The sequence below is a fragment of the Mustelus asterias genome, chromosome 20 (genome assembly GCF_964213995.1).
Source record: "Mustelus asterias chromosome 20, sMusAst1.hap1.1, whole genome shotgun sequence".
NCBI lineage: Eukaryota > Metazoa > Chordata > Chondrichthyes > Carcharhiniformes > Triakidae > Mustelus > Mustelus asterias.
In genome coordinates this window covers 6,487,998-6,560,086 of record NC_135820.1, presented here as the reverse complement: position 1 = coordinate 6,560,086, position 72,089 = coordinate 6,487,998, and the positions used below count along the sequence as shown (strand labels likewise).

Genomic DNA, 72,089 nt, shown 5'->3' with positions numbered 1-72,089 from the left:
TTTGCTGTGGATCTCAAGCACATTATCCATCATTATGAAGTGCTTCGAAAGGTTAGTCATGCACGAATCAATTCCAGCCTCCCAGACTACCTGGATCCACTACAGTTTGCCTACTGCTGCAACAGGTCCACAGCAAACGCCATTTCCCTGGCCCTGCACTCAACCCTGGAACACCTAGATAACAGGGACACCTATGTCAGACCCCTATTTAGTGACTACAGCTCAGCCTTCAACACTATTATTCCCACAAAACTCATCTCCAAACTCAGTGGCCTGGGCCTCAGCTTCTCCCTCTGCGACTGGATCCTGAACTTCCCAACTCACAGACCACAATCAGTAAGGATAGGCAACAACACCTCCTCCACGATCATCCTCAACATCGGTGCCCCACAAGTCTGTGTTCTCAGCCCCCTACTATACTCCTTGTACACCTATGACTGTGTGGCTAAATTCCCCTCCAACTCGATTTTGTTTGCTGATGACACCACCGTAGTGGGTCGGATCTCAAACAACGACGAGACAGAGTACAGGAATGAGATAGAGAATCTGGTGAACTGGTGCGGCAACAATAATCTCTCCCTCAATGTCAACAAAATGAAGGAGATTGTCATCGACTTCAGGAAGCGTAAAGGAGAACATTCCCCTGTCTACATCAATGGGGATGAAGTAGAAAGGGTCGAGCGCTTCAAGTTTTTAGGTGTCCAGATCACCAACAACCTGTCCTGGTCCCCCCATGCCCACACCATAGTTAAGGAAGCCCACCAATGCCTCTACTTTCTCAGAAGATGAAGGAAATTTGGCGTTTCAGCTACGACTCTCACGAAACTTTACAGATGCACCATGGAAAGCATTATTTCTGGTTGTATCACAGCTTGGTATGGCTCCTGCTCTGCCCAAGACCGCAAGAAACTACAAAAGGTCGTGAATGTAGCCCAATCCATCACGCAAACCAGCCTCCCATCCATTGACTCTGTCTACACTTCCTGATGCTTCGCAAAGCAGCCAGCATAATTAAGGATCCCACGCACCCCGGACATTCTCTCTTCCACCTTCTTCCTTCGGGAAAAAGATAAAAAAGTCTAAGGTCACGTGCCAACCGACTCAAGAACAGCTTCTTCCCTGCTGCTGTCAGACTTTTGAATGGTCTTACCTTGCATTAAGTTGATCTTTCTCTACACCCTAGCTATGACGGTAATACGACATTCTGCACTCTCTTGTTGCCTTCTCTATGAACGGTATGCTTTGTCTGTACAGCGCACAAGAAACAATACTTTTCACTGTATGTTAATACATGTGACAATAATAAATCAAATCAAACCAAACTTAGGGGCATCAAGCTGAAAATAAGTCTCTCTCTCTCCCTGTTTTATTTGGAAATTCTGCTGATTATCTTGAAGCAAGATTTTGTCTTCCTGAAGGAAAGATTGTGCTGTTGGTGCCTTGCCGAGAGTCTCCCTGGTGGTTTTGGGAAACTGTTCTAAGTCTGTCAAGAAAACTGCAGCATTCAACCAATGGACTTAATTCCAGTATCACATGACCATTCGTCAATGCTGAATGAAACCTGTGAAAAAGGTTTTACTGTCTATGGGCAGTTTGTTTGTTTGATTGGGACAGCACCTATATTCATTCATATTAATAATGCAAATTATTTACAGATTTTAAATCTTAGCTTTTCACATTAATTATACATTATTGTTGTTTTGTTTTTGTTTGGAATTGATATAACTTTTTGTTAATTTTCTTTCCCTTCATGTAACTATATTCTTAAATAAACTTTGTTTGATAAAAGCTCCCAAGTGGGTCATTCAAATCAGACCTGAAGTAAAACATATCATGCTTTTCCTAGCCAAATTCAAGGTGCAAAACTTATGATCCAGGCAGGTTCCATAAAATACTTTGGAGTTTCTGACCTGAACCATAACAGATGCAACAGAGACCCACGGCTATTTGTTTTTGAATAAGAGTGGGACATTTACCCTGGTGTCCATGTGGTCAATATTGATAATATATTTCAGGCACCAATAAATCCACTAAAAGGAATTCTGGATGGACTGAAGAGAGGGTTGGAAAAAAGGGGCAGGGGAAGCATAAACAGTGACAGAGATCAGTTTGGATAGATTGACTCTATAGACTGAAAACGGGACAATGGAATTCTTTGTAACTTTGGGGTGGTGAGGGACAGGGACACTGAACCATTGGAATGGTCTCTATACTGGGATGACTGTGGTGGATCCTCCAATCACTCGGTTGCTGCTTATCCCACACTCGTCCTGCTTCACTCACCCTTCCTCAGTCTGAGGGCATTGTCCAAGTATTCATCCGCCGTCACATTCTTGCCTTCAAACTTCAGCTCCAGGGTGAAGTCTCGAACGGACCAGACAAAAGCTGGGAAGAAGCGGGCAAACTCCATGGATTCGTCGTCCATTCCCCCCGATTTCACCTTGATCAGCTCGGTCAGTTCAGTAATGTAACTGAGCAGCAGCTAAGGAATGGGATTTCACAGAGGGACGGCAGAGTCTAGTAACCATCAAACCAGACCCACAACGTGATGTAGCTGTCTGATCGTAGCTGGAAAGTATGAGTGATCACAGTGTCGAAGAGCTGACTCTTCTCAAATGAACGACAGAACAGAAAGGGCGGCACAGTGACACAGTGGTTAGCATGCTGACTCACAGCGCCAGGGTCCCATGTTCGAATCCCAGCTTGGGTTACTGTCTGTGTGGAGTTTGCTCATTTTCCCCATGTCCGCATGGGTTTCCTCCGGGTGCTCCGGTTTCCTCCCACAGTCCAAAGATGTTCAGTTTAGGTGGATTGGCCATGCTAAATTGCCTCTTAGTGTCAGGGTGTCTGGCTAGGATAAATGCATCGGATCATGGGGATAGGGCCCGTGGTCGGTGCAGACTTGATGGGCCAAATGGCCTCCTTCTGCACTGTCGGATTCTATGATTCAGTGAAATGTGTTTGCTCCAGGGGAGGGTCAAGTTATTAATGAGGATTTTTTTTCATTGATAATGAAAGGTTGGCATTACTGACAAGACTGGCATTCGCTGCCCATCCCTGATTGTCCTCAGAAAGTGGTAGTGGACCACATTCTGAAAGTTGAGTGATCACTGTGTTGAAGAGCTGACAGATAATAGAATAGAAATGTATTTGCTCCAGGAACGGTTAAGTTATTAATGAGTATGTGGCTGGAAGGTAAGCAAAGGCTGATTCAATCCTGGTTTTCGAACGAGAATAGGATTCTTGTCTGAAAAGAAACAAAACCTACATTGCAGGACTATGAGGGGAGGGGACAGGGCAATGGGATGAGCTGAATTGCTATTGTAGAGGGCTGGCACAGAGCTAATGGGCTGAGTGGCCTCCTTATTTGCTGTAGGCATGCTATGGGGCTGCACATTTCTCATCAGGAATTCTGAAATGGAGCTCCTCAGCAGAGCCTGTTCTGGGAGTCCTTCCTTCGTAGGGCAACATCACTGGGGGAAGCTAAGCCACCCCCTTTACCACAGCACTAGCTGCCCAATCCTGGTATGTTTTAAGGTCCCAGAGCTACTTTGAAAAGCTTCAGTGAGTAGGTAATGGTGTACAGTAAGTGAGTGAGAGGATACAATGATTGTTAAGTGGGTGAAGGGCAGGCAGTCACATGGGTGTAAGGGTTGCGGGGGGGGGAATACATGTGTGGGTAGCATGTATCGGGGAGGGTCAGATTGAGACTGTAGCCAGGTTAGTGGTAGTCGGGACTGTGGAGGTTTGGTCAGGAGGCTAGCCTCATGGTTGGGGTAGTAGTCACCTGGTTGGGGAGGGGGTGGTGGGGAGTGTACTTGGTTTGTTGGAGGGGTAGTATGGTGGTCAGGGGGAGTTGTGGGTGTGTAGGTAGTCGATTGATCCAGTGGGGAATCGGGTGGTCAGCAGTTGGAACTGGTTTGAATCCTAACGTTTCCTGGGTAACTATTCGACAATATCTGAAGTCTCCGAAATTAACTCAGAGTTTTGGAGGGTTTGAAATGAAGACGAGTTCCCATTGTAAGTCCAGACTTAGGCCATAAGATATAAGAGCAGAATTAGGCCATTTGGTCCATTTGGTCCTCTGCCATTCGATCATGACTCATATGTTTCTCAAACCCATTCTCCCACCTTTTCCCTGTAATCTTTGATCCCCTTACCAATCAAGAGCCAATCTATTTTTGTCTTTAATACACTCAATGACCCGGCCTCTATAGTCTTCTGTGAAAATGAATTCCACAGATTCACCACCCTCTGGCTGAAGAAATTCCTCCTCATCTTGGTTCTAAAGGGTCGGCCCTTTACTCTAAGGCTGTGCCTTCTCCATGTGCATTCTATCCAGGCCTTTCAGTATTCTGTAAGTTTCAGTGAGACCACCCTTATTGTTCTAAACTCCGTCGAGTACAGAACCAGAGTTCTCAAACATTCGTGATAAACGTAAAATACTGCAGATGCTGGAATCTGAAACAAAAACAGAAAAATGCTGGAAAATCTCAGCAAGTCTGGCAGCATCTGTGGAGCTCTGACGAAGGGTCATCTCGACTCAAAACGTTGGCTTTACTCTCTCTCCACAGATGCTGTTAGACCTGCTGAGATTTTCCAGGAGATTTCTATTTTTGTTTCTCAAACACTCCTTCCTGGCTTCCTGACCAATCTACAAGTAATGGGTGGGTGTGTGGAATTCCCCAGGGTCCCCCAGTGAATCTTTGGAGGGAGGTGGGGTGCCTCTGGGGGTACCACACATCAGGAGATGGCAAGTTCTGGGCCAGGACTCTATCCACCTCTCATTTTGAGAGACAGATGTTACAAGTAAAATGGTGGACATTGCTTCAATAACACTTCAAGAATGAGTTGCAATCTAACAATGTCAACCCATGCACCATGATTAGTAACCCTTCTCATTTTTTCTGACCTGGGAACTTTCCCCAGGCATGATTCTTCATCTCAAAATCCCCAGAGTGAGGATCAAGTGACTATTGGATCGGGAAGGTATCTCAAAGCAGATGGTGGTGAAAGGTGCTATCTCAATGCAGGATTTCTCTCCTATTTAATGCTGTTTTTCAATTAGGACTAATGGACTATTGGCTTGTCAGCGATGTGCAAAGGATACTGAAGCTTGGCCACTGCATACTGATCGATGGTGTCCATGCTATTGTAGACCAACATACTGCTCAGCAGCACGGCAAGAGCAAAGATCCAAGAATCATTCTTTTCATCCCCCTGTAGAGAGATAGAAACAATCACCTAATGTTGAACTATTTCATACAATTCCCTCTCTTTATCAGGCAAACTCAACGCTGGGGCAACACTTCATTCGAAACTAAAATGTAAAGCACCTCATAACATGGCACCTCCTCCTGTCCCTGTGTAACAGGCCTGAGGGGCTGAATGGCCTCCTCCTGTTCATGTGTAACAGGCCCAGGAAGCTGAATGGCCAGTTCCTGTTCCTGTGTCACAGGGTCGCGGGGTTGAATGGTCTCCTGTTCCTGTGTAACAGGCTCCAGGGGCTGAATGGGGCCTCCTCCTGTTCCTGTGTAACAGGCTTGAGGGGTTGAATGGTCTCCTGTTCCTGTGTAGCAGGCTCAATGGGCTGCAAGGCCTCCTCCTTTTCCTGTGTAACAGGTTCGAAGAACTGAATGTTCTCCTGTTCCCGTGTAACAGGCTCAATGGGCTGAATGTCCTCCTCCTGTTCCTGTGTAACAGGCTCAATGGGCTGAATGTCCTCCTCCTGTTCCTGTGTAACAGGCTTGAGGGGAATAAATGGGCTTCTTCTGTTCCTCTAACATATTTGAGGGGCTGAATGGCCTCCTCCGCTTCCTGTGTAACAGGCCCCAGGGGATGGAATGGCTGCCCTCCTGTTCTTGTGTAACACACCCAAGATGGGCTGAATGGCCTCTTTCTGTATACCAGGGTCGAGTGGCAGAATGGCCTCCTGCTGTTCCGATGCTGCACTGCAAGTCACAGAGCAAAGTATGCTGACCAATCGGTTCATTCATCTCAAACCATTGACCCTCCCACCAGCCCTGGTATGTTGAGTGTTAAACAGAACGGTGTCATTTTCCCCAAAACACAGTCATGGATTGAGAGACAGAGTGTGACCCACCTTCTCCACATCACCCAGTCCTTCGGTGTCCAGTAATATCAGGCAGTGCTCGCGATTGAGTGGGTGAGGCACACACATCATCCAGATCCCTTTGGTGTGGCACTGAATGGTGGATCCCAGAGAGAAACCTGGTTTGTGTTTGGGAAGAGGACAAGACAGTTACTGATTCACAGGATCACAGCTCTCACACATTCAGTTCACCATTCCGCACAGTCCCAAAGGTCAAGGCCTTTGGGATGGAGAGAGAGTGAAAAACAGAGAAAAAGATAGAAGAAAAGAGGATGAGAGGGGAGCGAGAGAGGGCTGAGAGTCCAAAGATGTGTGGGTTAGGTTGATTGGCCATGCTAAATTGACCCTAGTGTCAGGGGGATTAGCAGGGTAAATATGTGGGGTTACGGGAATACGGCCTGGGTGGGATTGTGGTCAGTGCAGCTTCGATGGGCCGAATGACCTCTTTCTGCACTGTCGTAATTCTATGATTCTATGAGAGAGAGAAAGAAAGAATGCTAAAGAGAAGGAAAGTGAGACAGGGAGAGGAATGAGAGAGAGAGAGAGAGAGCAGGAGATAGAGAGAGAGAGAGTGAAATACAGAGAGGGAGAGAGGCAGAAAGCGAAAGAGAGACAGGGGAAGAGAAAGAGAGAGAGAGATGAACCAGGGCATAGCTGGAGACATGATAGAGGAAACGCGGTTACAGATGGAAATCTATACAAGGTCAGTTTGACCACGCTGTGATGAATGAGAGACAATAGCTGGTCACGCCTGTGTCTCGATTCTCACAGGGGAGTTACTAAGAGTTACATTCGGAGTTTTGTACCTCTCTGTTTCCCGGCCAGTCTGTTCATTAGGTAGGATTTTCCGGTCCGGTACAATCCCACGATGCTCACCACCACCGCCGGTTGGCTGATCGCCGACAAGATGTTCACAGCCTCTTGGTTGATCCGGAGTTCACCAGATGCACTGTTCTCAATCAAACACACAGGTTCCTGCATGTTGTACACAGCAGCACCGGCACTTGGGTTAGTGAGGGGAACGATCCTTTCCATCTAATGTACAGAGAGAATGACAACACCTTCAATTCCCAGCTGTTGGTGCAAGGGGAGGTTAAAATAAACTGACAGCAGGTTCGCAAAGCAGACTCTCAGTCCAAGTACTTCTCACTGCAGCTTCTGTCGTGTCAAGAGTGTGATGTCTGCCTGCGTGTGTGCACTGATCTCTCAGACCCCTTTGTTAAAACGGGTGGAACTGCCTCAGTCTGTGTCTGAATGCAGATGATTTCCCGGAAACACACTTTACTGTCAAAATGAAACTGAAAGCATTGCCATAAGCAGGGATCACAAATAAGACAGTCATAGCGAGGGTGTAAAGTTTATTATTGGTCACAAGTAGGCTTACATTCACATTGCAATGAAGGTACTGTGAAAATTCCTTAGTCGCCCCACTCCGGTGCCTGTTTGGGTACAGTGGGGGAGAATTTAGCATGCCGAATACACCTAACCAGCGCATCTTTGGATTGTGGGAGGAAACCGGAGAACCGGAAGGAAACCCATGCAGACACGGGAAGAATGTGCAAACTCCACACAGTCAATGACCCAAGCCGGGAATTGAATCAGGGTCTTTGTGAGGCAGCAGTGCTAACCACTGTGCCATCATGCTGCCCCTATTCCCCCCCCCCCCCGCCACACACACCAACCGCCCCTCCACATACACACTAACCCCCTGATGCGCGTTATCATACACGAGGCTTGATGCTCAGGAAATAAAGGCTTTTATTTGCTGTAACAAAGCAACTACCAATTATATACACGATCCCAGACTGAGGGGTCCCAGCCAGAGCAGGGACCTTTATACCTCTCCCAGGAGGCGGAGCCCGACTGGGATGTACCACAACACGACAATACAAAGGTGTAACAACCCCACCCTAACCCCAACAGCAACAAGTGGAACAACCCATCCCTAACCCAACAGCAACATATGTACATACTTGTAGTACTGGCCAGACCCTGGCTCAGTACTATCCAGTGGGAACCAACGATGGTTCACCACATTCACCCCTCCTTTGAAAACAAAGACCGGCGGGGTACAAAAACAGAATAATTTGTCATCAGTCTATAAGTTCAGACGGTCAGGGGGACCGCACCGTCGTTGTGACCTCCTCAATACCGGCGGTGACACCGGAGTAGGCACTTGCGGTGGCGTTCTCCCCAAGGCGATGTCCAGTTGTTCCTCCACAGACTCACAGGCCGATTGACCTTGAGGTGACGGTAATCCATGGAGTCCCGACACGCCCTGAAGTGACGACCATCCTCTGGACTCAGGCAAGCTGTACACGGGAGTAAAAGGGTTAAGCAATGGTCCCGATGCTGCCCGCGCCGTGTTCGGGGGGGAAACAAGAGTTATGGGGTTTGTAACAGGGGGTATGGGAGCGACAGGGGTTGCTACGTCCCCTGCTGGCGGCAGGTCTCGGATCGAGACCATGTCCTCTCGCCCGTCAGGGTATGCCACATAGGCATACTGAGGGTTGGCGTGGAGGAGATGGACCTGTTCGATCAACGGGTCGGACTTGCGGGCCCTTACATGTCGCCGCAGGAGGACAGGTCCTGAGTACGTCAACCAAGACGGTAATGAGGTCCCCGAGGAAGACTTCCGAGGGAATGAAAACATCCTCTCATGGGGAGTAGCGTTGGTTGCCGTACACAGGAGGGAGCGAATAGAATGGAGCACATCAGGGAGCACCTCTTGCCAACGGGAGACTGGAAGGCTTTTTGACTTCAACGCCAGTAAGACAGCCTTCCAGACTGTAGCATTCTCACATTCCACCTGTCCGTTACCCCTAGGGTTGTAGCTCGTGGTCCTACTAGAGGCAGTTCCGTATGAGAGCAGGTATTGCCTCAAGTCATCGCTCATGAACGACGAGACCCTGTCGCTGTGAATGTAGCTGGGGTACCCAAACAGGGTAAAATGATCACGGAATGCCTTGATAACCGTGGCAGCGGATGTATGAGAGCAGGGAACAACAAAAGGGAATCTAGAGTACTCGTCAATGATGTTGAGGAAGTACACATTCTGATCTGTTGAGGGAAGGGGGCCCTTAAAATCGACACTCAGTCTCTCGAAGGGACGAGTGGCCTTGACTAAATGTGCCCGGTCAGGTCGGTAAAAGTGCGGTTTGCATTCCGCGCATACCCGACAGCTTCTTGTTATGGACCTGACGTCCTCCACCGAGTAGGGCAGATTGCGGGCTTTTATAAAGTGGTAGAGCCGAGTGACCCCAGGATGGCATAGGTCATTATGGAGAGCCTGCAAAACGGTCCTCCTGTATACTGGCGCATGTTCCACGCGAGAGGGCATCCGAGGGCTCATTGAGTTTCCCTGGACGATACATGATGTCATAGTTATAGGTGGAGAGTTCAATTCTCCACCGCAAGATCTTGTCATTCTTGATCTTGCCCCTCTGCGTGTTCTTAAACATGAACGCCACGGACCGCTGGTCCGTGATCAGGGTGAACCGTTTTCCCGCCAAGTAATGGTGCCAGTGCCTGACGGCCTCCACAATGGCCTGGGCCTCCTTTTCCACTGCTGAATGCCGAATTTCGGGGCCTTGGAGGGTGCGGGAACAAAATGCGACGGGCCTGCCCGCCTGGTTAAGTGTGGCGGCCAGGGCGAAATCAGATGCATCGCTCTCCACCTGAAAGGGGATGGACTCATCAACCGCGTGCATCGTAGCTTTCGTGATGTCGGCTTTCAATTTATCAAAGGCCAATCGGGCCTCTGGCGTTAGGGGAAAAGAGGTGGACTTAATGAGCGGACGGGCTTTGTCCGCGTAATTGGGAACCCACTGCGCATAATAAGAGAAGAAGCCTAAGCATCTTCTCTGTGCTTTTGCACTGGTGGGCAGAGGAAGTTCAGAAAGGGGGCGCATGCGGTCTGGATCAGGGCCAATGACCCCGTTTTCCACCACGTATCCTCGGATGGCTAAACGGCGCGTACGAAACACACACTTCTCCCTGTTGTAGGTCAGGTTCAGGCGCGATGCAGTGCGTAGGAAATTCAGGAGATTCGTGTCGTGGTCGTGCTGGTCATGGCCGCAGATGGTGACATTATCCAGGTACGGGAAGGTAGCCCGCAGCCCGTTCTGGTCCACCATTCGGTCCATAGCTGGAAGACCGAGACCCCATTGGTGACACCAAAGGGAACCCTGAGAAAGTGATACAAGCGACCATCCGCCTCAAAAGCCGTGTATTGTCGGTCCTCTGGGCGAATGGGGAGATGGTGGTAGGCAGACTTGAGGTCTATGGTGGAGAACACCCGGTACTGCGCAATCTGATTGACCATGTCAGATATGCGTGGGAGGGGATACGCATCCAGCTGCGTGTACCGATTAATGGTCTGACTATAGTCAATGACCATCCGGGGTTTGTTCTCGCTCTTGACCACCACGACCTGTGCTCTCCACGGACTAGCGCTGGGTTGTATGATCCTTTCTTTGAGGAGCCGCTGAACCTCAGTACTATCCAGTGGGAACCAACGATGGTTCACCACACCCCCCCCCCCCACCCACACACACACACACACACACACACCAAAGACAACAAAGAACAGTCAGCACAGGAACAGGCCCTTTGGCATTGAATACAGGAGTTGGGACATCTTGTTGAAGTTGTACAAGACATTGGGTAAGGCCATACTTGGAATACTGTGTACAGTTCTGGCCACCCTATTATAGAAAGGATATTATTAATGAGAAAGAGTGCAGAAAAGATTTACTAGATGCTACCAGGACTTGATGGTTTGAGTTATAAGGAGAGGCTGGATAGACTGGGATTTTTTTCTCTGGAGCATAGGAGGCTGAGGGATGATCTTATAGCTGTCTATAAAATAATGAGGGGCATAAATCAGCTAGATAGTCAATATCTTTTCCCAAAGGTAGGGGAGTCTAAAACTAGAGGGCATAGGTTTAATGTGAGAGGGGAGAGATACAAAAGTGTTCAGAGGGGTAATTTTTTCACACAGAGGGTGGTGATTGTCTGGAACAAGCTGCCAGAGATAATAGTAGAGACTGGTACAATTTTGTCTTTTAAAAAGCATTCAGACAGTTACATGGGTAAGATGGGTATAGAGGGATGTGGGCCAAATGTGGGCAATTGGAACTAGCTTAGGGGTTTGAAAAAAAGGACGTCATGGACAAGTTGGGCCGAAGGGCTTGTTTCCATGCTGTAAACGTCGATGACTCTGTGACTCTATGGCCCACCAAGTCTGTGCCGACACAGATACCTCCCTAATCTAATACTTACTTGTTCTATGTGGTCCATATTCCTCTATTCCCTGCCTATTCATGTGTCTATCCAGGTGCCTCATGAGCATTGTTATAGAATCTGCTTCCACCACCACCTCCTCCAGCAGCACATTCCAGGCATTGACCACCCTCTGTGTGAAAACACTTGCCCCTTACATCTCTTTTGAACTTTCCCCTTCTTACTTTTCACTTATGCCCTGAGTAATGGGCAGCACGGTAGCACAGTGGTTAGCACTGCTGCTTCACAGCGTCAGGGACCTGGCTTCAAATCTTGGCTTGGGTCACTGTCTGTGTGGAGTTTGCACATTCTTCCCAAGTCTCCGTGGGTTTCCTCCGGGTGTTGCAGTTTCCTCCCACATTCTGAAAAACGTGCTGGTTAGGTGCGTTGATGCGAACGGGTGTTGGAGTGTGGCAACCAGGGGAATTTCACAGTAACTTCATTGCAGTGTTAATGTAAGCCTTATTTGTGACGAATAAATAAACTTTATTACTTTTACTTTTATTGACCTTTCAACCCTGGGAGAAAGGTTCTGAATATCCACTCTATCCAAGCCTGTCAAAATCTTGCAAACCTCTATCACGTCCCCTGATGCTCCAATGAAAACAATCCAAGTTTGTTCAACCTTTTGTCATAGTCCATATCCCCCAAACCAGGCAACATCCTGGTAAATCTCTTCTGCACCCTTTCCAATGTATCAGCATTTTTCCGGGAGTGTGGCGACCAGAATTGTGCACAATAATCCAAATGCAGCCGAACCAAAGTCTTATACAGCTGCAACATAATCTTCCAATTCTTATGCGCCATGCCCCGACGGATAACGGTCAACATGCCGTATGCCGTCTTCACCACCTCGTCCACCTGATTTGCCACCTTCAGGAAACTGTGGATCTGCACGCCTAAATCACCCCCCTCTCCATAAACACATCATCCCCACACCCCCCCCCCCACACACATACCACCCCCCCCCTACACACACACCATCCCCACCACACACACACCATCCCCCCCCCACACACACACCATCCCCCCCCCCCACACACACCATCCCCAGCCCCCACACACACCATCCCCACTCCCCCACACACACACCATCCCCCCCACACACGCCATCCCCACCCCCCCCACACACACACCATCCCCCCACACACACCATCCCCCGCCCCCACACACACACCATCCCCACCCCCCCACACACACCATCCCCACCCCCCCACACACACCATCCCCACCCCCCCCCACACACACCATCCCCACCCCCCCACACACACACCATCCCCACCCCCCCACACACACACCATCCCCCCCCCATACACACACCATCCCCCCCCACACACACACCATCCCCCCCCCATACACACACCATCCCCCCCCACACACACACCATCCCCCCCCCACACACACACACACCATTCCCCCCCCACACACACACCATCCCCCCCCACACACACCATCCCCCCCCCACACACACCATCCCCCCCCACACACACCATCCCCCCCCACACACACACCATCCCCCCCCCCCACACACACACAATCCCCCCCCACACACACACCATCCCCACCCCCCCACACACACACCATCCCCACCCCCCCACACACACACCATCCCCCCCCCACACACACACCATCCCCCCGCACACACACACCATCCCCCCCCACACACACACACACCATCCCCCCCCACACACACACCATCCCCCCCCACACACACACCATCCCCCCCCCACACACACCACCCCCCCCACACACCACCCCCCCACACACACCATCCCCATCCCCCCACACATACACCATCCCCCCCACACACACCATCCCCCGCCCCCCACACACACACCATCCCCACCCCCCCACACACACCATGCCCACGCCCCCACACACACACCATCCCCACCCCCCCACACACACACCATCCCCACCCCCCCACACACACACCATCCCCACCCCCCCACACACACACCATCCCCCCCCCACACACACACACAATCCCCCCCCCACACACACACCATCCCCACCCCCCCACACACACCATCCCCACCCCTCCACACACACACCATCCCCATCCCCCCACACACACACCATCCCCACCCCCCCAACACACACACCATCCCACTCCCCCAACACACACACCACCCCCCCCACACACACCACCCCCCCACACACACACACACACACGCACCATCCCCCCCCCCACACACACACCATCCCCCCCCACACACACACACCACCCCCTCCACACACACCATCCCCCCCCCACACACACACCATCCACCCCCCCCACACACACACACCACCCCCTCCACACACACCATCCCCCCCCCACACACACACCATCCCCCCCCCCCACTCACACGCACACCATCCCCCCCCAACACCCCCCCCCCCACACACACACACCATCCCCCCCCCACACACACACACACCATCCCCCCCCCCCACACACACCATCCCCCCCCCCCCCCCCCCCCACACACACACATCACGTCAAAGAGGCTGAAATCGGCAGGCTGAGCGGGAACCCGTGCATGCGCCGATCTCTGAGAAATCGCTGAAAAGATCTCCCAGCATCCAGATCACCGCCCTCCAGCCTCCACAGACATTGCTGGCCTCATCGCTGGCCCCCACAATCCCCACACAGACATTGCTGGCCTCATCGCTGGCCCCCACAATCCCCACACAGACATTGCTGGCCTCATCGCTGGCCCCCACAATCCCCACACAGACATTGCTGGCCTCATCGCTGGCCCCCACAATCCCCACACAGACATTGCTGGCCTCATCGCTGGCCCCCACAATCCCCACACAGACATCGCTGGCCTCATCGCTGGCCCCCACAATCCCCACACAGACATTGCTGGCCTCATCACTCACTCCCCCCCCCCCACCCCACAGACATCACTGTCCCCCCCATACAGACACCGTTGCACCCCCCCTCCATCCCAAACACAGTCATGGCTGTCCACTCTTCCCATGCCCCTTTGGATCCAGATATCACGAGTACCCCATCTCTCCTTTCCTTGAACATACTGACCTCACTGCTGCCCTGCAGAGGACTTGCATTGTGCTGCCATGCACAACCCCAGCTTGTGATCATACTCTCTCTTGAATGGGAGCCGTGAGTATAGCATCTAATTGATTTGGAGCCCTGAGTATTGCACAACACCCCACCCCCCACCCCCCACCCCTCTCCCCCGACCCCCCCACCCCTCTCCCCCGACCCCTCTCCCCCACCCCCTACACCCACCCCTCTCCCCCTACCCCCACCCCTCTCCCCCTACCCCCACCCCTCTCCCCCTACCCCTCTCCCCACACCCCCCACCCCACACCCCTCTCCCCCTCTTGGATACAGCAGCCTATTGAATGGCAGCCAATCAGCACCCCGAGGGATGCATGACACTCAATTGAAAGCAGCCTTCAAAATTTCTCACAAGTATTTGTTGCCAACGGGCAACTCATTGGGAGTCTGTTACTTATTTGTCATCTTTTTTCCCCTCAACCACCTCCTAAAACGAAGAGCTGTTGGCAGCTCTGTTTTGTTTATTTGTCAGGAAAGCAGAACGTCTGAACCTGTGTCTGGTCATTTCCACTGTTGAGAAAAATCCCCATGGTAGATGGGAATTTCTTGCTGTGGACCTGGAGATACTAATTTGTTCCTGAGGGTAGCTCCTGAAACATTCTTCATTATTTTAGTTTCTCTGGAGCTGCTGAATGTCTCTGCCTGACATGGTGAATGTACTACCATGAACTGTACTGGATGTGGATCCCATTCCTGACCCAGCATTAATGAAGAGTGTAATACCTCCAAAATTTAACAAGAGATTGAGGATAGAACAGTGGCTGCATGTTTTCACATACGATTGACAATATTAGTTTTGTCACAATGAGCCTGTAATGTATGTAAATTGGCATCATTGATATAAATGCTATACATTTATTACATGAGTGAAATGCAGGAATTGGAAGGATCAGAGAGCAATGAAAGTATCCTTAAAAACCTATTTGGTATTTATCACAATTATTGCATAGTTTTGTAGCTCTGCATCGGGAGCTTTTCTTCAAATGCATAAGAAGCTGATGAATAGATTAACCATCGCATTGAAACTACATTCACATCAGTACCTGATGGAAAATTCCATCCCAAACCATTGGCCAATCTTGGTGTAAATAATTGCAATCTGAGGCAATGTCCCGCTTTTCAGCCGAGGTTTTGATTATTTTTGGTACCTTTAAAAAAAGGTTTGTCTTTAACTGATTTTGTAGGATCTGAATGTATTTCCAGAGACCAAACATTTGTTTTAAATAAACCTGTACAATAATGTAACCCCCTGCTGATCACTATATGGGGCTACTCGTTAACCGTTTGATTTACAGGATCCTGAATTCCTAGCAGTTGATGGTGAGCTGGCTAAGTTTCCTGTTTACCCATAAATGCCAGTAGAGGCTTGCATGAAAAGGAGTTGAGTATGTTTAGCACAGTGCCTCCAAAAATGTTATTGAGATAAACCTTATAATGAGAAAAGGTTCGGAACAACAAGGTAAACGGAATAACAAAAAAAAATTAATAATAAATATAATTAGCAGATATAAACAAGTAAAGAATCCCAACTGAAGATTTTCCACTTAACAGTTTCAACCTGAGAAATGTTCAGAATACCACCAAGCACTTTGAATTTTAAATGTTGGGGCCCATCCGTTGGTGCACATCTGAAGAAAACCACATCCTCGGCAACCCACTTCTGTTACCGTCCCTGTCTGATAGTACTCACTTAACCCGTCTGGACACACAGTCCAGACGGGTCTACGAGAGGGAAGATGATGGAGCAAGCACACGAGGCAGAGGTGCTGCGAGCTATCTGTGTAGTAACGCAGGTCCAGTGCGCTGAAGGCTGTCCTCCTCGGCAGTCATGAAAAACCAAGCAGTTCTACCTGAGAAATGTTCACTTCAAACTGAGTTTTTACTGCCTCCAAAAACATGGCTCTCCCTCTTCTCCACACTTCCTCCTCTGCTCTGCAGCTGCTTCACTTCCTGGCGCCTTTTATTCTCCCCGCCCCCAGAGCAATCCCATTGGCCCAGCCCACATCACTCAACCAACAGCATCCTGTTCACAGCACCCGCCCGGCAAACAGGACACTGAAACCCACAAGGGACAAAGAACACTGGTAAATGTCTTCCCCACAAATTTTCCTCAGTCCCTTACACATGCATCGACCTGCATGATTCTCATTAGATGGTCACAGACAATTTGAACGTTTGAGGAATGGAACCCTTTTGGTTTACAAATTGCTGTAGTTCTGCATGTGGGGCCTGCAAGATGATGAGTGTCCTGTCCACTGCTCCCTGGACATTGGGAATCCCAGCAATGGCAGCGAAGCCTAGAGTCTGGACCTCCTGCTGTGCACAGCCCACATCGAACTTTATGTACTGCCCTGCCAGGGCATACAGGTCATCTGTGACCTGCTGCACACATCTGTGCACGGAGGCCTGGGAGATCCCAACTAGGTCACACTGGGTGCCTGAATTGAGCCAGAAGCAAAATAATTCAGGGCAGCTTCACGTCCACAAGGAGCGGGTGGCTGCTGCTCCTCTGAGGTGCCAGGTGTTAGAGCACCTCACAAATGTGTCGCACCGTGCTCTTGGAGAGAATTCCAGGCCTGTACCTCCTTGGCCTTGGCACCCTCCGCCTTCTGTGCACCCTCTTGAGAGCCTGCTCACCCAACTCCTGGCCCTCAGCAGCAGCCCCACGCCCTCCTTCCTGAGGGTCCGGTAGTGGCTCCTCTTGTGGTGGTCTCTCCATGCCCACCAGCTCCTGAGCCGCCTCCTCCTCCACCGCCACCATAATGGCCAGTTCCAAATCGATCAGTCCGAGATCCATCTGCACAGTGGCGTTTGGAAAGAGCAAAGAATGACGGCTTAATGTAATTGGCTGCATAGACCAACACCACCCCAATCCCTCACTTGGGCCAGTACCCCCACTTGTGGGTGCTGGCAACACCACACAATCCATGGTGCCATGTGTGACCCAATTAGGTTGTGTGAAATTCCCATCATGACAAATACTGGCACAGATTATGCAGATCGATGTGCAGCTGTGGGCATTGGGCACCCTTGAGCCATTGCCATGTGTGCAACTGCAGCATCCGTTACAGGCATGTGTTGCTAGTCTGTGTCACAGGGCAGGGACAGTCTGAAAATCAGCACCAGATGTGTGCCCAGTGGCAGCAGATTCCATGCAGTCCATGTCTGAACCTCGGCACCCCGGCCTGGAGCAGCAACTGCTTCATCTGGTTAGGTCTCAGTCAGCACATGGTGCCACTCCGATGCGGGGGCTGTGGGGGGTATGGGGGGGCGGGGGGGTGTGTGGGGATGTAGGGGCAGGCTGGGGGGGTGCAGGGGGGCATGCGGGTGTGTGGGGGGGTGGGGGGGGGGTGTTGGGGGGGGGTGCAGGAGGGGTGTAGGGGGGAGCCAGTGGGGTGCTGGTGGGGTGCAGGGGGGGTGTTGGGGGGGTGCAGGGGGGTGCAGGGAGGTGTAGGGGGGTGTTGGGGAGGTGCGAGGGGGCAGGAGGGTGTGGGGGCCAGGGAGATGGGGGGGCGGGGGGCTGGCAGGGGGGGCGGGGGGGCTGGCAGCGGGTGCAGGGGGGGTCAGGGGTGTGTGGGGGGTGCGGGGGGGTGGGGCGGGGCTGGGAGGTGCAGTGGGGCGGGGGGGCTGGGGGTGCGGCGGGGGCGGGGGTGGGGCTGGGAGGTGCAGCGGGGACAGGCTGGGGGCTGGGGGGGTTGCGGCAGAGGTGGGGGATGGGCTGTGGGGGGGGTGGAGGGGTGTTCAGAGGGCGGAGGGGGCTGGGGAGGTGGACGGGAGGTCACGGGGTGGGGGGGGTGCGGGTCGGGGAGGCGGAGGGGGTGCAACGGGGGCAGGGGATGGGCGGGGGGACTGGGGGGTTGGGGGGTCAGGGGGCGGAGGGTGGTAGGGGGAGCGGGGAGATGGAGGAGGGGGTGGGGAGCGGGGGGGTCGGGGGAGGTGGAGAGGGGAGTGGGGTGTGGGGGGGTGGGGGGTCAGCGGGCAGAGGGGGGTGGGGGGAGCGGGGGAGTTGGAGGGGGGAGCGGGGGGGGCAGGGGAGTTGGAGAGGGGGAGGGGGTGGGGGAGCAGGGGGGCAGGGGAGTTGGGGGGTGGGGGGGCAGGGGTGGGTGGCGCAGGGGGTTGGGTTTGGGGGTCAGGGGTGGCACAGGAGTGGGGGTGGAGGGGGGTCAGTGGGCGGAGGGGGTTGGTGGGGTGCGGGGTCAGGGTTAGGGGAGCAGGGGCGGGGGAGTTGGAGACGGGGGTGGGGGGAGCAGGGGGAGCGGGGGGGCGGGGGAATTGGAGAGGGGGGTAGGGGGTTGGGGGACCGGGGCAGTGGGGGTTGCAGGTAGGGCAGCGCGGGGGAAGCGGGGGTGTGGGGGAGTTGGAGTGGGAAGGGGAGGGGAGGGGCGGGGGGTCGTGGGGGGGAGCGGTGGACGTGGGGGGCGGGGGGTGGGGACAGGGGTGCAAGAGGGTGGGGGTGGGGACAGGGGGCAGGGGCAGGTGGGGCGGAGGGGCGTGGGGATAGGGGGGCAAGGGGTCGCAGGGGGCTGGGGGGCAAGTGGGAGGTGCGGGGGGTGGAGGTGGGCAGGGGGGTGGGGGTGCAGGGAGGGGCAGGGTGGGGCAGGGGGGGGCGTGGGATAGGCAGGAGGGTGGGGGGCGAGTGGGGGTGCGGGGGGGCATTGGGGGTGCGGTGGGGGGGTGGTGGGGGGTGGTGGGGGGTGGTGGGTGGGCAGTGGGGGGGCGGTGGGGGGCAGCGGGGGCAGTGTGGTGCTGGGGGGCAGCGGGGGGGGGGGGCTGTGGGTGTGGGGGGGGCAGGGGGGTGGGGTGGCGGGGGGGAGAGTGGTAAGCTTCACTGTTGCTGGGTCAGAATTTTGGAACTTCCTTTCTAATAGCTCTGTGGATCTATTAGTTACAATGCACAGACTGCAGCAATTTGGAAAGTCAGCTCACCACAACCTGCTCCTGGACGGTTAGGGTCGGGCAATAAATGTTGGTCTTGTCAGTGACAAATGCAGCTTGAGTATCAACTGTTAAAATGTACCATGTTCAACAATCTACTAAATACCATAGGCCTTCCTCACCTATCTCTGATGTTTCATTAAATACCAATGGAATTTGGTTAAAGTTAGGACATGGGGCAGCAGTGGCTCCGATCAGCTACAATTTGTGATCGTGGAAGATGGGAGATTTGCCAGAAGGAAAGGATGAGTCTGAGAGGTAACGAAACCTTGGATGAGGCTGATCCACGAGTTGATCAAGGGGAATGTACTTTGTCCGTTAATCTTGTGTCTTCCTGATGTAGCGGAAGGATGAGGTTTGAAATCCTCGTGTACCCATGAATTGGGTCAGGGCTGCTTTTTTAGCGAGAACCACATGGCCACAGAAATTCAGTCCTATTGATTGAATTTTACAATTATTAACTGGATTAGCTGGAATAACATATTCACAGAAACACCATCTGGTGAGCATAGCTTCCCTCTCAGGGGAAATACAAATATGGCTGCTTAACCATTGATTCTGAGAGAAAGGGGGCCATCTTACCAAAAAAGTTCAAAGTCCAGGATGGGCGTGACAGTGGGAGAGTTTTCGATCCCTTTTTTGGATGAGTTCAAATCTGGTGTCTTATCCACTTCGAGTAAAGGAAAAAAACAACAAAAAATGGTTACTTGCTGTCGGGGGAGGGGGAGCAGGGCTCAAGTCACCTCAGTGCTGGCTCAGAGCAGCAGAGAGTGCCATTGCACACGCAGCAGAAACCTGGCACTCTGCCAACACTGTCCTCAGCCTGACTAGCCTACGATCGGTCACCTGACCTGCCCCCATGGCCAGCCCAGATTGTCCCCCACCGATCGCAATGCAGTGTGGCAGTGGGTTCCCCCCCCTCTCCCCATCCAGATCCTGATGCTGAATGGCAGTAGGCCCTCCCTCCCTCCTCCGCCGATTGCTGTGCAGAGTGTGCAGAGGATCCCTGCCCATCACTGGCCGGCTACCCTCACTCTGGCCCTGTCCCATTAGGCCCCGCCCCTCTGGCTCTGCTCCCTTGGCACTGCCCGGTGCCTGGTGGGCGGTGGCAGGGTGCCCGGTGGGCAGTTCCAGGGTGCCAGGCTGACTCTGCCAGTCTAGCATTGCCTGAGGCGCATCTCCCCTTGCGCCCAACGTCCCCGTGGGGCCTCAATGACTTCCAATTCTACCGGCGATTTCTTCATGACAGCTGTGAACCTTGCCGGAGAGAACCTCTCTCGGCGAGCCCATAGAGGTAAGTGAAGCTGGACGACAGCATCCCAGGCTCATTAATTCAATATAAATTTTGATTTGAAGGCGTTTAAACCAATTATTCAGCCTCACATCGGAAATGGGTGCGAGGTTGACCTGGCTGGATATAGAGTGCTGGTAAGATCGTGGTAGGCAAAAAATTGGGTGAGAGCCTGATTTCTTGACTCTCTCATGATCTTACCAGCTCGCCCCACCCATTAGTCGGTGGGTCAGTTCATAGGGTTAAGGTTAATTGGGTCAGCTGGCATCATGTGGCCACAGGAACTCTGTTCCTGATTGAATTTTACAATGGTTCATTGAAGTAGCTGGTACAACATATTTGAAGAAACTGTGTCTTGCTCTAAGGCAGGGGTCTCCAAGCTTTTCAGTACGAGGGCCACATCGTATATTTTACACATTTTCGGGGGCCAAAGAAAAAAAATTAATTTTATAAATGAATGAATAAAATTTAAATGAATTAATAAGTTTTATTTGGATTATCTTTGTAATCAGCATGATATGATTCAGAACAAAAGAGAAATGTGACAATTACAAAGAAACAATGCCATGCTTACACTGAGAAATGATATATAATGAGTAAAAATGTCAAACATTTGCAAATGCTCTGACAAAATAATCAATTACTTAACTGCAGATGAGAAAAGCAGGCTATTCATTTTTTAATTAAATTTATTTACTGAAATTTTACAAGTGTTTACTTGAAATGAGAATTTGCCCAATTTTGTGGCACACAATAAGAAAAATAAACACGCCCCAAGAAAGAACTTCAGTAAAACAAAGCAAAGAAATTCAAAATAAACTTGAACCATTAATAAAGGTCGAACAAAAATAAATTCAGTCTGCACCTTTCTACACAATTCTGGCAATTGGAGTTTTCAATCGTAACCAACAAATCATGAAGTTTTGCACAAGATTAATGGGAATGATGGAACTGCTTTTTTAATTTAAAAATATTGCTGAACTGAGGTTTCAAGCTTGAGGAGCCAATTATTAGAATGCACTTCAAATGCTCATCAGGTAAATTTGCTCGATATTTGGACTTGACATACTTCATTTTTGAAAATGTTTGTTCACACGGGTACACTGTACCAAAAACTGATACAAATCCACAAGCAAATCGCTTCAAATTTGGAAACTGCTCAGGCTGCAAAGATTTATAAAATTGGATCAGATTTCCTTCTTCATACTTGTCTGTCAGCATGTCATCTGATTGGAGATCAATAATTTCCATTTGAAACTGGTTTGGGAGTGTTTCAACATTGCAGCCAAGTGGATTTTGAAACAGCTTTATTTCATCTGTGTTTCCATCAAGATCAGAAAATCATTCCTGAAATTGTTTTTGCAAGTCCTTAATGATTTCTGTTGCAAATGAAGAAGGAAATTCTGCTTCACTTTCTTCATGAAATTTTTCACAACACGGAAAATGAACCAAGTTGTGAACTTTCAGCTGTCCTTGAAATAGCATCAGTTTTGCCCTGAATGCCTTGACATGCATGAATAGATCACAAATCAAATTTGTTTCACCTTGCAACTTCAGATTCAATTGATTCATATGGCCTGTGACGTCTGCAAAAAATGCCAATTTCCAAAGCCAGTCAGTGTTTGATAAAAGTGGTTCCGGTCGATTCTTCTCTGTGAGAAAGGAATCAATTTCCTCTCTGAGCTGAAAGAACCGTGATAGAACCTTTCCACAACTAAGCCATCGAACTGCTGTATAATAAGGCAAGTCACCGAACTCAGAATCAGTTTCTTTCAGAAAATCACAAAACTGGCGATGATTAAGCCCATGAGATCGAATTAAATTCACTGTTGAAACAACAGGTTTCAGAATGCAAGACATATCCACATATTTTCCGCACAATGCTTGTTGATGGATAATGCAATGCAGAAACATGGGCTTTGAGAATCCACCAACCTCACAAGCTTTTGTGATTTGTCCAACCAAACCTTTCTTCACCCCAGACATGTTCTTTCCTCCATCAATTGTCATGCATTGCAGTTTATTCCACTCCAGGTTATATTCTAACAGTTTTTTGCAATTCTTTGAAGATGTCTTCTCCAGTTACTGTATTGTGCATGCTATGCACTGATGCTAATTCTTGTGTCGCATTAAATTCACTGTCGACGTCACGGATGAATACTAGGAGTTGTGATGTGTCACACACATCAGTCGATTCATCAAGTGCGAGAGAATACAACTGAAAATTTCTTGCTTTGTCTGCAATTTGATGAAATATATTCCTTCCTATATCTTCAATTCTACGAGCAACAGTATTTGGCACAAGACTGATGATTTTGAACAGATTTGCTTTTTCTGGGCATAACTCTTCCACTGCTTCCATTATACACTCTTTGATGAGATCTCCATCGGTGAATGGCTTTCCTCTTTTAGCCAACACATAAGCTAGTTTGTAACTGGCCCTGGTTAAAGCTTCATTTTCAGTTATCTTCTGCGTAAGAAAAGCTTGTTGGGAAAGCAACCTGCGTTGCATTGATTCAAATTTTTCCAAACGCTGTGTTCCTGTGAATTGGGAATAACTTGGTTCATGGTTGGTCTCACAGTGCCGACGTACATTGTACTCCTTCAAAACTGCAACAGTTTCGTTGCATATGACACACAAGGCTTTATCACCTGCTTGTACAAAGAAGTACTTTACACCCCATTCTTCATTAAACAGGCGGCACTCACTGCCCACTTTTCTTTTCTTTTTTCCTTCCATAACTGAATTGGTCTGAATTGCTGCCATCATTGTCATTGTTCTCGCTCATTTCAGACAGATGGAGCTTACGGATTGGATAAAGCAGCTGTCACTCAGTCAATGCAGAGCGGCAATTGGATAACAGGTGTTTCAACTGCTGATTCGTTGAGTCACAGGATGGCAGCTCTGATTGGACAATAGGCCGGTAAAGAGGGCGGGGATTCCCATGGGTCCATCAGACACCGCGCGGAGCGGTAGCAAATGTCCGGCCTGTGGCTTCCGTTCCCGCGTCCGGATCCTGAGTCAGTGGCGGGGTTCCGGACGCGGGAGTGTTTTCGGCAGCGGGAATCCTGTCCCGCCCCACTGGCTGCGGGCCAGATGTAGCCCGCTGTGGGCCGGATGTGGCCCACGGGCCGTAGTTTGTAGACCCCTACTCTAAGGGAGCAGGCGGGGTTAAAAATAGCTGCTGTAACTATTGGATCTTAGAGATGGAGTCTCCCTGACAGGCATGCTTGAATAAACCAGCTTCAACACCTCTCCTTTCTCAGCAGACTAAGCAAATTTGGCATGTCCAGTACGACTCTCACCAGAGATGCACCATAGTAGGCATTCTTTCTGGTTGTATCACAGCTTGGTATGGCTCCTGCTCTGCCCAAGACCACAAGAAACTACAAAAGGTCATGAATGTAGCCCAATCCATCATGCAAATGAGTCTCCCATCCATTGACTCTGCCTACACTTCCCACTGCCTTGACAAAGCAGCCAGCATAATTAAAGACCCCATGCACCCCGGACATTCTCTCTTCCAATTTCTTCCGTCGAGAATATGATACATAAGTCACGAACCAACCAACTCAAGAACAGCTTCTTCCTTGCTGCCATCAGACTTTTGAATGGACCTACGTACATTAAGTCGATCTTTCTTTTACACCCTAGCTATGACTGTAACACTACATCCTTCACTCTCTCTTTCCCTTCTTTATGAATGGTATGCTCTATCTGTGTCGTGCGCAAGAAACAGAATTTTTCACTGTGTGCTAATACATGTGACAATAATAAATCAAATCAAATCAAAATTGACTCTCCAATCTCCACGCTCTTGTGGTGACCCAAATATCCCACAACATTCCTCAGCTTGGACGCTGGGAACAATGCCCCCCCCCCCCAGTCTTTCTGACAGCATTTGGAATCTCGGTCCAAATCCCCCTCCAGAATACCATCCATCCTCTTTCCCCCATCAGCTTGATATAGACATGGCAGAATCCCAAAAACACTTCTGTCTGTGAAGGAGTTTCTTGGCGCAGTTACTGACCGAACAGTCATTGGAATCTGCAAAACACAAGCAGAGATCCGTAATCTGTAATTCAGAGGCCAAATTTTAAAAAAGACTTCTTCATCGGATGTTGATGTCTTTGGCCTGTATTGTTCTTTTAATTCAAAATTCTCTAACTGAGTGACCTGTGAGACTATTTCAGAGCCAACCGCATTCAGTTTAAGCTTTTAAATTTTATTCATTAGTGTCACAAGTCGGCTCACATTAACACTGCAATGCATTCACTGTTAAAATCCCCGAGTTTATTTTTGCCTTTAACAGTTTATTAACAAGTTGGTTGACACATAAATCTCCGGAACATGGCCAGATTCCACAGCCAGTTCTCACTGACCCTTCAGCTCCCGCAGATGGCGAATTGCAGACTTCATTGTAATGGCTGAGGTGATTTGTAGGCCCAAGCTTCTCCAGCCACAGTTTTCACGCAAGATCCACAATACCAGATACCGACTACCCTGCATTTCATCTTTGTTTTCCTGTGGAAGGAGCAGGTATATTTAGTGTGCTGCCTTATGTTGATCTTTTTCACTGTTTTGCAGATGGAGGCTCCATACCGAGTCCCTATTTCCCCACGATCTCCACCTTTTTTTATTATTCATTTATGGGACATGGGCGTCGCTGGCTGGCCAGCATTTATTGCCAATCCCTAGTTGCCCTTGAACTGAGGGTCTCGCTTGGCCATTTCAGAGGGAAGTTGAGAGTCAACCACATTTCTGTGGCTCTGGTGTCACATGTAGGCCAGACCAGGTAAGGACGGCAGATTTCCTTCCCTAAAGGACAACAGTGAACCAGATGGGTTTTTCTGACAATTGACTATGGTTTTGTGGCCATCAGTAGGTTCTTAATTCCAGATATTTTTAATTGAATTCAAATTCCACCATTTGCTGTGGTGGGATTTGAACCTGGGGCCTCAGAACATGAGCTGATTTTCTGGATTAATAATCTAGCGACAATACCACTGGGCCATCATCTCCCCCGCTTGTGCTTTTGGCCACCTTGCGGATGGAGCAGAGAGAAAAAATAAATCCCCTAGTCGCCACATTCTGGCGCCTGTTCAGGTACACTGAGGGAGAATTTAGCATGGCCAATGTATTTAACCAGCACGTCTTTCAGACTGTGGGAGGAAACTGGAACACCCGGAGGAAACCCACATAGACACAAGGAGAATGTGCAAACACTGCACAATCAATCAAGGCTGGAATCGAACCCGGGTCCCTAGTGCTGTGAAGCAGCAGTGCTAAGCACTGTGCCAGTGTGCCATCCATATGAAAAGAACACTGCAGTTTGTCCAGGGCCTCTGGGGTAAAAATTCCTTTGCTGATATAGAGGAAGTTGCTGCTAAAGTTCAGGGTGAAGGAGCATATCACCTGTGTTCTCATCTCCCTGGAGGAGAGAGATAGAAAGAGTAAGTAAGGGGAGCGCTGGAAAAGGGATTGGAAGCATTGTGTTGTGGGGGTGGGTTGGTGGTGGAGGTGAGAGATCAAGAGTTGAAAAGATGGGTAAGAGGAGAGACAGTAAATTGTTAATGGGATATTCATTGTATTGTCAAAGTTACGGATACACAGGAAAAAGGCATTGATTCATTAAGTCTCTTGAGTCCGTATAAATAGAGACTGCTGGAACATAGGGTTTTAATGAAGACAATGCAAGCATTTGTAATGCTGCATTATGTAAATTAATCTAGTTTCAAGTAAAATATTAGCATCTGGTTTCTGATCTCATCTGACTTCAGAAATGAGTTAAGAGACTGGGGAAGTAGAGTTAGAAATATTGGTGATGGGGAGTGAGAAGAGAATAGGGATGGGGTGAGAATGGGTAATGAGAGAGATATAGGTGAAGATGGAGTTGGAAATACCGGGGAAGAGGAAAATGCCAAGTTTGGGGAAGGGGAGAGATTTGGGGAAGGGAGAAATGGAGAGATTGGGGAAGGTGGGGAGATGGAGATTGGGAAATTGGGTGAGATGGAGAGATTAGGAAGGGGAGAGATGGAGAGGTTGGGGAAGGGGAGATGGAAAGATTAGGAAGGGGATAGATGGAGAGACTGGGGAAGTGGGGAGAGATGGAGATTGGGAAAGGGGTGAGATGGAGAGATTAGGAAGAGGAGAGGTGGAGAGATTGGGAAAGGGGAGATGGAAAGATTAGGAAGGGGAGAGACGGAGAGACTGGGGAAGGGGACAGATAGCGAGATTGGAGAAGGGGAGAGATGTAGAGACTGGGGAAGGGGGAGAGATGGAGATTGGGAAAGGGGTGAGATAGAGAGATCAGGAAGGGGAGAGATGGAGAGATTGGAGAAGAGGAGAGATGGAGAGATTGGGGAAGGGGAGAGTTCGCGATATTGTGGAAGAAGGAGGCCTGCATGAATAGGCGCATTGATGAGGCTCAAAGATGAGGAGGTATTGCATAAACTAGACGATAGAAAAATTAGGTTCTAATTCATTTCGAGGTGTTTAATGCAATTAAGGTTGTTGAGTAAGTGAGCTGGACAGAGGATCAATGTAAGAACCTCCTTTTCCTCTAATAAGCCAGTGTTGCACATGATGTTGGGCTTCCTTTTGTTTTGGTGGCCTAACATCGCCACCACCAGGACAGACTGGGTAAGAGCAGACAGGATTCCCATTGTCTTTGGATTCAGCCTCAGGGGTCCTGAGGGAGGCGTTTCCAGCGAGTACATCGGCAGTTTCAAGTAACCATCAGACCCCATTCCAAACACCTGACAATGTTTACCATACATATTTTTGGAGAGGTTCATCATGACGTAAAAATCAACCACAACATTTTTAACTTCAAAGAAGGTTTTTCAAATACCTTTTTAAATATTGATTGGCTTTTTATTCCCAGGATCAAAGGCCAAACATTTCACAATCAAAACGTATTTGTTCTTGCAACTGAAAAGTATTGTTTTAAATGTGTGGGCTGAAATCAGAAATGCAAGAGGGAAATCCACCAAATGTTTCTTAACCTTGACACAAAGGAAATAAAATTTACCTTTCATAAATAGCTCTCAGGTAAATACAGTGATGGATTAGTAGCTAAAATTATATATCGTGATCCATTTTCTTTTTAAATGTAGCCTGGAACTTTACACTGTGCAAGAATAGAAGTTGAAATCACTGCCATCACTGAAAATGTATCAAAGAAAAGATTCCTTTCTAAAATCTGGGTGTTTCTTTTGGCAGGATAATAACTTGCAACCCACTTCCCAAACAAACACACACCGCCATTTACCTCCCTCCCATCCAACATACATCCCCCACTCTCCCTCCCAACATACATTCATGCCCCACTCCACCTCCACACGTACACACCTCCACTCCCTCGACACACACAACCTCACCGCCCCCCATACATACATGCACTTCTCTCCCCATGCAGAGCCCCATCTCCCACACTCACATCTCCACTCCCTCCACAAACTCACACTCCCTCAACACACATCCACCCTCCCTACACACTAACACCCCACACTCCACACAGACACACTTCGCACTGCCCCGCACATTCACATCCTCACTCCCACCACACACACTCACTCCCCACTCCCCCCACACACTGACACCCCTACTCCCCCCACACACACTCACACCCCCACTCACCCCACACACACTCACCTCACACTCACTCCCCCATTCCCTCCACACACTCACACCCCCACTCCCCCCACACACACTCACATCACACTTACTCCCCCACTCCCCCCACACACACTCACATCACACTCACTTCCCCACTCCCCCCACACACACTCACACCCCCACTCTCCCCACACACACTCACATCACACTCACTCCCCCACTTCCCCCACACACACTCACAACCCCACTCCCCCTACACACACTCACACCCCCACTCCCCCCACACACCCACTCATACACACTCAGACCTCCACTCCTCTCACACACACTCACACCCCCACTCCCCCCACACACACTCACATCATACTCACCCCCCCCACTCTCCCCACACACACACTCACATCACACTCACTGCCCCACTCCCCCCACACACTCACACGCCTACTCCCCCCACACAAACTCACCCCCCCACTCTCCCCACACAAACTCACATCACACTCACTGCCCCATTCCCCCCACACACTCATACCCCCACTCACCCCACACACACTCACATCACACTCACTGCCCCACTCCCCCCACACACTCACACCCCACTCCCCCCACACACTCACACCCCTACTCCCCCCCACACACTCACACCCCCACACACTCACATCACACTCACTCCCCCATTCCCTCCACACACTCACACTCCCACTCTCCCCCCACACACACTCACATCACACTTACACCCTCACTCCCCTCACACATACACACATCACACTTATTCCCCTCATACTCACACCCTCACGCCCCCCACACACCCACTCGCCACACACTCAGACCTCCACTCTTCTCACACACACTCACACCCCCACTCACATTCACGTCACACTCACTCCCCCATTCCCCCCAAACACTCACACTCCCAGTCTCCTCACATAAACTCACACTCCTACTCCCCCCACACATACTCACACCCCCACTCCCCCCACACTCACACCCCCACTCCCCCCACACACTCACACCCCCACTCCCCCCACACACTCACACCCTCACTCCCCCCACACACTCACACCCCCACTCTCCCCCACACACATTCACATCATTCTCACTCCCCTCATACTCACACCCCCACTCCTTCCACACACGCACACCCCCACTTCCCCCACACACTCACACCCCCACTCCCCCCACACACTCACACCCCCACTCCCCCCACACACTCACACCCCCACTCGCCCCACACACTCACACCCCCACTCCCTTCATGCACACACACCCCACTCCCCCCACACACTCACACCCCCACTCCCCCCACACACTCACACCCCACTCCCACCACACACTCACACCCCTACTTCCCCCACACACTCACACCCCCACTCCCCCCACACACTCACACCCCCACTCCCCCCACACACTCACACCCCCACTCCCCCATACACACTCACACCCCCACTCACCCCACACACACTCACACCCCCACTCCCCCCATACACACTCACACCCCCACTCTCCCCCACACACATTCACATCATTCTCACTCCCCTCATACTCACACCCCCACTCCTTCCACACATTCACACCCCCACTTCCCCCACACACTCACACCCCACTCCCCCCACACACTCACACCCCCACTCCCCCCACACACTCACACCCCCACTCCCCCCATACACACTCACATCCCCACTCCCCCCACACACTCACACCCCCACTCCCCCCATACACACACTCATCCCCACTCCCCCCACACACTCACACCCCCACTCTCCCCCACACACACTCACATTATTCTCACTCCCCTCCTACTCACACCCCACTCCCTCCACACACTCACACTCCCACTTCCCCCGCACACTCACACCCCCACTTCCCCCACACACTCACACCCCCACACCCCCCACACACTTACACCCCACTCCCCCCACACACTCACACCCCCACTCCCTCCACACACTCACCCCCCCACTCCCACCACACACTCACACCCCTACTTCCCCCACACACTCACACCCCACTCCCCCCACACACTCACACCCCCACTCCCCCCACACACTCACACCCCACTCCCACCACACACTCACACCCCTACTCCCCCCACACACTCACTCCCCCACTCCCCCCACACACTCACACCCCCACTCCCCCCATACACACTCACACCCCCCATACACACTCACACCCCCACTCTCCCCCCACACACACTCACATCATTCTCACTCCCCTCATGCTCACACCCCCACTCCCTCCACACACTCACACCCCCACTTACCCCACACACTCACACCCCACTCCCCCCACACACTCACACCCCCACTCCCCCCACACACTCACACCCCCACTCCCCCCACACACTCACACCCCCACCCGCCCCACACACTCACACCCCCACTCCCCCCACACACTCACACCCCCACTCCCCCCACACACTCACACCCTCACTCCCCCCACACACTCACACCCCCACTCCCCCCACACACTCACACCCCCACTCCCCCCACACACTCACACCCCCACTCCCCCCACACACTCACACCCCCACCCGCCCCACACACTCACACCCCCACTCCCTCCATGCACACAATCCCACTCATACACTCACACTCCCACTTCCCCCACACACTCACACCCCACTCCCCCCACACACTCATACCCCCACTCCCCCCACACGCTCACACCCCCACTCACCTCACACACTCACACCCCCACTCCCCCCACACACTCACACCCCCACTCCCTCCATGCACACAGTCCCACTCATACACTCACATCCCCACTCCCCCCACACACTCACACCCCCACTCCCTCCATGCACACAGTCCCACTCATACACTCACATCCCCACTACCAACCCCATACCACCCACATAGTCATGGACACAGACACACACACCAGATTTCCAGCTTCCACGGTATTTTACTTTGCTTTGATGATTTACTTCTGCCTGGTACTATATAATCTGGTGTATGTGCTCTGTACCAGCCCCTGTATGTGTAGAGTACACAACAGGTCAAAGGGAATGATTCACTCCAGTCTGGAACTGTATAGCCTGTGTGTATCTCAGTATCTACTTCTGTCCATGCACAGTGCGCAGCGGGGAGAAGGGAATAATTCCACGTGATACAGAGAGATACCGGCAGACTGAGTTGGAGAATGATTTAGCACATGGAGCTGAAACATTAACCCTGATTTTAGATCTGTGCAAGTGAGTGGCTCTTGGATAACTTGGTCAACTTCAGCAACACAGAGTGACCTCACAGCCAAATGACAGCTGACCTTTTACCCATTCGGTTTGACTTTTCACTGACTTGCCAAATATGTTTCACCCCTTTGTTTCCCATTTCCCATCTTGCTGCCTGATCTGCTGAGAGTTTCCAACATGTTCTATTTATATTTCAGTTGTGGCTTGAGCCACAGAGAGGGAGAGGAATGGGGAATTAGCTCATTAAATATCAGGTAATAATCAGTCAGAAACCAGAGAATTGGACAATGATACAGATTCTTAGGAAATGAGAAACTGGAGATATGCACACACACATACACATACATAAACACACAGACACTCAGACACATTCGCTTAAACACATATATGACACAAGCAGACATTGACATAAACATGTGCACAAACATATGTACAATTATACAGACAAAGACCTAGAATATATTCACAACGCATCACTTTCCAAGCATTCCAGTTTAATGAGACAAACAATTCAATTATTTCTTTATTTAACACTTCAAGTACCAACTCAAACATAAACAGTTGCAACTCATTCACTCTTCACTGAATTTTAACTCTAACTGCACATCAACTTTCAACTGAACTTTAACTCTAAAACTGCACTTTGACTTTAACTGAACATCAACTTAAACTAAACATCAACTTTAACTTTTTGACTGAAAATAGATACTGCCGAGTTAGGAAATAGGCTCAATGTAGAATCTATCTTCTTGTTCTCGGAAGCATCCTTCAGGGTAAAATCTTCTTGCCATAGATGGTGTCTTCGAGTTTTTGCTGCCAAACAAAGAACTCGCATGTCTTTTTTATCCACAATTCTCCACTTGCTTCCAGAAGATTCTGTGTCAGCCAGCCAAATGTGTAACCAGAAACTGATCACATAGCTCGAATATCAAGTGAAATTACTTCAGAACGAAACCATTGCACTTGGTTCATTTGCCATATCCCATAAATAGCAGGCATAAAAATCAAAGCCACGGTTAATGTAAACAACTTCCCTTATCTGGGAAGTTTCAGATCACAGCTCCCAGACCAGAGACCTCTTTATGACCTGCATCTGGTTTTAATCTATAAATTGACCAAGCATACTGAGGTCTCAGTCAGAATAGCCACTTTAAAGCCACAATTGCCATTAAAGTTGTTAAATTATTGTTGCTGCCGTCTTTCTCTGTCCACACTGGGCATTCCCACTGGGAACAAGATCTGTGAGACAGGGCCTTCCAGCCTGTAACAACACTTGTGAGACAGGGCCATCCTGCCTCGAACAAGGCCTTTGAAACTGGGCCTGCCAGCCTGGAACAAGGCCTGTGAGGCTGGGCCTGCCAGCTCGGAACAAGGCTGGAGAGACTTCACCTGCCGGACTCGAACACGGCCATGGAGTTTGTGTATTCCATCATGGAAATGACTGTGAATATATCAGATCAACATGTACCCATCCCATGCAGAGCAAAGAGAGAAAGACATTGCTGCCTTGTTATGTGGGCTGGTCAAACATTGGTTAATGAAGAGGGGGGAAAAGCATTTATTTGGAGGAAGGACTGTGGTGAAGGATGGACTAGTAAAAGTGAAGTTAAATGAAAGGGCTAGTTTCCATTGAATAGTGCAAAACTGATCCAAATATTTAAGTTCTATTAAGATAGGAAAAATAAGAACAATGCAATGGATTGGGGGTGGGGGTGGACTACTGGAAGTGTGACTTGGTGAGGGTTCAGTGATGGATATTTGCATTTGGAGATAGAGAATTCAAAATATGGGCTGCCCACTGCCTGTTGTCCATTTTGCACCATCACGCCAAATCAAAATGGTTCACTCTCCCTGGGTTTGCCTCTCACTCTCTCTGCTGTTCTCCATCTCTTTTCCCTCCATCTCTTGTTGTGCTCCATTCATGCTGCTTGTTCCCCCCCCCCCCCATCCCATTCTGTGTCTTTCTCCAACCCGCTCTCTTCCTCTCCAAATATCTCAGTTATAACTTTGTGCGATCCTCAATTTAGCATCCATTAAACACCATGTCTGATATCACATTGACATGGATCAGACTCAGTCTCAGTTCCTGAATGTGTAGATTACACAGCAGGTAAAATGGAATGATTCACTTGCACTGGTACGATACAGCCCATGTGTAAATCAGTGTCATATTCTGTCCTGTCCAGTTAAATCGAAAAGGTTTTGTTGAAGGATCAGTCAAATCTGAAACATTAACTCTGTTCCTCTCCACAGTTGCTGCCAGACCTGCTTAGTTTATCCAGCATTTTCCATTTTTATTTCAGATTTCTTTGATGATTTACTCCTGCCTGGTACTGTATAGTCTGGTGTATGTGCTCTGTACCAGTCCCTGTATGTGTAGAGTACACAGCAGGTCAAAGGGAATAATTCACTCCTGTCTGGAACTGTTCATCACATCAAGGCACACAATGAAGCTCCTATTCCACATTACCAATGTCTGCATGTGCATTGCTTTAGGTAAGACTTTCTTTTTAATCATTATCGGAATTTGTGTGAGGCTGAGATTTATATCCGAAATTCTAGGTTCCTGGAAGGCTTTAATCGTTCCCTGTCGAGCGAGATGTAGCGCAGCGTGACAGCAACTTCCTTTCACAGAATCAGTGTGACAACGCCTTGGGATTTAGCTTCTGAGCTTTTTTTTAAGGCAGCGAAACATTAATAACTCCTTGCCATCCAACCCCATATCACCTTTACCCGAAAATCATGACTATGTCCCCCAGACTAACCCCATTCGACCACTCGCTCGCAACAATCTTCATCATAATCTCCTCATTCTCTCAAACTCTGGTGCAGCTACAGCAGGCAGTAAAAAAGGCAAATGGTATGTTGGTCTTCGGAGCGAGAGGATTTGAGTGTAGGGATAGGGATGTTTTACTGCAATTGTGGAGGACGTTGGTGAGGCCACACCTGGAGTTTTGTGTGCAGATTTGGTGTCCTCATATGAGGAAGAGTGTCCTTGATAGCGAGGGAGTGCAGCGAAGGTTGACCAGGCTGAGTCGTGGGATGGCAAGTCTGTCAGATGAGGAGAGACTAAATTGGTTAGGATTATACTCATTGAAATTTAGAAGAATGAGAGGGAATCTCATAGAAACTTATAAAATTCTAACAGGGTACATTCAGAAAGAATGTTCCCAATGGTGGGGCGGCACTGTGGCACAGTGCTTAGCATTGCTGTCTCACAGCACTAGAGACCCGGGTTCGATTCCCGGCTTGGGTCACTGTCTGTGTGGCGTTTGCACATTCTCCCCATGTCTGCATGGGTTTCCTCTGGGTGCTCTGGTTTCCTCCTACAGTCCAAAGACGTACAGGTTAGATGAATTGGCCATGCCAAATTCTCCCACAGTGTACCCGAACAGGTGCCGGAGTGTGGCGACGAGGGGATTTTCACAGTAATTTCATTGCAGTGTTAATGTAAGACTACTTGTGACTAATAAATAAATAAACTTGAATAAACTATATAAACAATGGTGGGGGAGTCCAGAACTAGGGGTCATAATTTGAGGATAAGGACTTGTCGGACTGAGGTGAGGAGAAATTTCTTCACCCAAAGAGTCTTGAATATGTGGAATTCACGACCACCGAAAGTAGTTGAGGCCAAAGTTTTGGGTGGAATTTTCCTGGCGCACCTGCTTGAGGTTCATATGATCTTGCCCAAGGCCAATGGAGAATGCTATTCTCCGAGTCTTGCCCACCCCTGGAATCAGGGCGGGCATGCTGATAAAATTCTGGCCTTTGTCTGAATTCAAGAAGGAATTAGATATAGCTCTTCAGGCTGAAGTGATCAAGGGGTATGGGGGAAAGGGGGGGAATCAGGATATTAAATTTGATGATTAGCCATGGTTGAAATGAATGGCGGAGCAGGCTCGAAGCGCCGAATGGCCTACTCCTGCCTCTAGTTTCTATGTTTCTATGGGATCATTGACCATATCCTTTCATATTCACTAAATTTAATCTCGTGTGACTGATATATGCCCTCACGCCCAGTCTAATCCAACTGTTAATCTCACTTTCCAGTTTATTATCCCACCCAGTCTAATTCTATTGTCCTCCTCACTCACCAGCCTCCTCTACTTGGGAGTCCATGTTTGCCCAGCTGAGAAATCCTGGCCAGCGAAATGGCAGGAGCTGGAGACCAAGGTGACCGCTCGCCTGATTTGCTGGACAGGGACTGCTCCAAGTGCTGTCTTACAGGGCGAGAGTTTTCATCATAAACCAACGGATTGCCTCGCTGTTGTGGTACTCATAGAAACCCTACAGTGCAGAAGGAGGCCATTCGGCCCATCGAGTCTGCACCGACCACAATCCCACCCAAGCCCTACCCCCACATACTTACCCGCTAATCCCTCTAACCTACGCATCTCAGGGGCAATTTTAACCTGGCCAATCAACCTAACCCGCACATCTTTGGACTGTGGGAGGAAACCGGAGCACCCGGAGGAAACCCACGCAGACACGAGGAGAATGTGCAAACTCCACATAGACAGTGACCCGAGCCGGGAATCGAACCCAGGACCCTGGAGCTGTGAAGCAGCAGTGCTAACCACTGTGCTGACTGATCACTTTGACCTCTCCCCCACAAGCATCCAGAGAACGTTCACAGAGTTCTTCTGGGAAAAAGACTGCACTGGGTCACTGCTGTGGTTCTGAATCTTCCGCTCAGGGAAGGCAGTCAGGCATTGGTGTGCCTTTTCACCCAGGTGGTGATCTTCTGCCTTCAGATCCTGCAGCAATACCTCTACACTGGACCCCCTCCTTGATGGTGTGCCTTGGTGACGTACTTCTTCCGCCAGGTGAATGGCCTGACATGTAGCTCTTGTTCACAGATTTGAGTGGTCTTTGTGGCTCCTTGCAAGCATTACCCATCCTTTACCAGGATCTTCTGGAAGTCGGGGACATGGTTGCCTCGTGCAGCAGCTCTCCCCTGTCTGGAGTAGCAGCTATTGTTTGGGAGCTGCTACTCTGGAATCCACTCCTCCACCAATACCATTTCAGATGGCTAGCAGAGGGGGAGGTTGTGCCTGCCGGGTGACCAGGTTTGAGGACGTGCTAGGTGGTGGAGGAGTGGGCTGGATGGCACCCCACGAGTTGGTTGAGTACGTGGCGGTGGACGTTCAGCTCGCGGCCGATGCCATCCATGATCTTACGATGGTCGTGCTGGGACCTGCCATCAACACGTGGTCCCGAGGAGGTGCAACTGTGCGGCAGGATCCCGTCTGAGCGTACCCCTGCTCAGACAGAATTTCACATTGGCTCTAAGCCCAGACCCATTCCTGGGTCTGGTGCCCCACAGTTTGAACTGCCTCACGGAAATGCCCTCCTGCCCTTTCCCACTGCACAGAGTGGTTGCTTGTATGGGCTGCAGCTGCACATCTTCCACTACTGTGTTCTCGCCCATTAACTGGATACACCTTGGTGGGCCTTGTTGCCGTCCAACAGTGGAGGTCCCCAGTGGAGGTCCCTCTATGGAGGGACCTGGGGTGGAAGCTCATGCACGCACCATATTCCCGGGTAGCTTGCTGTGCTTGTATAGTGGTTAGTACTCTGCAGCAACCTCGGTTAGAATCCAAGTCACGGCATTGTGGGATTACAATGACACGGCATTGGGAGCTTCACTTTTAGGGGCAGCACAGTGGCACAGTGGTTAGCACTGCTGCCTCACAGCATCAGGGACCTGGGTTCGATTCCCAGCTTGGGTCACTGCCTGTGCGGAGTCTGCACGTTCTCCTCGTAACTGCGTGGGTCTCCTCTGGGTGCTCCAATTTTCTCCTGCTGTCTGAAAGACGTGTTCATTAGGTGCATTGATCATGCTAAATTCTCCCTGAGAGTACCGAAACCAGCACCGGAGTGTGGCGACTAGGGGATTTTCACAGTAACTGCATTGCAGTGTTAATGTAAGCCTACTTGTGATACTAATAAATAAACTTATAAAAACTTTTCAACGTACAACTGCACATTGTACTGGTTCATGGGCTCCCAAGAAACCTGCGGTCTTGTGGAGTCTACGGACCATATGCATGCTCACTGTCTTATGCTGCACTCCCTTTTTGTTACCTAAAAACCTTTCATTAATGCCTTGTTTGCACTTCAGTTCCATGGTCATGCGATGCAGAGGGGATCGGGGAAGGCAGAGGGCCTCCTCGTGAACCTGCTCCTGGGCCTGGCCAGACTCACCATGAACAGGTCCAGGCAACAGGCCACCGAGGGGGTCCTCTGACATGACTGTCTGCCCCTCTACTGCGGCTACATTCAAGGTGTCCCTGGAGGAGGAGGAGCATGCAGAGTCCACAGGCACCATCGAGGCCTTCCATGCCTGTTGGGCCCTGCAGGGGCTGGGGTGTATGATCGACCCTTTTAATCACATTTTGATTTGATGTTTTAAGTTTCCTTTACACTTTGGTTAATTTTGCATTGGGCGGTTCTCCCCACCCCCACCCCCCACTTTTTGTAAGGGGCTGCCCCCTTTTACTTTGTTCCTCAGTTTATTTGATTTTGTTTATTTGGTTTGCCAAAAAGATGCTTCACTCACCAGTCTGTTTAGTATCCTACCCAGTGTCAACTTACTGCACCACTCACTCACCGGACTATTTAAAGGCCACGTCAGCTGATACACCCAAACTTCCAGTAAGCCCATGGCGGAATAAAATTGTGTTGGAGTTCATGGAAGGGACAAAACCAAATGAGGACATTGGGCCTGAACTGATAATGGCTGGCAGAGGCTTGTTTGGACCAGAAACTAGTATGATTCTGCTGGGCCGAATTTTTTTAAATTCATTCATGGAACATGGGCGTCGCTGGCTGGCCAGCATTTATTGCCAATCCATAGTTGTCCTTGGAGGGAAGTTGAGAGTCAACCACATTGCTGTGGCCCTGGAGTCACATGTAGGCCAGGTAAGGAGTGCAGATTTCATTCCCGAAAGGACATTAATGAACCAGATGGGTTTTTCTGACAATAGACAATGGTTTCATAGTCATCAGTAGATTCTTAAATCCAGATTTTTTTTGTTGAATTCAAATTCCACCATCTGCCATGTTGCGATTTGAACCCAGGTCCCGAGAATATTAGATCATACACAAGCCTATGGGAAAGTAAGACTTACAATCCAACATCTATATTTAACTGGCTGTTTTATCAGAATGATATAAACAAGCGAGGGAACCATGAACAAATGGCTTATACTACTACCAGGAGCAATATAAACAAGGGGAGACTAGCCATAAGGAAGGGTTATGTTTGTGATACATTCCAGGTACAAAGTTCAACCTTTTAGGTACAAAATACATTGAGTACAAAAAAACATTAACCCTTTCCCTTCTTCACCGACTATGTCTTGCATTTGATCTGCCAATTCTCAATAAACCACTTTAAATTGAACCGCTTGTGACTCCTCCATTCTATTGAGGGTCTGTTGCCGCCTCTGAAACTCTGAAGTCTCATTATCACTGACTATCGGGGTGGTGGGGGGTGAGGGGGAATACCTGATCGCTGTGTACAAAATCGTGGGTGATAGATATGAAGAAACTATTGCTGTGTTAGAGGGGTGCATACGCAGGGGACATAGTTTTCAGTTAAAGGGAAGGAGATTTAAAGGGGGTTTGAGGGAAAACGTTTTCACCCAGAATGTGGTAGACATCTGGAACTCACTGCCTGAAAGGGTGGCAGAGGCCAGAACTCAACATTTATGAAGCATTAGGTGTGGCAAAATATACAAGGCCAGGGACCAAATTCTGGAAAATGGGATTAAAATATAGGTGCTTGATGGCCAGCACACATACGACAGGCCGAATAGCCTCTTGGTGTTCTGTAATACTGACTCCAAATACTAGGAATGTTGCGTTGAACGTGGCAGTTCATTGATGTCACTGAAGTAACCAAAAACATAATTTTCTCCTTGCAACATCCCACTAGGATCATCTGCATAAAATTTATTAAAAGTAAGTTGTTTTGACAATGAAACGAGAAGTTATGAATTCTTCAGACAGTAAATCTGTTTCGAAACATCATTGATTCAGATGTGTTTTTAAACACTACATTCGATGCCAGTTTCCTTACAAAGGAGACGAGTTTCTAATCCCAACTCCATTATTTGCAGCTAAATTATAACAGACGCTGTGGTGGGATTTGAACTCGTGCCTCACAGAGCATTAGCCTGGGGATTGTGACATTACTACGAAGGCACCATCTCTCCAATACCGTAACATAGTAGAGCTGGAATACAAAAAAAATCCTAATCATTTTAATTATAATTTACAGAGTTGGGCTGAAATCATATTCCGCAACCAGCGGATGAAGATACGCAAATAGAGTCAATGCTAACTTTCAAGAAACATTTGGATAAAAATGTTTGAAAAGAAAATGCAGGCTGTTGCGTAAAGTCTTTAGCCACACAATGAACCCTTCTAGAACCTGGATCGGAGGTATTTAAACGCAAATGGATGTCAGAACGTTCCCTGTTGCATCACACCAAACCCCCCAGATCAAGGGGACTTCTTTTCAGAAGAGCGCTGAACTCCCCATGATCCAACCCGGAAATTGCCAATAAAACAATAAGAGTTTTCGCGCCCCTCTTAATGGCTCAACCAAGCCGCCAATGAAAAGGAGACAGAAACTGGCCAGGTTTCCGTGTGACTCGTAGAAAGAAAAATTGTTTCTAAACTGATTGGAGTTACTACAGGTGGAGCGGCTTGGATTCACCTGTGGTAATGACCTTTGAATTACACTCCCTCCAGCTGACTGGAACTAGGGCTCAAGCCGTGCCTTTCATTTCAGGTGGGGAAGAGTGAGGTTGTAATTCCCTTATTTTAAAGTCTGTCTGTTTGCCTTGAATGTAAGTACGTATTTTTTCGATTTTTCTCAAAGTGTCTTTTTTGCCGAAACGTATTTGAATACTCGCTTTTTCAGTTTCAGAGAGTGACTTGAGAAGTCTCAATCGATGTATTTGTCCCCAGATACTTCCAATTCTCTTTCCCCCGAGCGCACAGACACATTTTGGGGTGTTGGGCTAATTTCAACCTGTTTAATGTCAGTTGTCGCTTTATTTTCATTTTATTACTGAGATTCTGTACAATGTTGTAGTTACTTGATCTTATTCGAAACTCATAACTTGTATTTCTATAATGGGGGCTTTACAGCGCCCAGGTCAGTTTTTAACTGGCTGGGATACGAAGAAATTTATAGAGCTGTAATTCGGGTCGCCCTTGTTTCCAAACGAATGTTTCTCATCCAACAGCGAGTATCAAACTAAACGGTCGCTTCACGGAATGTTCCCCATTCAAAATTAAATTTATCGCACTATCTTGTCTGAAAGGGATCCTTCAGCTCTCATGGCTGCCCCCTTGTGTTTCATTGAGAACGGCCTGGACGGTTCATTGCGGGTGAATCCGGAGGCGTTGGACTTCCTGGCGAGTCACAATGAACCGGTAGTGGTGGTATCGATAGTGGGACTCTACAGAACAGGGAAGTCTTACTTAATGAACTGGCTGGCGGGAAAAATGCAAGGTAAGATTTTGATCTCCCGATACGTCTGAACACTTGCTGGAAATAGGCGTTAGACCAGGGGATGGGTGGGGTTCGCTTATTTGAGGGTGTGGGCAATAAGTATAACTCCTTGTTTAATAACGTCTCTGTAGAACTCGCCTTGCCTTCTGATCAATCGATAATGACAATTCAGGAACAGAATGAGACATGACTATGGTGACCTAGTAACTAGTTCAGATTCATTGGAGTTGTCGAAAGTTAGAATGTTAATCGCGACCACAAATTCTCCTGTTGCCTTTTGCAGTTTCCCTGTCTGCATCCCGCCGCTTTTCTGCGTTTTCCCCCACCCCCTCCAACTTGTCCTTTGTAGAAGAATATCTATTGCAGTCAAACCCCCTTCCCCGCAGTTCCCTTTCGCTTTATTACACTTCCAAAGGACGATTGGGAACCGTTCTCCTGTTGGGCAGGGGAGGAGGTGGTTATCACGGCAGCAATCTGTGTAAGGAAAGCTGAGATACTGAATACTCGGCTCAAATCCTATGAATAGGTCTGGTTGTCTACTCTCGTAGAATCCCTACTGTGTAGGAGGAAGCCATTCGGCCCATCGAGTCTGCACCGACCACAATCCCACCCAGACCCTCTCCCCACAAACCCATGTATTGGGGCTAGTCCCCCTGACACGAAGTGGCAATTAGGCCTAGCCAATCCACTTAACCCGCACATCTTTGGACTGTGGGAGGAAACCCATGCAGACACGAAGAATGTGCAAACTCCAGGGACCCGAGGCCGGAATTGAACCCGGGTCCCTGGCGCTGAGGCAGCAGTGCCACCGTGTCTCCCCACCACCTCCGACACAGTCTGGGCACTTTTCTGTTTGGGGCCGTACAGATAATTCTATAGCGAGTTTGCTCAGCTTGTTCCGTGTATCAAATGTCTCAACACTCGCCCAATATCCTTTTGTGCTCATTATTTTTCGCATTGGTGTTCGAGTCAGGTTTTTCTCTCGGGTCGACCGTCCAGTCACATACCAAAGGGATCTGGATGTGGTGCTTGCCTCACCCCCTCAAGTCGGACCATTCCTTGATGTTGCTGGATACTGAAGGTCTGGGGGATGTATCCAAGGTAATGTTTATTTTGCGGGAGTCGGGTGCCCTCTGCCACCTGCGGGCGGGGGTAGATTCTCGTTAACTCAGGACTCCAAGTCAACTGGGGATTGAAAATCGTATCCTTCCTTGGGCCGGGAATGCGTTTAGCATTTCGCTTGATCACTTGGCTACTTGCTCCGGCGACGTGGGGTGACGGCTAAGGTTTAGAAAGTAACAAACTCTCGGTCCCTTTGTCCTACTGGAGATTCTCGTTGCAAAATCCCACTGGTCAGGGAAGTCTGGAACTTGTATCTTACAATTGCAAATCTTTTAACGACCGAGTGATTTCGGAAAGAATGTGGCTTGTTTCAGCCGTTCTCCTGTTTAAGTAAAACGATATTAAATAGATGACAGGAGAGCCACTCTTCAAAAAAATACACCACAATCTTCTGGAGTGGCTTCTTGTTCTGCTGTCGGTGTATTTCTCGTCTAAAACTATACATACATTCCATCAATCACTTCGTAATACAGACTGGACAATCAAACAGTTTGTCCTCTTCTCCGATCTTCCTAGATCTGTCATCGCTAGGCCCCGCCCATACCCCAAGCTTACATGGATGACTTGGTTTCGCTGAAAATGGTGACAGTGCTTGCATTTCTAGGCACTAAGTGTGGATTTAACGACTGTTAAAGTAACGGATTGGTAGTATGTACGTTTTTTTGCGCACTTGTGCTCAAGTGGTATTTTAGGTGGTAGATCGGCTGATCTAGGAAAATAAAATGGTGACTGCGGAGCCACAGTCTCTGGGTCCATCGTTTTGTTCGGAATCAATTGCAGTGGGATTATTTTACATCTTCACTCCTGTTCAACAGTATTGCTGAACATGATCGATATTTCTCCCGCCATGGCTTGATCCTTCTGCTCCTGCAATTTTGACCGATCCATTCGGTGATTATCATCGAATCATTGAATCCCAGCAGTGCAGATTTAGCCCATCGAGCCTGCACCGACTACAATTCCACCCAGGCCCTATCCCCATAGCCCCACGTATGTACCTTGCTAGTCCCCCTGACAAAGAGCCAATTTAGCAAAGCCAATCAACCTAACCCACACATCTTTGGACTGTGGGAGGAAACTGGAGCAAACCCACGCAGGGAGAAACGTGCAAATTTCATAGTGACTCAATCCTGGAATTGAACCCGGGTCCTTGGCGCTGTGAAGCAGCAGTGCTAACCACTGCCACCGTGCCGCTTGACACCGTACTTGATGTCATTACGCTCAACGAAGATGACTCCGTGAGTTAGCTGAGAAAAGCCAAGCAATCTTATTTCTATGCAAGGTTTCTTCCCTCCTTCCTAATTGACATATCCATGGTTGGGTCTGAGGTTGAATTATTGCAGATTCCTACGTGATCTCTGCTCCAGCAGCGCGTGCTGGGACGTCGACCAACGATTTATCCATCGGTTAAATGAGCTCTAATTAATTTTGGAATCTGTCTCTGCCGACGATGTCCTTTTCTCCACCAAATTTGCTTTCACCACTAATGGACTGAAAATCAAAATGGTCCTTCCGTTTGAAACATTTCCCTAACCCCCGTGGAGCCATTTGGGCGTTCTTGTAAATGTCTGCTGGAACCCGATCTATTTTTGTGAATGGAGTTCCTACAGATAAACATAAACACTACAACACAAAACAGGCCCAAGTTGTGCCGAACATATCCCTACCTTTTAGGCCTACCTATAACCCTCCATCCTATTAAGTCCCATGTACTCATCCAGGAGTCTCTTAAAATACCCTATTGAGTTTGCCTCCACCACCACTGACGGCAGCCGATTCCACTCGCCCACCACCCTCTGTGAAAAACTTCCCCCAAACATTTCCCCTGTAGCTATCCCCCCAGCACCTTAAACCTGTGTCCTCTCGTAGCAGCCATTTCCACCCTGGGAAAAAGCCAGAGTCCACCCGATCTATGCCTCTCAACATCTTTTATACCTCGATTAGGTCTCCTGTCACCCTACCTCTCCAAGGAGAAAAGACCGAGCTCCCTCAGCCTATCCTCATAAGGCATGCCACTCAATCCAGGCAACATCCTTGTAAATCTCCTCTGCACCCTTTCAATCTTTTCCACATCCTGTACGATGTACGAGAGAGTCATTGCATCCTGGTATTGCTTGGTTACGAAGCAGCTGAGTGAAATTTTCATTGCATAGTGATGCTTAATCAGCTGAGTGGAGGAGTTACTGAATGATATTGCTTCGCTACTGGAGAAGGGGGTGAAATAGTCGCTGTACCCCGAGATTCCTTAGTCACTGCAGAGCTGGATGAATTAGTCACTGCATCAGCAAGTTCCTTGGTGACTGAACAGCTGAGTGCAATGTGTATTGCATTATGATATTCCATAGTTCTTGAACAGTTTGGTGGAGTAGGCATTGCTGACGTTACTGATTGGTTACTGAACAGCTGGGTGAAATACTGCTACCTGATATGACATGCCGCCCGCCGCACGCCCTGCGGCGGGGGACTCGGAGTCGAAGGGCGACGGCCCCGAGGAGGTAAGCTGCTCGGTGGTGGGCACGGGGATCGTTTCAGGGTCCACCTGTAGCGAGGCGGGGGACTCCCTCGTGCCCCATACCGAGTCGCCCCTCATCCCCCTCTGGGGAACTCAGGGCTTTCATTGAGGACCATTCTGGTCGCCCTGACAGCGTCCGACTGGTCCTCGACCGTTGGTTGGACCTGGCGCTGCTCGTCCTGTCCACACGGGCCTGCTCCCAGGCCGCGTCGGACCTGACAAAGAGAGCGGCGTCGGGGACGGGAGTTCCTCGACGGGCTCGAGGGGGAGCGGACTGGTGCGTCTTGCACCAGCGCCCCCCCACGCACTTAGATAAGTGGTGACGGTGGCACAATGCTACTGACATGAAGGTGATTATAGCCATGAGCCACCTCACTCTCGCTTCTAGCGGGGTGGCTATCTTGTTGGCCCCGAATTTTCAGCCGGAGATCTTGGGGGTCAAGGAGCCGGTGCCAGGCCAGTTGCTGCACTTGACGGTCCGTGAGGGGGGCATGGTCATTCACTTGCTGAACGTCTACGCCCCGGGCGCCGGACCGCTCGGGACCCACGACTTGGTGGATGCCTGGAGACATCTCCATCCTGGCTCCAGAGCTTTCAGTTTCGTGAAGCCTGGAGGCGGAGCGTCCAGAATCGACCGCCTCTACATTTCGAGGGCGCACGTGTCCGGTGTGCCGTCGGCCTCCATACGGCAGGGGCCGTGCACGGACCACCACCTGGTGTGGGTGGAGTTTGCTCCGCCTCGCGTCCGGGGGGGGGTCCGCGTACTGGCACTTCAACAACACGCTGCTGGAGGACGAGCACTTCCTGGACTCGTTCCGTCGATTCTGGGCCGGCTGGAGAAGGAAGCGGGGAGGCTTCCCCTCCTTGAGGCTATGGTGGGACGTGGGCAAGACTCATGTCCGTACCTTCTGTCAGGAGTACGCGAGGGGGTCGACGAGGAGGCGGAAATCCAGGCTCAAGGAGTTGGAGAAGGAGCTCTTCGACCTGGAGCCACGTCTCAGTCAGCCCGACGCGGACCCGGCCCTGCGGCGAGAGTACAGGGAGAAGGGCGCGCTGCGGGACCTGCAACTGGTCGGGTCCCGTGGCGCGTACGTGAGGTCGCGGCTCCAGTTCCGGGTGGACCTGGACCGTGGCTCCCCCTTCTTCTCGCTGGAAAAAGGGCGGGCTAACCATCAGCAGCTCCTTACGCTGCTGGCCGATGACGGTTCCCCCGTCTCACATCCGGAGGGCATCCAGGCCATCGCCCGGGATTATTACACCTCCCTCTTCTCTCCGGATCCGTCCAGCGAGGATGCCCGCAGACTTCTGTGGGAGGACCTTCCGCAAGTCAGCCTGGAGGGCATCGGCAAGCTCGAGGCCCCCATCGCCGTGGCCGAGCTGACCGGCGCCCTCAATGGCCTCGGTCAGGGCAAGGCCCCGGGGCTGGACGGGCTGACGGTAGAGTTCTTCAGGGCGTTCTGGGACGTCCTGGGGGGTGACTACGCGGGGGTCCTGGAGGAGAGCAATGCCACTGGGGAGATGCCCCTTTCGTGGCGCAGGGCCATCATTGCCCTGCTGCCAAAGAAGGGGGATCTCCGGTGCCTTAAACTGGCGCCCGGTCTCCCTCCTCAGCACGGATTATAAAATCTTTGCCAGGGCATTAGCCTCATGCCTTGGGTCCGTGCTGGACCACATGATCCACCCCGACCAGTCCTACACGGTCCCGGGCCGATCGATTCACGATAACCTCCATCTGGTCCGGGACCTGATCCACCATTCCCAGAGGGCTGGTCTGTCGAGCGCCGCCTTGTCCTTAGATCAGGAGAAGGCGTTCGACAGGGTGGAACACGAGTATTTGCTCGGAACTCTGTGGGCATTCGGGTTCGGGATGCATTTTGTCGCCCGGATCCGATTACTGTGCTCTGCCGCAGAGTGTCTGATTAAGGTTAATGGGTCCCTGACGGCGCCCCTTCGCTTTGGGAGAGGAGTACGGCAGGGCTGCCCCTTGTCCGGCCAACTTTATTCTATATGCGTGGAGCCATTCCTGCGCCTCTTGCGGAGGAGGTTGTCGGGTTTGACTCTGCGCGGCCCGGATGTAGGGGTGGTCCTGTCTGCTTACGCCGACGACGTGCTCCTCGTGTTCATGGACCCGGCTGACCTGCGGAGGATGCGAGAATGCCAGGCGGTGTACTCCGCCGCGTCCTCCGCCAGGATCAACTGGGCCAAGTGCTCCGGACTCCTGGTCGGTCCGTGGGAGACGGACCCCCTTCCGGAGGAGCTCAGGCCTTTCACCTGGAGCAGGACCAACCTCCTCTACCTGGGGGTCCATCTCTGCCTGGCCGAGGAATCCTGGCAGGAGTTGGAGGCCAAAGTCTCCGCCCGCCTGGGTCGCTGGACAGGACTGCTCCGAGTGCTGTCCTACAGGGTGCGAGTTCTCGTCATAAACCAGCTGGTTGCCTCCATGCTGTGGTACCGGCTGGTCACTTTGACCCCTCCCCCTGGCTTTGTCACCGATATGCAGAAAGCCCTCGTGCGGTTTTTCTGGGACAACCGACTGCACTGGGTCGCTGCCGAGGTGCTGCATCTCCCGATTGAGGAGGGCGGACAAGGTCTGGTGTGCCTCCGCACGCAGGTAGCGACCTTCCGCCTCCAGACCCTGCAGCGATACCTTTACGTCGAGCCTCCTCCACGATGGCGTGCGATGGCGACGTATTTTTTCCGCCACTTGCACGGCCTCAATTACGACGTGCAACTCCTGCACATCAACCTGGGGCGTATTCCCACCTCCCTGCGGGAGTTGTCCGTCTTTTACCAGGACCTCCTCACGGTCTGGAACACCGGTCGCCTCGCGACGCAGCTCTCCCCCGTCAGGAGTAGCGGCTCTCATGCGAGAGCCGCTGCTCAGGAATCCGCACCTCCAGCCTTACGACTTCAGGTGGCTGGCGGAGAGGAGGGCCGTGGACGCCGGGGTGACCAGGATCGGGGACATGCTGGATGGCGGAGGAGCGGGCTGGATGAGCCCCGACGTGCTGGCTGAGCGCGCGGGGGTGACCGTCCGGCGCGCGGCCAAAGCCATCCAAGACCTTAGGACGGTCGTGCTCGGCCCCGAGTGCGCACACGGTCTGGAGGCGGCGTGTGCCGCCTCGCGGAAATGCCCTCCGTGCCCTTTTCCACCGCGCGGAGGCGTTTCCTGTACGGGCTGCTGCTGCACACCTTTCACTACCGCGTCCTCGCCCGTCGTCCGGATACACCTTGGCGGGCCTTGTTGCCGCCGGGCGGCGGAGGTCCCCAGTGGAGGTCCCTCTACGGAGGGATCTCCCCCAATTATCTCGGGGACCTGGGGTGGAGGGTGCTGCACGCAGCAATGCCGTGCAACCGTAGGTTTTTCCGGTACACGGGCTCCCGAGACTGCCCTTTCTGTGGCCTCGTGGAGTCCGTGGACCATGTCTACGTTCTGTGTTTTAGGCTGCACACCCTTTTTGGTTTCCTCAAACACCTCTTATTGATGTTTTGTTTGCACTTCAGTCCCACGCTCCTGATCTACGGGCACCTGGTGCGGAGAGGGGCGGGTCGGGATGCCGACCTCCTCGTGAACCTGCTCCTGGGCCTGGCGAGACGCGCCATCAATAGGTCCAGGCAGCGGGCGATCGACGGGGCCGTCCATCCCGACTGTCTGCCCGTCTACCGCGGCTACATTCGCGGCCAGGTGTCTCTGGAGAGGGAGCATGCGGTGTCCACAGGCGCGGTTGACGCCTTCCGCGACCGCTGGGCGCCGCAGGGGCTGGGGTGTATTATCGACCCCGATAATCACCTTTTGGTTTGACGTTTTAAGTTTCCTTTCGACTTTGTTTTTGGTTCGGGCTGTTCCCCCCTTCCTTTTGGGGAGCCGCCCCTTTTACTTTGTCCCTGAGTTAATTTGAGTTCGTTTATTACGTTGGTACCCGAAAGAGCTACCTGATATGAGTAGAATTGTTGAATAATGTGCTTGCTTTCTTCAGGGCGATCAGAAGAACGACAGTTGGATCTTTGCCCTTGCTGTACTCTTGAGCAGCACCCTTGTCTACAACAGTATGGGTACAATCGATCAGTATGCTTTGGAAAAACTGTAGTATCCTTTTGAATGGATCGAATCCTCAGTTAATCATGCAGTCTAACATTGGAATAATGAGCGTGTCGGCTTTAATCCATTTAAGTGGGTTAGTGGTGGCCCGGTGCGCAGCTGAGCTTATTTCAGGCACAAGACCAATAAGTAAAGCTTAATTGTAGAACTATTACCAGAGATTGCCCCGGCACGCACTCGAAGGAATCATAGCTTCCCTCCATGTTGGGAATACCAGCGTTGAATGAACGAACTTTTCGCCTGAATCGAAGTGGCAAACGTGTTTGCCGTGAATTAACCATTCAGGGCTTTGGTAAACTTTCCAATTGTTAGCGTTTGGGGGGAGTCGATCCTTTTCTCCCGTGAGATACTAAGGCGGGGTTCACTATCAACGGGACCCTTGCCTGGTGACAAATAGTTTAGCCATAGCTGGAGAATGGTGTTGAATTCGGGGTCCACGCTGTAAGAATGATGGATTTAGAATGACTACTGGATAGTTCCAGGGGCGAGTATACTAGAAAACCAATGGTTGTCCTCAGACCTGGGAGGGGCGGGGTGGTGGTGTTAAACTAAAACCCTTTTAAAGATTTCTGTTTTAGAGTGTGATTATTGAAAGAACTGGAGGTGACTTGAGAATATTGCAATATCAAGGCTGGTCAGGATTGGGAATAATGGCAGTAACTTTCAAATGGAATTGGCTATCTATTGGAGAGACTTGTCGGGGGCATGGGGACTGGCTAAAATACCCTCAAGGAAACAGCGCTGAATCATTACGTCGAAAGGCCAGGGACCATTAGTTAACAATACATTCATCTCAATGATATTGAGCTCGGATTAATATTGTCTCAAATCCCGCTTGCTATTGAACGGAGAGCCCGTTTAATGATCTCGTGGAAATACCAAGGTCCGTCTAATTCCTGTTAGCCAAATTCCTTATCCAACGCTGGGAAAGACAGGCTTGTTTTCTTGTCAATGCTGGTTCTTTAACCAATTCAGTTTTGTCACAGAGCTGACTGATTTGATCAAAGTTAAAGCCAATGAGGATTTTCATGAAGACGATGAAATCGAATATTTGAAGATTTTCCCCACCTTTGTCTGGTGTGTCCGGGACTTCAGCCTGGAGCTGAAAATCGAGGGCCAAGCGGTGAATCAGGACGAATACTTGGAACACGCTCTGCTGCTGAAGAAAGGTAATGCATTTCTCAAGATGCTATAACCAATTGTCTTTCCCGAGCGTTTCAAATTTGTGAAGCACTTGACATCGTTACTTCCCGGGTGAAACGTTGGTAGAGGTACTTCCAAGGGCCCAGTCTAATTATCTCGGAACGGGATCAAATCGGTGCCCATGGATTAAATTATGTCGAGTAAATCTGCAAGTGAAAGCTGATGGATCCATATTATAAAATCCTTTAGGAAGGCGTTACTTGCGCCAATCCACGTCACTCAGAGCCACAGACAGTAGTTCCCCGGTAATGGGGTCCAGAAAGCCACTTGTTTAGGGCATTCGAACTAGGCGACATCCAATAAAGCAATAAATGATTTCATTTGGTGTTCTGACAATCTAGCGCATTCTTAAAATGCAATCCAAACCCCAATATTGAGCCTCTGATGCAAGAGACTATGACGGAGGCCCTTAAACTGAACCGTTGTTACCCCATGAGAGCAGTGTTTCTATAAAAACATAGCTTCCTGTTAAGTGCTGTGGGGAATATCCGTGTTGTTGTCAGCTGTTTTTTATACTTTTCCAATTCAATCAAATCAAGTCCAATTCAGAGTCTCGAGTTGAGACATTTCCGATCCAAGCTGACAAGACAGGGCAAGCGACCCTTTACCCTGTCTTGGGCCTGATCTACATGAGCCAAGCTGATTGGAGGAGGCACAGGTCTTCCTCCTCCAAGGCTTGATCTCATTTGCATCTTAGCCAAAAGACTGAGATGCCGCTTTTAAAAATTGCTTCATATTAAAATCAAGCTTAAATGCAACCCAATGACCTCAACCAAGTGTAGCATCCGCATAACTACACTTGATCTTAGCCAAAAGGCCGAGAAGCACAGCTGTTTTTTTATACTTTTCCAATTCAATCAAATCAAGTCCAATTCAGAGTCTCAAGTTGAGACATTTCAGATCCAGGCTGACAAGACAGGGCGAGCGACCAAACCACCCTGTCCTGGGCCTGATCTATATGAGCCAAGCTGATTGGAGAAGGGGGAGGTTCCTCCTCCAAGACTTGAACTCATTTGCATCTTAGCCAAAAGGCCGAGATGCCGCTTTTAAAAATTGCTTCATATGAAACATATGAAGCCTCAGCGTAACCTAATGACCTCGACCAAGTGCGGCCGACCATGGGCTGCCGTCCATACACTTGATCTTAGCCAAAAGGCCAAGCCGAGAAGCACAGCTGTTTTTTTATTTCAAAAATATACTTTATTCACAAAAAAAACTCTCCGATAAAACATTGCAAAATTACAGATCCAAAAGTCATAAACAGTGCAAAAAATCATTTTTACAGTACAATACAGTGCTTATTTAGAAAAACATTACATTCCGTTACATTTCATTTCTTAAAACTATATACATGTGTCAGAGTTTACTGTGTGCCGTTATTTTTCAGGTTGGCACACAGTTACGCAGGCCGAGGGTATTCTGCAGTTACCCGGCCCTCGGTCTGCCTCGGTTGAGACGCTTTACACGGTGGCCTTTCCCCATTGTGCCTTGGCGGCGGCTGCCCCAAGCTTGAGCGCGTCCCTGAGCACGTAGTCCTGGACCTTGGAATGTGCCAGTCTGCAACACTCGGTCGAGGACAATTCTTTCAGCTGGAAGATCAAGTTTTGGGCGGACCAAAGCGCGTCCTTCACCGAGTTGATGACCCTCCAGCAGCAGTTGATATTTGTTTCGGTGTGCGTCCCCGGAAACAGCCCGTAGAGCACAGAGTCCTGCGTCACCGAGCTGCCCGGGACGAACCGCGACAAATACCACTGCATCTCGTTCCAGACCTTCTTTGCAAAGGCACATTCCACAAGGAGGTGTGCGACCGTCTCATCAGCCCCGCAGCCGCTTCGAGGGCAGCGTGCGGTGAGGTTGAGACCCCGGGCATGCATAAAGGATCTGACGGGGAGTGCCCTTCATACCACCAGCCAAGCCAGGTCTTGGTGCTTGTTTGTGAGTTCTGGTGATGAGGCATTCTGCCAAATGACATTGACAGTCCGCTCAGGGAACCATCCGACAGGATCTGCCGTCTCCTTTTCTCTCAGGGCCTCAAGGACATTACGTGCTGACCACTGCTTGAGAGCCATGTGGTCAAAGGTGTGTTTCCGGAAGAATTTCTCCACGAAGGACAGGTGCTGCGGTACGGTCCAACTACTTGGAGCGTTCCGCGGCAATGTGGCCAGACCCATCCTCCGCAACACTTGGGACAGGTAGAACCTCAAAAAATAGTGGCACGTACAACACAACTGTTACTCAGCTAGGGGGCGCTCCAAGCTCAGAAATTGGGGGTTTCAAATGTCATTCCAGGAGGAACAGAGAACCGAATGTGACACCCACTGGTGCGGCTTACTCCATCATTCTCAGCGTTGTCAGTGCCACTGTTTCGAGTCCCTGCCAGAGCAGCGAAGACAGTGGTATAGTCCAACAGAGCAGTAATCTGAAGGCATGCTCAAATCAATAAGGCAACTGCTGGGAATTGAATTCATTTGTTTTTGAGTAGCAAGTTAACTTATCAATGTTATCCCTCCCGAAACGTGAATGTGCTATCTGACTTGACCCACCGCCGCGATATTGTTGATTCACATCTATCTTCTAACTTAGTGGGTCTTTCAGCTGAAGGACATGGGGGGATGGACAAGACATGTTGGCCTCGAAGTCAACCCAAAGCGGAGGAGCTCTATCTTCCTGAACCCAAAGCCACCTACCTGGGTACCATAGCTGTCGAGGGCAAAATAAAGAAACTCATTGGTTCTGCCCCCCCGCGGCTTTCAATTAGTTTTCTGCTGGGCCTTGAGCCACAGTTTTTCAGACACCTTCTACCCAGCAATAGCGGTTTTCACCTGAGGCTGTACCTTTATCTCTGGGGTTAATTAGCTGGGCCGCATACATTCAGATGCCGCACAGTTTTGAACAGTTCAGCATGGATGTGTAAGACGTTGTTTTGTTTGAATACAGGTAATTCCAAAAAGGTGATGGAATATAACTTGCCCAGGCAGTGCATCCGAAACTTCTTTCCCAAGCGGAAATGCTTTGTCTTTGTACGGCCGGTTGCCCGTGATCTGCATACGGTGGCGCATGTCCCAGAGCAGAAACTGGACCAGAGCTTCGTCCAGGAGTGCCAACGGTTCTGCAACTACATCCATCAAACATCACAGCTCAAATGCCTCAAAGGAGGTCACATCATTACCGGCAGAAGTAAGTATTGCTAGAAACAACATGCTAAATGGACAGTCACAATGGATGTAGTCAAACAGACCAGCCTGAATGATTCCTTTAATGTAATCTAGAAATATCCAACATGAAACAAACAATTCCTCTCGACATAACGTGATTGTTCTTCTTTGTGGTCATCCAATTGGTCCCAGTTCCCTACTGCTCTTCCAGCTTATGATTCTAAATGCAATTTCAAATAGATAGCAATTCCGTTCACTGCTGTTGTAGAATTGAGGTGAATTTATTTTCTGGTTCAGGTTAATTTTCGCTGAATTGAAGATATCTTGGAGGGCAGCCTCGCGTGAGTGCACACCACTGTAGGATTCTCAGTTCAGTGTGCCGCCCCATCCGACTCAGGCGGAGACGAGATCCGGTTAAAACCAGAACCAGAGTCAGCCTTGGCCTGATTTGGCCAATGGCGTTCGTGCGAATTTCTGACTGTCACATTCCACAGTCCTCAAGCGGAGCTGGTTCTAAACCGTGGGACGCTCCTCACAGCGCGGGAATTGCTGTTGTTACCAACCCGTTCAAAAATATTACTCACTATCTGTTGCTCGCCTTGCCGCTGATGCACACATCCAAAGAACAAATCTCCTGTAGAATTTTATTCCCCATAAGACCATGAGATACAGGCATAGAATTAGGCTATTTGGCCCATCGATTCTGCTCCGCCATTCGATCACGGCAGATAATCACTGCCACCCCAGTTGAGAACTTATCACTGCTGCCTCAGCGCCAGGGGGCCGGGTTCAATTCTCAGCTTGGGTTACAGTCTGTATGGAGTTTGCATGTTGTCTGCGTAGGTTTCCTCCGGGTGCTCTGGTTTCCTCCCGCAATCAGTAAAGTGTGCTGGTTAGGTGCATTAGCCATACTAAACTCTCCCTCAGTGTACCCGAACAGGCGCCGGAGTGTGGCGACTAGGGGATTTTCACTAACTTAATTGCACTTAATGTAAGCCTACTTGTGACACAAATAAATGAACTTTAAATTTAAACCAACTCAATTCTCCCACATTTTCCCCGTAACTGTTGATCTCTATCTCTGCCTTAAACACCTCGTGGAGACCAACTGGTCCATCTTTGTGCGTGCCCTTTAGTAATCCTGCCTTATCGTTCTAGTACAGTACTTTGGTTCCACAACCCAACTGTTGTACATTCGTGGTATCTAGTTTTTCCATCTCTGGTTCTTCAGGTTTAATGCTGAGGTTGTCCTTTCGTGTCTGGAAATACCACCTTCCTATTAATGATCAAAAGCTCATTTTGACGCTTGACTCAAACCTTCCCTGTTGGAGCTTTTGTTCCAATAGTTGGAATGGATAGTTGCAGCTATACTTCGGTATGCAAATAATGGACTTGGGATCGGGAAATCTGTTTTTATTTCTCTCCAGTGTTGGGTATGTTAGCAGACAGCTACGTTTCTGCGATCTCCAGCGGGGCTGTTCCCTGCCTGGATGATGCCGTGACTTCGATGGCCAGGATAGAAAACGCAGCGGCTGTAAGAGCGGCCTCGGATCACTACAGGCGACAAATGGAGCAACAACTGGTGAAAATGCCGATGGAAACGTGGGAAATTTCGGACATCCACGGGGTGTGCGAGAAAGAAGCGCTCGAGGTCTTCATGCAGCGCTCATTCAAAGACCAGCATCAAGATTACCAAAAACAAGTCGTGGTAAGCGTTCAGAGATTCATACTTGTTTACAGTACAAGAGATCATTCCGCCCATCTTGTCCACGCCGTTAAACAACAATGTGGCCTCGCTTGGCCACATTCTCCTGCATGTAACGGCAGCGCCAGTGAATATGTAAACACTTAAAAATTGAATTTTTGTTTCAATCATCCTTTCTGGCAGTGAGTCGCTGACTCCTATCTCCTTTCTTTAGCCTTCTCCCTCTTAATCTTTGTCTACGCCACAGGATATTGACCCCTTTGCTAATGGAAAATAATGCCTTCCAATACGCCTTATCTTTGCACCTCTCAATCTCATACGCCCAAGGTGCCCCCGCCAATCTTTGCTGCTCCAAGGAAGACAACCCCAGTCTTTCCTCATAGTTCAGATCTTGCACCCCATCCTGTTATATTTCTACACCCCCTCCAGTGCAATCACATCCTTCCTATAATTTGGTGAACAGAATTCGCGCAGAAATCGAGTTGTGGCATAGCTAGTTCATGAGCTTCTTCGTATAATTTTAATCCTTACCATTTTAACTCGCTCAGTTCTGCTTATTTTGTGAACTTTCCAAAGCATGTCAGATGCTAAAGCTTTGTATTTGGATGTTTTCGCGCGAAGATATTTGACATTAAGATCAGGGAGTTCTCTGGCGTCCAAATATCCAATTGTTTATCCAGTATTCATCTCCCTCGGCTGTTCACTCCACCAGATTATCCCGTCTGGTGCAATTGAGTTGTCCAGCTTTGTGTAATCTGGCTCTTACTTCTAATGTTGATCACCTTTTCTGCCCAGTGTGATCTCGCACATCACTATCTCGATGTGTGCCAGAAGAATCAACAGCTCTCTGTGGAGAAGTGCCAAGCTCTGCTACAGAGCCTCTCTGTAGAAATGGAGAGGAAACTGCAGGAAGGGATTTACACTCGAGCTGGCGGCTATCAGTTCTACGTGGCGGACAGGAATGCGATGGTGTCGAAATACCAGTCTGCACCTGGAAAGGGAATCCAGGTAAGAGCCAAGGTGAAACACCGCTTTTAGAAATTTGGAAAATTGATTCGTCAGTTCCCTGTGGGGGAGAGCTAGCGTGACCGTGATCTGCTCGGGAAATTGGAGTTGCTATGTGAAAAGAAGGTAGTTTCAATTTCCTCAATCTTTTGGATATTGAGTTTCGGATAATTGGGAACAATCCTTCCTTGGACCAAGAAGGGTGCCTGGTGTATTTCCTTTCAAATCACTAAATGAATTGTTTGTGCGATGGAAGATCTTTTTTAAAAATTGAGTTTACCGTTTGAGAAAGGTGGGCTGTTGTAAGCTTTACATCTTGAGACTCGGTTTCCGAATGAAATTGTGGAAGTCCGAATAGGGCAGAGATGGTATGCCTCTCAATATAAATAAAAACGTCGAATACTCCTGCTTCCACTCCAAAAGGTGGGCGATGTGGTGGACTTTTAAAGCGAACTCCATGTCTAAAGGATGCAATGGGTGTCACAATGGCCTCCCGAGGCCAGGAAACTCCATTCAATTTTGTGGCGTTTCCACGTGTCTGTGCTTTTCCTCCGGGCCCTCCGATTTGCTCACAGTCCAAAGTTCTGCAGGTTAATTCGATTGGCCGTGTTGAATTCTCCCTTTTGTCCCAAAGTGTATAGGTTAGATGGATTAGCCATGGGGCAGTCGTGCCTTGTGGGCAGAAGACCTGGATAAGCCCCTCAATCGGAGAGTAGGTGCAGACTCGATGGGTCAAATAGTCTGTTCTGTAAGGATTCGATGTTCCTACGAAGTGGATGGGCTTTCCTGACTACATTTTTGATCTGTATTGATGCATTGCTCGTCACCTTTCTGAGGCTGATTTAAAAAAAAAAAATCTCCCATTTTAATACCAATCATTTTGAACGCCAAAGAACCAATGGCAGAATCACTCTTCTGGTGGAAGAGGTCTAACCTTTCCTCTAAAAAGTGAAATCCCTGACCTGATGTCTTTTCAATAGCCTTGCCTTTGACATGCATCTTAAGCCACGGTATGCAGTAATGCACAATTGCATCCTTTGTTGTAACTGTACTCCTGCGTTTTTGCTCTTTAGAACGGAATGTTTATAAACACGGCACCTCTTGGCCGCTTCGGGTTTGTATTCTATTGGTGTTGCTGCTTCCGTGCGATTCCTCATCTAATGCATTTGACCTGGGGAGAGCAATGTGTTTAATATCTCTTCAAGCAGCCCATCCCTGTCAAAGATGGGCAGTTCTGCTTTCTTCTTTCCGGTAAATTTACCCCTCCAAGCAGGCATTAAATTCTTTTAAGGCTTGCGGCCTGAAGGCAAAATAATTCCTGAAACATAACGCGTGAAATACTAGCGCTCGGCTCACAATCTAAAATCTCTTTACCGAGTCCGCAATTAATGCATGAATGTCCCATGACTTTCATAGGATTTAACTTTCTTCATGACCTGCTACATGGATTACCATCCCAGTGTGTCTTGCATCAGCATTACTGAAATTCCTCGTTTGCTTCATTTGCAGGCGGAAGTGGTCCTTGCAGATTTTCTGAAGAGGAAGCAGGTGGAGGCGGGCACAATATTGCAAGCAGAGAAGAAGCTGTCACAAGCTGAGAAATTATTGGCCAGTAAGGAGAGATTCTATATCCAGCTATTGAAATGTGTTAGCAGTTTCAACAGCAGAATTTCATCTCATATTTTCTGTTAATGTCAGTCCCTATAGATCATTATTGGTTAAGGTGGACTGTTCTATCGCTTGTGGTGTCATTGCTTTTTATTGTAAAATACGGAAAGTTGAGGCACTTCTGTCTTTAGCCTGGCTAATTCCCAACGTAGCGAATAATATTTATCCCCTTTTCTATCTAGAAGTTGCGCTCAAAACGTTGATAATCCTGATCGATGTCTTGGATGAAGCGTTTTGACAGATTTGTGGTCATGCATGTTCTGACAGTGGAGTCTCCCAGATTTCTGGAGCATAACTCCTGTCATTAAGTGGCAGACCTGTGATAGCATCTCTTATCAATCGGAATCGACTTGGGTAAGAATTGAGTCGCATCCCGCTATGGAGCCCCTCGGGCTGTTCCACTTGCCCCCCCCCCCCCCCCCCGGCTTGAGAATGATTCGAAAATGCAGTTGACGTCTTCAAAGTTCTAATGTGGGAATATAATGGTCTTAGCACGGGTTTGTCAGACAGGAGCGTTGTTTCCTGACACGAGCTCCTGATGGAGTTGATGAGGGTATTATGTTGGATGTTGGTGGTGGCGGTCCAGAAGGCCTTGGGTCCATGCGAGACAATCGCCGTGCTTCAAGAGGTTTACATGCTTGAAATGCACATTGCATTTCTTTTCTGTAACATTGACCATTTCCGTTCTCTGAAATGGTGCATTAATTAAAGGAATCCTTCCTCGTACCCCTCTGCATACTAGTTAAAATTATACCGTCCCCCTTGTACCGGCTAACAAACTTTTCAACACTCGGGACAAGGCGCACAATATAATCTCAATGTTTTCGATCCATGTTGGGCAGCCTCCGTTTGTGAGATTAATATTACCTCCCCGCACTCCCAGGATCCTCTGTTACTGTGCGCTAAAATTGACACTCCATTTCGCCACTCCTTTCAAATGCTGCAATCTCATTGTCTGAGTACAAGGGCAGAGGTGGTTGTCACTCAAATTATTAAATCTGAGTATACGAAGCAGTGTATTGGTGACGGGTTGTCGCTGCAAGAAGCACTAATTGAGGTAGGCAACAGTCTGGGGCAAGCTGCTCGGCGCATTAACTGGATTTTTATATTGGGGAAACTGTCTTAGTTGTTCAACTTATATTCGGGATTCGGGCCTATTGAAGTGCTGAGGGATTTCAAGTCTTGGAGGATGCAGAAATATATTAAATTGATAGCGGGGATAATGACCCCCAGGCTGCTCAAACCCTCATTTAATGACTTATTGATATTACTTTTTGATGGACTGAAATGCAGGAGGAAAAGCTGGGCCCAGCCGCAGAAGGGTCAATGAACTGACGGGACATTTTACTGGCGTACGGCGTGAAATGAAATGTAATAAATTGACGGACTATTAGGAAAGAGAGCTCTCAACCTCGGTCCTCCATAGATGTAAGTGACCAAAAGACCAACTGACGGCTAGAAGCCAGAGGTCTTGCTTGTGGTAAATTTGAAGTATGAGGCCGAGACAAGTAGAAATAGGCAGTGGAGGCTGTGATTGTATTGAAGATGCACAATCGGCTACAGGTTGAATGTCGAGGTCAGGGTGGCTGGCTGGAGGACACTACGGAGGTGTTCAAGAGTGTGATGATGGAGCGGTTCAGGCATATGATTAAAATGTGAAAAGGAGGCATTGCCAGCATGGGGGCGATTGGTGAAGGGACCTTGGCATTGTTTACCATATTATTTTCCCCTCTCAAAAGGTGAAGCAGAGAAGGCGACCCTGATGGAACAGGTGAACAAGGCTCGGGAAGAGGAACTCTTCTGCTTGAAGCAATTGAGGGAGGACGAGAGAAGAACCAATGAGGAAAACCTTCGTCAGATGAGGATTAAAATCGCAGAAGAGAGAGAGGACATGTTAAAGGAGCAAGAACAGGCGTTGGAAAGCCTGATGGCCGAGCAGAAGGCGGTATTGGAGAAGGGTTTCCAGGAGAAAGCCGAGCTGATAGAAGAACAAATTCAACAACTTAAGGCTCAGGAGCAGCAGACGTGGACAGGTGGCCTTGTGGGGATTCTAGATTTTATGGGCATCCTCCGCTCTATATTCAATGCAGCAAGAGCTTTTGCCACTAGTTTAATTGGTGAGGCTGATTAGTCCACTCGGAGAATCCTGTTCAAGTAGTTGAAGATTTGAAGAGAAATTATTTCAAGTGTTACCTTGCACGTGGTTATAATGGCAGCAGCAGTTGTAATGTCGGTAAAATGGCTTTATATGGTTGGTATGAAATAAAGTTTATTCTTGATAATGAACTGTTCAATTAATTGTTCAATTAATTCAAGGTCAATTCCATGGTTTAGCATTCCTCAGCTACAGGGGAAAAAACATTAATTTTGATCATCAAAATCAATATCTTGATCGACTTCCCGTGTCACTTTTTTAATCCCAAAAAGAGTTGGCCTAACTACCTTTGTGGCAGTGAATTTCGCATATGTGCAACTCTCTGGGTGAAGACATTCACCACAGTTCTAAAAATGTTTACTCCTAGTTCTGAAGTCTCCCTCAATCTGCAACATTGTTTCCGGAACTGCCTTTTATAATCCTGTTAGATGTTTCTATTTAAATACATTTTTAGTTTAAATACATTCCTAACCGACTTGGTCTCCCCTGGAAGATTACTGGCATTGTATCCTTTGTTAATGAAAACGCTTTAATATACTACGATTAAAACGACCGATCAGCTCTGAAGACCATTAGTTTCCCTATCATTTCATATTGTATTTGTTTTGTACAACATCCATGCCACCCCCTGTCTTTTGACTTTGATTATTTACTGTTTTTGAAACGCTTTTAGTGTCTTGAACCATGAAGACTGACGCAAAATATTGATTGAACTCCACTGCCAAATCCTGGTTCCCTAAAATTACTCCCCTGTCCCATTCTCTCGGGGGTCTATCTTCACTTTGGCGTGTCTCTTCCTCCTTTTATATATTAAAATAGCTCTTCTATAACTTGCTTGTGATCTGCTGCAGTCAGTTTGTTTGTAAATGTCACCCGATGCTTTACCTTCTAATCGTTGCTACATTTTTGTTTCCGTTGAATATATCCTTTTTTAACCACCTTGAATTATCCCCTTTTTATTGTTTTGCTCACTGGAATATATCTGAGTCACGCAATAGTTTCATAAACGACTGCAATCGCTATTCTGTTTTTTCAATATATAGAAGGTAAGAGGCAAAAATAGACATTGGACCGCTGGCAAATGAGTCTGGTGAAGTAATAGAAAACAAAAATGGCAGAGGAACTGAATAGTTGATTTTGTATCCGTCTTCACGGTGGACGACACCAGTGGGATTCCACAGCTCCAGGAGAGTCGGGGGCACAGGTGAGTGTAGTGGCCACCACGAAGGAGAACATTCTGGGGAAACAAAGGTCTGAATGTGGATAAATCACCTGGACCGGATGGACTACATCAGTGTTCTCAAAGCGATAGCTGAGGAAATTGTGGAGGCATTGGTGATGGTCTTTCACAATCGCTGGAGAGAGGGACTGGAAAGTAACTCGTGTAACACCGCTGTTTTAAGAGGGGAGGAAGGCAGCAGACAGGAAATTATAGGCTGGTTCGCCTGACTTCAGTCATTGAGGATTTTCAAGTCCATTATTAGAGATGAAGTTGTGGAGTACTTAGAAGTGCATGATAAAATTGGACTGAGTCAGCACGGCTTCGTCAGGTTTGACAAATGTTAGTTATTTGAGGAGATAATGAGCAATTGGATGAATGAGAACCAGTGGATATGATTTATTTCCAAAAGGCTTTTGACAAGGTCCTGCATAGGAGACTCTTAAATAAGCGCACATGGTGTTAAGGGTAAGATTCTGGCACGTTTAGAGGATTGGCTGACTGGCAAAAGGCAGAGTGGGGATAAAGGGTTCTTTTTCAGGATGGTAGCCAGTGACCAGTGGTGTGCCTCCGGGGTCAGTGCTGGCACCACAACTTTTCACAATATACATTAACTATGTGGGAGAAGGAACTCGAGGCACTGTTAAGTTTGCAGATGATACAAACATATGTGGAGGGACAGGTAGTATTGAGAAGCAGGAGGGCTGCAGAAGGACTTGGACAGGTTAGAAGAGCATATTCCATCTGCCATTTGCCCAATGTGGAAAATTGAGGTTATGCACTGGGGAAGGAGGAATGAAGGCATAGATTATTTTCTGAATAGGGAAAATGTTTAGAAATCAGAAACGCAAGGGACTTGGCAGTCATTGTTCAAGATTCCCTTTAACGTGCCGGTTCAATTGGCAGTTAGGAAGACAAATGCAGTGTTAGCATTCCTGTCAAGAGGTCTGGAATACAATAGCGGGGATGTAGTTCTGAGGCTGTATAAGGCTCTGGACAGGCTCCATTAGGAGTATTGTGAGCAGTTTTGGGCCCAGTATTCGAAGGATGGATGTGCTGGCCTTGGAAAGGGTCCAGAGGAGGTTCAAGAATGAACAGCTTGTCGTATGAGAAACGGTTGAGAACTCTGCATCTGTACTCGTTGGAGTTTAGAAGGATGAGGGGGGATCTTATTGAACCGTAAAGGTTACTGCGAGGCCTGAATAGAGTGGACGTGGAGGGGATATTTCCACTAGGAAAAACTAGAACCGGAACACAACCTCGGGCTAAAGGGACGATCCTTTGAAACGGAAATGAGGAATTTCTTCTGTCAGTGGTGAATCTGTGTAACTCTTTGCCGCAGAAGGCTGTGGAGGCCAGGTCATTGAGTATCTTTAAGACAGCGGTTAAGAGGATCGGAGGTTATGGGGAAAAGGAAAATATCAGCCATGATAGAATGGCGGAACAGATTCGCTGGGCTGAGTGGACTTGTATGCTAAACTCCAGCCCTTGTTCACATCAGCCATTTTGTCCTTATTCAAGTTTATTTCTATCCTAATTTGCACAGTAACAAATTGAATGGTAAATTTGACCATGTTCAGTGTTGCCTGTGGTATCATTTATTGAGCTTGTTTTGAAACCTGCCTTCTTTCCCTTAACAAATTGTTCCGGAATCTGTCCTGAATACACTCTACCACTTCCTCCTCATGGCTACAAGCCACGTTTAGCCCTCCCACTGTTAGGTTGTAGATCAAGGCGTAGAGATGAGTCAGAGGTTTACAGCATGGAAACGGACCATTCGGCCCAAGTCGCCCAATTGTCTTTGCTGCCCTTTATAACCACTAAGCTAGTCCCAGTTACCCCCATTGGGCTCATATCACACTCTACCTATCCCTATATAACTGCACTGAAATGAGATGGAGTGCAGCTGTTGAAAAAGGTGGATCATCACCCCCTCTGGGAGCAATGAGGGATATGCAATTGATGCGGTCCTCTTGGATTTTCACAATGTGTTGGCTGAGACTCTGCAAAATATTATGCCAGACTGTATTCTGGGCACCAGGGTACCATGCTATCGTGGACTGAAACTACCAAATGGACCGAGGGCAATGTTGGACATATAGGTTGGAAATTGTGGATGTGAAATGGACTGTGGTGTGTTCTTTAGATAGACCGACATCAATGTTCGGATGAGTGGAACGAGGTTAATTTATCCCAATGTTATGCTGCAAATGCAACTTGCAGCTAAAGGCTACTCGGGTGTCATTTAGATCATCCCGCTATCTTCCGCACTCAATCGCATTCTCATCGCTAAATCCCTGTTACCAACATCCTGGATGTTACAGTTCACTGGAAGTTGTTCTGGGCCAGCTATGTAAATATTACGGCTACCTGAGGCAGAGAAAAGCTAGTAATTCTGTGGCGGCTAACTCCGGCAAGTACTGTATGCCAACGAAAATACAATGCTTCGAATCACTAACTTTCAAACTCATGACCTCTACCAGCTGGAAGGATAGGGGAATCTGACACATGGGAACACCACCAGCAAGTTCCCGTCTAAGTCGGTCACCATCCTGATTGGGAAAATCATCGCTGTTCCTTCACTGTCACTGGAACAAATTCCCGGAACGAGATGGACTGTAGCTGTTCAAGAAGGTAGATCATTATCACCCTCGAGGGGCAATGAGGGATGTACAGTATATACAGGGCTGACCAGTGACGGCATTTATCCTGTGAATGAATAAAAATAAGTTTGTAAAGGGAAAGGAGGAGGCAGATGTGTGAAGTGAGCTACTTGTGATATAAAGCATAGAAGAACCGAATAGAATGAGACTTGTACGTGCTGACAATGCAGAGGATTTCGGAGTCCGTGTGCACACATCCTAAATACAACTTCCAGGCCAACAGTGACATTCAAAGTTGAATTCGGTACAATCCCAAAGCACTAAATGCAGGACCTTGACATGGAATAGAGCACATTGAGCCGCTCATTTAACCTGCCATCACGGACATGATGGGTGAATGGTCTCTATCAGTGCTTTATGATTCTTTTTAAAAATGTGTACCTATGTCATAATTTGCTTCTCAGGACGCAATGATCGTTACCTCACCGTCTGCTTGTCTCAGAAGAAAGATTACTAATATTCCGCATTGAATTATAGTCTCTCATTCGCCTTTCCGACTTTTTGAGAATTTAGTCCCTGAATATCCGGCGAGTCGCTTCACATGAGCTTGTTTTGATGTTTCTGTGGCTTGTCATTATACGAAAGGCTGCTTCTGGTGATCATCTGACCACTGCCACGGTATCCACCCAATCACCACGAATACCTACCCCTTTGACCAACAGATGACCCATGCCTCCCATCTCATCTGATTCCCACCCTTCAGGCTAACTGAAACCCACCCCCCGATCAACAGACCCCTCCTGGCCTACCCGTCCTCCCAAACAACAAAAGCTCCTCCCCGCCCCCTGGGTGAAATCAACCCCCTGCTCATTACGCTTTCCCCCTCGACCAGGTTATTTCCTCCACAGTGCGGTACAGAGGAATGGGGACTGTGCTTGTGTACCTGATGCTGTAAATTTCTTCTGTTCGGTATTCGCACGAAATGGGAGTGCTGACTCGAGTGCTCCTCGACCCTTGAGTAACCGACCTGCTCTCCTGCCCTCCTCTTCGGTAACGCACAGTGGCGTGGATTATTGGGTATTGTGTAAATGGTGTCGCTAATTTGTTGCTGCCTCTTTTGGGCATGATTCCAGGGATAAATACCTGATGACTAATATCAGGTATATATGTGACTAATTTGTGACTCTTCAGACTGGTCAATATCCAGCCCAATCTAAACGCACTCTCCAGGCTATTTAATTTAATTCCCAATCCAATTCTGCTGCTCTGCTCACTCTCTAGACTGTTTAATACTCCATACACTCGAGCCTTACTGTCCGGCTCGCTCTCCAGATACTTTAATGTCGCAGTCAGTCTAAGTCCACTATGTTGCACACTCTCCATACTGTTTACCGTCTCGTCCAGACTGAACAGTGTGTCCTGCGCACCCTCCAGACTGCTTACTGTCTAACTCCGTCGAATCCTACTGTTCACCTCACCCGACTAACTTCTCAGTAGCCCACCCATTAAATCCCCACTGCTCACTGTCCTGACTGTTTGATATCCAACCCAGTCTCATGTCTTTCCCAAGAGGTCTAATCACTTGACCAGAAGCCGGTTAGATGCGTTTCGAATCCTGGTCCCCAGAACATGAGCTGAGTTTCTGGATTAATAGCCGAGTGATAATGCCACTGGGTACCGCCTCCCCTGCTCCCCTCGCTGTCCTACATTCTATGCAATGCATCTCCGCTGTTGTCTGCTTGTTCAGTTCCGACTCGCCAGTTAAAATAAGCAAGTAATCTTAAGAAATTCAGTGAAATGTTTTGTGTTCTTGAAACCTTTTGAAGTCTGAAATGGAATTCAACTTCAACAAAACTGTCCACTGTTCATTTAACGTAATCTATCAAACTGACTGTGTGGGTGAATGCAGTGTATATTGAGATTGTGATCAGTACGCACGTGTCAGTAATATGAAAGTGAAAGATGTGACAATAACAGGATCGAACTGACCCTCAGAAACAATAGGAATGATGTGCCTGAATTAATAAACTACGCACATTGAAACTCAGGAATTCACTAACTGTGACTCAATCTCTCATTTTCCAGTGCGATCTCTGATCTGCAATTCGTGTTCCGGAATTTCGGGTACCTGCAATTTTTCACCCGTTACCTGCTGTTCCGGGAGCACCAGCTGCCAGACTGTTTCAACCACAGTCATCGTCGGTAATGTTGTTTTCCAATTCATTTCTTTCCAAATTGTATAAAAATGGTGATTCCTATTTGAAAGGTTGTATTCAGAAACGCTATCTCTCATCACTGGCTTCGGAGCCAACTCTCGTGGTTATGCTAACTTGAGGGAGGATTGGGTGTTGGGGTCTTGTGAGGCAGTGGGCAGCCTCCCTGCCTCTGGTTCCAGTCCAACGCGAGGACTGTTTGACTAAGGAAGGCGTGGTCATGACGCAGCCAAACATGTTTGAGAGTGAACCTGCAAATCCTTTCAACAGACGGTAACAGCAAAAGTTCAAGTTAATTTATCGGTCACAAGTAAGACTTACATTAGCATTGCAATGAAGTTACTGTGAAATTTCCCTAGTCGCCACATTCCGGCGCCTGTTCGGGTCAATGCACCTAACCAGCATGTCTTTTAGACTGTAGGAGGAAACTGGAGCACCTGGAGGAAACCGACGCAGACATGGGGAAAACATACAAACTCCACACAGTGACTCAAGCCAGGAATTGAAGCAAGGTCCCGGGCGCGGTGAGGCAGCAGTTCTAATCACTGCGCCAGCGTGCAGGCCGGGCACAGTACAGGCTGTAACAGTGGGAGCATTTTTCAGCCATATAAGCGATTGAACTTTGGGGCCTCTAACATAACTACCCATAACTCTCGCCGAAAGCAAACATGTTGAAGTGCTGTGTGTACCATTTATATGATGCACTGCAGGAACTGATCAACTGTCCTTAGCCAGCACCTTCTAAACAGATGACCGTGACATTGTAGAAGGACAAGAACATCAGACAGATGTTTTAAACTGTAGCCTTAAAGTTACAAAGCCAATGCTCAGCGTAGACCAGGCACACCCAAATCCATTCCGTGCTTGCTCCAAAAACAAATTCACATTGAAACCCTACAGTGCAGAGGGCGGCCACTTGGTCCATTGAGTGTGTACTGACTTTCTGACAGATTGTCTTTGTTGGGCTTTCTCCCCGCCCTATCCCCAAAACCCCACTCATTCACCATGGCCAATCCACCTAACCTGCAGATCTTTGTACTGTGGAAGGAAACCGCAGCATCCAGGGGAAAACCACACTGATATGGGGCGAATGGCACCTGAGCCTGGAATCGAACCCGCGTCTCAGGGCACTGAGGCAGCAGTGCTAACCATTGTGCCACAGTGCCTCCCTGAATCCAATACATGGTTTCCAAAAGTGAGACAAACAAGATCCAAGCTGACAAAATAAGGCATTACCCCTATCTTGGACTTGAACTGATGCTAAAAGGACCACTTGGATGTTTCTCTTCACGTCACTCACCACCGTGGCTTGGAAATATGTCGCCCTCCTTCACTGCCGGTGAGTCAAAACCCCAGAACCCTTCCCGAGCAGCACTGTGGCTGTACCTACACCACATGGAGTGCATCAGTTCAAGAAGGTGGCTCACCACCACCTTCTCATTAGTAATGGGCAAGAAATGTTGTCCTAACCAGCTGCGCCCATTTCCCTTGAATAAATAGTGAAAAAAATAAACTAATAAAAATAAAAAAATAAAATGTAACTTACTGGATTGCTCGGGGAAAGTGCCAGCAAAGTCTCTTTTGGGCCAAATGACCTCTTTTCCCGTGCTAGTTTTCAGTGCAAAGAACTAGATAGAGTGTCAGATGTCTGGGCAGAGAGAGAGAGAGAGATAGTTGAGCTTGTTTCTTGGACAATGACAATTGTCTGGAATCAATGGAACTGAATTCTTTTCGACACAATCACATTATTCAAAGACGCAATCTCCCCGGGGAGAGAAAAAAATGGTTTCAGTTTCCAATTGCAATCTGTTCTTCTTTACAAAGGGAATAAACAGCCAGCAAATTTTTCAACAATGCAACACTTCATCGAATGACTTCTGTTTTAACAGCGGTGTGGCATTTATCTCCCAGGGCAGCAGTCACTGTGAATCTGACCGCTGTAATGATCAGGCAGTGGGAGGTAAGTTATCAGCATGTAATATTCCCATTTAGAACTGAAAACGCATTTACGGAATGTGTGCACTTTCATGAGCTTTCTCGGCTCCAAACTGTGGGATTACCAACCAGCCCCAAACTGTGGGATTACCAACCAGCTACTCCCACAATTTCCTTAAAAATTATCCTTTGCAAAACCTCTAATAAATATTTCCTTACATAGCTGGATGCCAGTTGATGTTTGCTACACACCTGTTCAAAGTAATCATCGAGTCATAGAATTATAGAGTCGTACAATGGAGAAAAGGCCCTTTTGCCCCTCGAGCCTGCACTGACAATAACTAGCACTGCAACAGCACTAATCGCATTTTCCAGCACTTGTCCCAGATCCTTGAATATCATGATGTTTCAACTACTCATTCATCTCAAGTTTGTAAGATTTCCGGCCTCCACGACCTTCCCAGGCAGATCATTTCAGATTCCAACCACTCCTTTGAGTTGGATAGCTTTACAATATTTTGGCACTATGTAAATGCATTGGCATGTAATTCATTGACTGATGTATAACATGTAATTTAACAACCATCTTCATGGGTACTCAACTCATCATGTCCTGGATGTACCAGCTGAAGCAGTTTAATGTGATACCTCTTAACATCGCCTTCCATTGAGTTCAGCCATAGTTCCCCATCATATATCCATTCTTCCTCCAAACCCCAGAGAGGGCGTGTGGCCCGTGTCAGATTTGTGTAATAATTATGAACATGCAAATTTGGAGCAGGGTTCGGCTGTTCAGCACGTCGATCCTGCTCCACCATTCAATAAATCCATGGCTGACCTGATTAAATGATCAGCCTGACATTTCTACCAACTCCATGAAAACGTTTTCACCCCCACCCTTCCTTCACCAGAGGTTATAATCCCTAGATTGATACCTGAGCTGTGAGCAAATTGGTAGCATGTGGGTAAAATTAGAGAGATGAATACGTGTCTCAAGGACTGGTGCAGTTGTAGAAGGTTTTGGCTCATGGATCACTGCATCAATTCTGGTGATACTGGGGACTTTACCATTGGGGTTGGCTATATCTGAACCATTGGACTCCCGTTTTCATGCAGATTGCATAGCTAGGGATGTAGAGAGGGCTTTTAATTAAATAGGGTATTGGGGAACGCTCATGGAGCAGGCATATGCAGAGCTACCAAGCAATATTATTTGGCAGCAATGCAGAGTAGCTATACATAATCATACACAGAATGTGACAGGAAGGGACAGAATGTACAAACATTAAAAAACAACAGGAAATAGGGACAAAGTGGAAATTGGTTAAAAACCTAAATTGATAGATTTCGTATAAATGCACACAACACTTCGTTCAAAATAATTGAATTAACGGTACACGTTGAGGTTAAGAGGTATGACAGAGATGTGGTGACAAAGAATCAAAGTTGGGAGCAAAATCAGAATCACAGAATCTACAGTGCAGAAGAGGCCCATCGGGTCTGCACCGACGCATGAATTGCCCTGATGTGCTCACCTCATCCCACTTGCCAATACTTGGCACATAGCCTTGAATGTTATGGCATGCCAAGTACTCATGCAGATCTTTTTGCAAGGAGGTGAGGCACCCCGCCTTCACCACCCTCCCAGGCAGTGCATTCCAGTCCATCACCACCCTCTGAGTAAAACGTTTTTTCCTCAAATCCCCTCTAAACCTCCCACCCCTCACTTTTAACTTGTGTCCCCTCGTAACTTACCCTTCAACTAAAGGGAAGAGCTGCTCCCTGTCCACCCTGTCCATGCTTCTCATAATTTGAACACCTGTCAGGTTGTCCCACAGTCTTCTCTGCTCCAACGACAACAACCCAAGCCTATCCAACCTCTCTTCATAACTTATATATGTTTCATCCCAGGCAACATCCTGGTACATCTCCTCTGCACCCCGTCCAGTGCGTTCACATCCTTCCTATAATGTGGCGACAAGAACTGCTCCAGCTGTGGCCTCACCAAAGTTCCGTACAACTCCATCATGACCCTGGCTTGTCTCTACAACCTTTCTGAAATAGTGGGAGAACATTAGCTGTTCTCCAGTCCTCTGGGACCTCCCTGGTGGCCAGGGGGGAATTTAAAATCTGGGTGAGAGCCCCTGCAATTTCCTCCCTTGCCTCCCACAATAACACGGGACACAATTCATCCAAACCTGGAGATTTGTCCACTTTTAAGCCCGCCAATACCTCCAAAAGCTTGTCACTCCCTATGATTTTGTCTAGAGTCTCGCAGTCTCTCTCCCCAAGTTCCATAACTACCTCCTCATTCTCATGGGTGAAGACAGATGTGAAATATTCGTTTAACACCCTACCAATGTCCTCTTACTCCACTCACAGATTTCCCCCTTGTTCCCTAATGGGCCCTACTCTTTCCCTGGTTATCCTCTTTCCATTGATATACTAAATGAATATCTTAGGATTTTCCCTACTTATACCACCCAGAGTTTTCTCATATCCCCTTTTTGCTCTCTTAATTGATTTCTAAAGCTCCATCCTGCACCTTCTGTACCCCTCTCATGCCTCCAAAGAGTTACTCACCTTATACTTTTCCTTCTCATTGTACCCTGAATGTCTCTGGTCATCCTGAGTTTGGTACAACTTTCTGTTACCCTAAAGGGAGCACCTTGGGCCTGAACCCTCCCCATTTCATCCTTGAACATTCCCCACTGCTCCTCTGTAGATTTCCACACAAGTAACTTTCCAGTCTACCTTGGCCAGATCCTGCCTAATTTGTGTTAAAATCTACTCTCCCCCACTCCAAGTCCCTTTTCTGCAACTTGTCAATTTCTTTGTCATAACAAATTTGAATTGAACCATGTTGTGGTCGTTGTCAGCAAAATGCTGCCCCACCAAGACATTAACCACCTGTCCAGCTTCATTCCACAGATTATGTCTTGCACAACTCCTTTGCTTGTTGGATCCTCTACATATTGACCAAGAAATTTTCCTGTATACATTTGAAGAGCTCTGCTCCATCTAAGCCCTAAGTTCAGGATATGCAACTGTCACAAGGGCAGACAGGAAAGAAAGGGTGATGGGGTAGCTTTGTTAGTATGAGATGGTATAGGTTCGACAGCAAAAACTGATCTGGGATCAGAAAGTATATAACGCATATGGATGGAGATAAGGGATAATGAGGGGAAGAAGACACTAGTAGTTTGTAGGCTCCTAACAGGAACTTTGCTGAGAGTAGATCAGGATATAATGAGGGTTTATAAAAAGGCAGCACAGTATTCATTGGTGACATTGATCTTCATATGGATTGGGGAAATCAAATTGGCAGGAGCAGCAATGAGGAAGAGTTCATAGAGTGCATTCAGAACAGGTTGCTGGAACATTATGTCGTGGATCCAACCAGGGTATTTTGGATCTGGCAATATGTAACGAGGCATGAAACAGTGATCATAACATGGTAGAACTTAACATTCAGTTTGAGAGTGAGAAACCTGCATCAAGAAAAGCCGTACTAAATCCGAATAAGTGTAATTACAATGGAATGCGGGCAGATCTGTTAGGAATGGACTCGAAAGAAATGGCAGACATTTATGAAATAATTCATGAACCATGAAGATATATCTCAATGAGGAAGAAAGGTTATATAAAGGGTATAATTCAATCATGGTTAATGAAGAAAGAGAAGGACAGTGTTAAACTGAAAAAAAACAACGTGGCAAAGATCTGAGGAAATCCAGAGAATTGGGAAAGTTTTAAACACTAACAAAAGATGGAAAATAAATAAAGAGGGAGCAGTTAAACAATTACGGTAAAGTAGCAAATAAAATTAAAATGGAAGCAAAAGCTTCTGTAACCAAAAGAAAAGGAAGAGAGAGACCAAAGTAAACATGGTCAGTAAACAAATTAAACAAGTATTACATAGGTCACTGAGAGAATGAGACTTGGGAATTAATAATGAAGAACCACGAAATGGTAGAGGAGTTAAATAAATACTTTGCGTCAGTCTTCATGATTGACTGACAAAAATAACATTCCAATAATACTCAATAATCAAGTGGCAAAGGGGGAGGGGAAAATAAATATATAGACTATCACTAAAGAAATTATACCAGGGAAACTAATAGGGTAAGTCCCCTAGACATGATCGGTTGCACCCGAGGAAAGTAAAGGATGTCGCAACATAGATAGCAGATGCACTGGTAGTAATCTTCTGAGAATACTTAAATTCTGGAAAAGTCCCTCAGGACTGCAAAACAGCCAAAAGTGCACCTTTATTCAAAAAGGGACAGAGACAAAAAACAGATAACTATAGATCAGTTAGCTTGACATCTGTAATTTGGGAAACTTTTAGAGTCCATTATAAAGGATGTGATAGCAGAACATTCAGCAGTACATGAGATAATCAAAGTCAGTCAGCATAGCTTCATGAATGGGAAATGAGGAATTAATTAG

General features: G+C 48.7%; 2 protein-coding genes and 1 pseudogene across 2 annotated transcripts in view; 1 reads left to right on the top strand and 2 right to left on the bottom strand.

Annotated features, from left to right (window-relative positions):
* LOC144508395 (guanylate-binding protein 2-like) overlaps positions 1 to 7,358 on the bottom strand; it is a 19,732-nt gene extending 12,374 nt beyond the window's left edge. The window contains exons 1-4 of the mRNA XM_078236274.1: positions 6,919 to 7,358; positions 6,104 to 6,231; positions 5,111 to 5,220; positions 2,284 to 2,471 (exon numbers count right to left, since the gene is read on the bottom strand). Of these exons, the coding sequence (XP_078092400.1) occupies positions 2,284 to 2,471; positions 5,111 to 5,220; positions 6,104 to 6,231; positions 6,919 to 7,147 (655 nt within the window). The 5' untranslated portion in view covers positions 7,148 to 7,358. The remainder of the gene's footprint in view (positions 1 to 2,283; positions 2,472 to 5,110; positions 5,221 to 6,103; positions 6,232 to 6,918) is intronic.
* Positions 7,359 to 25,072: 17,714 nt separating this feature from the next.
* Positions 25,073 to 25,356, bottom strand: LOC144508396 (large ribosomal subunit protein eL43 pseudogene; annotated as a pseudogene).
* A 15,512-nt stretch (positions 25,357 to 40,868) lies between these two features.
* On the top strand, positions 40,869 to 59,796 carry LOC144508397 (guanylate-binding protein 7-like). The gene is made up of 9 exons (XM_078236275.1): positions 40,869 to 41,043; positions 42,017 to 42,144; positions 48,655 to 48,764; positions 49,752 to 49,945; positions 52,917 to 53,156; positions 54,562 to 54,842; positions 55,635 to 55,847; positions 57,354 to 57,456; positions 59,252 to 59,796. The coding sequence occupies exons 1-9, from the start codon at positions 40,869 to 40,871 to the stop codon at positions 59,641 to 59,643; spliced, it is 1,836 nt and encodes a 611-aa protein (XP_078092401.1). The 3' UTR covers positions 59,644 to 59,796.
* Positions 59,797 to 72,089: the final 12,293 nt, after the last annotated feature.

Coding starts and splice junctions, on each gene's coding strand:
- LOC144508397 (XM_078236275.1), top strand. CDS start 40,869: ATGGCTGCCCCCTTGTGTTTCATTGAGAACGGCCTGGACGGTTCATTG. Junction 49,946..52,916: donor CGCTCTGCTGCTGAAGAAAG/GTAATGCATTTC, acceptor GTTTGAATACAG/GTAATTCCAAAAAGGTGATG. Junction 53,157..54,561: donor TCACATCATTACCGGCAGAA/GTAAGTATTGCT, acceptor ATTTCTCTCCAG/TGTTGGGTATGTTAGCAGAC.